The following is a 72,089-nucleotide window of genomic DNA, read 5'->3' on the forward strand; positions in this document are numbered from 1 at the left end:
TCCAACTAAACCAAACTGGTTAAAACGTACTCATCTGTCCCCAAACAACTTAACTAAAATACTGCGTTTCTGCAAGGCACAGGACATTGAACTAAACCTACAGAAGACTCATTTCTAAACATCTGCCTGCACAGTTTTGGTTGCTGCTCCATCGCCATAAGCGAGCAGCCAGTTGCTTCCAAGTAAACACACTAACCAGTAGTATGGAAACTAGCCTTAGACTTAATGAGTCCCAAATGTTATTCTGTAAAAAGCATTCAAAGAACATTTTTTCCCACCACAACACTGCACTGTAACACTTAAGGACATTAACACATAATCTCTATATATTTTAACGTGAGCTTTTTTGCTTGCTCTCAGTGCTAATAGTAATTTGTAGTTAATCAAAGGAAAAAGGTGAGACTAGTGTGGAAGGCCAAAGATTTTCATCATGTAAACAGAAGAAAGGGATTAAATTCATTCTACTTCAGTGTTCCAGGGCACGAAGTTCTCCAAAAAGCTGAATGCCCAATTTTTAACCCAGCTCTAAACACTGATAGACATACTCTGCTAACATATAGACTCACAGCAACAACTGTTTATTCCTGGTGAAATTCAACTAAGTACCAGAAGTAAACAGGCAGAACATCCATTTAAACTTGTATTCTGTAAGCCAAACATTAACAGTCATTTAAAATACACTACATTTGACCAAAACCACCAGATCAGTCAAAAGCTAGGAGTCTAGGGCAAGATGAAATACTGACAATTTCATTGTAAAAGAACAAGATATCCCAATTTAAATGTGCAGAATGTACCAGTAAAGGGTAACTTCATTTTCCTAGATGGAAATCACAACTGAACTTCCTGAAACACTTCTTACACTAGCATTTTGAAAAACCACATTCAGCACAGTTAAGCACACTACCTATCCAACTGAGATTTTACTTTACTTTTCTTTAAATATTTAAACCACTGCAATATATTAAGTGTTCCATGTCCACTACCTTTATTGAAGTTTCACTAAATACTACGCAGGTTCTGCATCTGTTCCTCCAGAAATATCTGATGTGCAGATGCCTCCTACTGTCAAACCTGAAATACTACAACCTGAAAAAACTGAATCTGATTTTTGAAAGTGTCTACATCTAAGCTCCATTTTTTCCTTACAGAATTTTTCCTTTTCCATGTTCAAAGTTGATACTGGTAACAGAAATGTTTGGTTGTTAAATACACTGGTCTCCTATATCATAAGCTCCCTAACTTAGACTCAAGTCGTTGAAATTTTATATGTGTAGCCTTAACTAAAGAGTAATCATGGTAAGAGTAATTAAAGTGTTCTTTTTAAACACTGAGGCAAATTAAACCTTGTTTTGGGAAGCCACCGTGAAAGACTAAAAAGTCGATAATTCTACTAGTGTTCTGCTGAGTAACGAACCTGCAGACAGCAGCTTGACACCAACTATCAGCTATTAGTTTCAAAGGGATGCTAAACCCATCTTGAGTGACAACATCATCATTTCCTCCATTACTGAGAAGTGACTAAAAGAGAAAAAGGGTTAAGAGGGAAACTTAAGAAAAATGTGAGCTGGTCTTTGCTAGACTGAAGGAAAACGAGCAAAAAAATAGCCAAGGGTTGAGAAACACATGACAAATAGATGTGTTGCAATATGCGATTAAAGTAATTGGACAAACAAGTCGTTACTTCTTTGAAGTATTTTCTTGACCTTTACCATCTCCCAGTAATTTCACTGGAACTCGCTGCTGATCGAACACTGAAGCACTGAATGTGTTATCCGGGGGGCAGGCTTTCCCTTTTACAAATTCCACCTCACCAATACATGTATATACTCCACAGTAAAACACACATAAATAGATGGAAGATTTACTGTAACTATCAACCACATCTCCCCAGGCCTGAGCATTCCCTGTAACCCACAGCAGTTCCAAATGAAGAAACTGTGTGCAATGCACAACTACTGGCATTGCAGCTGCTCCAGCCTCGCTCTTCCAAAGTCCCTTGCACTTCAGAGACAGCTGTCTTCTAAAATATTAAGAAGCACTTCAGTGCACATTGTAAAGCAAAGCCAGCCTGGAGAGTTTAAATGACTTGATGTTTCTTAGATTTGATGACCTAACACTGAGTAAAACATGCTGTGAGTTCAGAACATACTGACTGCTTCTCATCAGCTGCAGGGTAAACATAAGTTTGGGCAGATACTTGCAACACTTGGGCATACAGAAGCACAGCTCACAACAGCAAAAGTTCAGGACCTAGGCCCCCTCTGCAGTTCCAGAGACAACTTTTCTTGTCAGCTCAGCACACTTGTTAGATACTTATGAAAACAACGGCCCTTCTGCCAAACCCCCATGCTCCTTGTGCGCACACTTCTGGTATACACCAAGCAAACTCAAACGTGGAATAGCTTATCTGTTGCTTGGTGTGCTGTCTTGTCTGCTTTACTTGCTCTCATTTTCCTACAAAAGCTGAGATACAGGCCACAATGTGGAAGACTACTAGGTCTGAGCAGAGGTCTAACAGGAACATCTAAACAAATCTTGTCGAGCATGTCATGGACAAACTTCCAACCCCTCCTAACAGTGTACAGAAGTAAGACTTACCATTTCCAGTAGACAGAATTATGCTCACTTTTGGTAAGCATTAGCAATTAAGAATCATTACTTCAACACTCTCTAAAACTTGCAGGAAACCAGTGCATCTCAAACAGAACTGACCAGTTATCAAGAAATAAAACTGAAGATGTGGTAGCAACGATTTCTCTGATCGGTACAATAAAGTCTTAGATTGGAGGAGGCTACATCCACACAGAACGAAGGAGAAAGAGCCATAGAGCTGAGTCTACTTCCTCTGATGCCTGTGTGGCTCTAGCCCCAACCTCGCAGGCCACGAAGGCTGTTACATACTGAAATGCCTTCATTATCAGACTGTCCCCTTTATACTGAGGAGTTTAGCATTTTGTTTCCTTAAGCCACTGAGAGTGCCACAACACAATCCTCCTCTTGAGACAAGGTATCTGAGAAACAACTGCTGCACAGACACCTTTGGAAAGAGGCAATCTCTGGCAGACAAGCTTATCATCCATTTGTGTACAAGTTCCCTATCAGTTTCTGAACCAGGTCTACAACAATAGGCCTTAAAACACAATGAAAGTTTAAGTACCAGCTTGAAGGCAAAGATTAACACATTCAATTCCTGCAGTTTTCTATATTCTGCTGAGGTGACTTTTTTTTTCCCCATTTAACAAGTAAAAACATGTCAAAACTACAGTATCTGCTATACAGCTTAGGAAATACCAGTTCCAAGAATCCAACCAACAACGTGATCTTATGAAGCTAACTAGCTGTAGGAGATATTGGTAAGAAGCATTGATATGATACATGTTTAAATAATCCAAGGTAACATTTCTACCTGCACCTGACATCATCCTTCTACAGAAAGTAAAAAACTTAAGAATGCTAAGCTTAAAAATGGTCTACTACTTTATTTCAGGATACTGTTTTAATTATATATTTTTTTTACCATTAACAAAGTCATACTAGACAGGAAAACTCTTCAGCACCAATGTAATGTAACCTACATGTACTGAAAGCATAGTTACCAAGAAGTATCCCTCTCCATCCCTTCCCTCTTATCCAAAGACTCAGTCAATTCTCCTACCTCTTTCCTCATGAAGCCCCCCCTTTTCCCCAAGATAATTCTCCCCTTCAATACAACCACCAAAACTGGACAGAAGACATCATTTACGCAGATCTTAAATTTTGGTGCAGAACTGCAACCACCAAGAACTCCTATTTCAGTGACACATTTTCCCAGCCTGAACTTGTTGTAACTTATCTTCCTCAAATACTAAGTGAACAGTTTTCTCTACAGCTGGTATAAATCCATGAGAAGCAAAAAGAATGAGTCACAATACTCCAATCAACGTTGAAAGTTTAATGTTCCTGCTACATACTGCCTTTCAGAATTGCTAAACATGAGTGTTATTGACCACAAAACTATGTTAAGCACCAAAACAGTTTTTATTTAACCGATGCCATAAGAACTGGCACCTCAATTTGTATGGTTATATCCTTCCTTTTGCTGCAGTCTGGAGAGCATAAGAACTGCTGATTTAGAACTAGCAAGTCAATCTAGAGAAGCTTATCAAAATCTGTTGACAGACATGGCTTCATGGCTCTGGATCTTGCAGGCTGCAGGTGAGCTTTGATATCTACCAACTACTTTTTTCAAATACTTTATCCCATTGTATGACATGAAAAGATTAAATGAGAAAGCAATTGAAACACAAGCCAAATTTCTTAAGAACAGTGACTTCTGAAATCCATTGGATAACTTTTAACAGTGCTTTCTCTTTTTAAGATACAGTTGCCAGACAGTATCAGTAAAAAAAAAATGGGCTAGATCTAAGTAAGGACTTCAGATACTTCTCATATCCAAAAGTATGAACCCCAAAGTCCTGTATTAATGACTGCTCAAGCTCATAACATACCATTAGATTGATTTGTGCAGGCCTTCAAGTTTACATCTAAACTTAATCCTGGGAGACGTTCAGAGAAGAGACCAAGTGATATCCAAACACTTGGTAGGGTCAGTGCCTCAAAAGATAATCATATTCTGTCAGGATTTATGTCATCACAAGAACACAACCACAGCTACTTTAACACACAGCTACCAGGGAGTGTGATGTTAATGTTTCATTACTGTATTTTTCTACGTTATAATTTATGGGTTACCTGAAAAACACATAAGAGCACAGTTTCAGCAGTACTGTCTTATATACAGCTATAGATAACACAAGCTCCTTCTCCCAAATCTGTAAATATCTGGAGACGAGAAAGATGAAGCCTGACGGATTCTGAAAGGAAGCAGTGTGGTATTTAAGCCTCCCCCCTCGCCCCCCAAACCAAACAGTTTAGCCAGAGCACACTATACCTTCCTCGCAGAAGGGCTGAGGATTGAGAATGGCACTTGGGATAAGCCTCATTCTGTATTAGCTACCCTCTAAGCAAGAGACACGCTAGAAAAACTCTTCCACCAGCCCCATCCTCAAGCGGCTGTTGCCTCCTGCTTGCCCTGCTCTTTTTTCAAACTTTTAAACCTTTAGGGCTAAGTTAGTGTATCAGTGGCAAGAATTAAAAAAAAAAAGTAGCTACTGCAGAAATAGATCCATGGCTAGGCTGGACATCTCTTTCCAACCCTACAAGAACGTTCCCATCTCTCCAAAAGTTACCTGGTTACTTGGTTAGAAGATCAGAACTTCTATAGTCATATAAAGGACAAGACTGCACAGAGTACAGTAACATCTTACTGACTGGGAAAACTCAAATAGAAGACACCAGTTCATAATCTCTTCAAGCTGAGTGCATTCAAATCCAGCACCTCCACTGCTAGGCTATAGGCAAGGTTAGCAGGAGAAAGATCTAGTCCATATATGTTAACTGACAATGAACATCCAGTATGGACAAAGTACAAACCAGAACGCGCAAGCATAAGCGCAATGAACAGAACATTAAGTAAGCAGAGAGGAATTCCATGGCATTTGTTCCCTCCTCTGTAGATGCTTGATACAGTGTGTACAAACTACAGCTAAGTGTTCTAGCACTCTCTTAGGCTGCAGGGCAGATTTTCTTCAGGACACTGTAGCTCTGTCTACAAAGACAGGAAATCCAAGGCACCTTTCTCAGCTCCTGACTTCTTACTAATAACCAATGCCTTGGAGTCAGGCACAGCAATACCGAAGTCCTTTATCAGATCTAGTCCCACTTCTAAAACTTGTCTTCTCCAAAATGGCAGTGTTGATCAATCACTGAAATGTCTATCTCAGATTGACAAGTATCACACTGCACATGGAAAGTACGGATCAAACTTTCCAAACTATCATGTTTGTTTTTAAAATGCTACGTAATTTACTTTTCAGTAACTCTCAACTTTTGTTTCTAGCCAAAAGCAAACTGCAGCATGAAAGATGTGCCTTACCAGTTTACACATGCAGGTACACACATCATAATAAAACAAGACTAGCTTCTGAAAATACTAGGTTTTATTCACACCCCAGTGGTAAACAATAACCTTAATATGATGACTAGGTTTTTCTTTTGTAGATCACTATGTCACATAAAATACAAAACCCATAGCATAAACAAGCTGACAGTTATGAATGTTTAATGTGGTCTCGTTGGAAATTAAACAAGTTATGCTAGTCTTCTCAAGTAGTCAAATTCAAAATGCATCATCATCTCCTAGTTAGTACAAGTCACTGCCATTTCTATAACAAAGTAATGAAGGCACAGCTAGTGCAAGCAGACTTAAACCCGTTCAGACTACTGGGCTGAAAAATACTTTGGTTGGTTCTTCAGGAGAGTTTTCCCTAAACAAATATTGGTCTCACTTAACAGTTCTGATAATCTTCACAGCTGCAGTCTAATAGCTACATGACAAAGACTTCACAAGAACCAAACTATGTAGCAATGAATTAACATTCATGCTTTAGGGGATTTACTGCGTTCTACGTATTGGCAGAAAATTATAGTGTTAAAATGCTAGGCAGATTGAACCTACATTTTAAACTGGTTCTTATGTGTTTGATTTTTTTTTTTTAACAAATTGGTTACTTAATTCTACCAAGATACAAAACATAAGGCTGTAAGTAACTAATAGTTGTGTTTAGGCTATTACAGTGCAGGTAATCCTCAAGGCCACATACACACTGCTTCACTGCTGCTTGCATTCTGCTGGGTTTTGATCCTTCTGTTGAGAAAAAAGGAAATATAAGTTTCAGATATCAGTGTTTTAAAAGAGCTATTAATATTGTTAAGCATACTTTCTCAAGTTCCAGTATTGAGGTTCTTCCTTCATCTCTCCCTTAAACTAACTGCCTAGTATTAGCAGTACCGCTGTCTTTTGATGTGGCAACATCCACAAAGCATTTATTTTGGCTTTGTCCGGGCATAGGTATATGATCCAGAACAAAAATATCTGTTCAGACCTAGTGTGGTGGGATACTCTGAAAGACACTAAAAGTGCAAAAAGGAGGAGGAGCGTTATGCATACGAACAACCAGGCAGGTTCAGAAGAAGCATCCAGGCCTTCTACAAAGTTCGAGGCAAAAGACACTTCCTGTGGCCAGTGACAAGGGCATGGCCTTACTCCAGAAGCCACTGTTGAGCAGTGCAACAAAATGCCAAATCCTGGTATGTTCTTAACATACCACATATCTTAACAAGGATCTTTTGCAATAAATTCCACTTATTAAAAAACTCCAACGTGGAAATTTTTTTGTTATATTGAAACAGACCAGCAATCTCTCACAGTCATACAGGAATTTAAGGAAAAGGCTTTCGGAGGGGCAGAGTTCAGCTCAAGTTATGCTTCATTACCTTGGTCTAGATAGCTATTCTAGGACTACGGTGCTTTAAGAAATTCAGCTGGCTTTCAGCCTGCAATCAGCTTACAACTATTTATTCTTGTGCCAATACACTCTAGAACCACTACTGTCTCTAGCCCTTTGGCACTTCTGAAACCAAGCATACAGTCTTGCCCTTTCTCAGTTCTGGGTAGCCTAGAAAAGCAATCTGAAGTGGTAGAAATAAGCCCGTTATGCAGCTGTTTCATTTTGATTCCAAAGCTTTCTTGAATAGGAAGCAATTTGAATACATTATAGCAGATGAAACATCACCAACAGGTTGTACGTTTTTATTAACAGTTTTATACCTGACATCCTTCCAGGTACTACACTAGGATTATATAATTCATTCAATAGTACTTTGATTGTAGCTCAAGCCATTCCTACTGAAAAGTATGCTGCCACCTCATTTGAAATTGCAAGCACATTTCGCAGCAGCTATTTTTAGTTCACACAGACTTCATTTTCATGACTGCAACTTTCACCAGCCACCATCAGATACTTTCAGGTGCCCAAACACACCTTTCCCTCAGCCATGAAAAAGCTATGAATTGAGTGGCTCAATCACTTTTTTCCAGCAAACAGCCTGGCTAGCCATTTGCCCTTCCCATGGAATAAGCAACCTGCCAGTTGCTCTTGGCTGTTCAAATTTTAGTACTTGGCTGTAGATGAATTCCTGAACCTTGACTTCTGCTACCTCATGCAATAAAAGACTTGCTATTATCTACCCTTGAAAACCCTGTTTTGTACTCTGCTGGGAAAAATCTGTGCCAGAGTCAGCTTGTGACAAGTTCCCAAAAACTGAACCCAGATTACATAGTTCTCTTCATGTTCTTACAATAATTATAGAACATTTTCATCATTAGTAGCAACTTGCTGTGAGACAAGTTTGTAGAAGAACAAGCCTGACTAATTTCAGTGCTCAAAACCAAAAGTTACTTTTTAAAATTTCTTACTTTTGGGTCATAATCAGGATCGTTTTCTTCATCTGCTTCTTCTTCCCCCTCCTGAAAGAAAACACTTGTTTTTATTTCTTCAGCTTATCCACATTCATCTTCCTGAGCCATTTTCAAGAAAATTAAAATTAAATTCTACTCTTAAATACATTCATTACCACTTTAAGTTATGCATATTGTATTAGTTTACCCTTAACAACGCATATCATCTTTTGACATCAGTTGCAATTTAATTTGTAAGACACCTTATGGTGGTCTTTTGTTTGGTTGGGTTTTTTTGTTGTTGTGTTTTGTTTTTTCAAGTATTCACCCTAGATCCACAAAGCAATGCGTTATATCTTCCATTCATAAGTGATACTTGATGTCCAGATCATTCAAAAAACTAAGGGAAATCTTACTCCAGAAAAACTACAAAAGGGAAACCACTTAAGTCAGGGCCATCTGTCAACTTACCTCATCATCTGCCTCTTCGCCTTCTTCATCATACTAGGAAAAAAAACAAATGGTTTTGATAGTGTCATAAATGCAGCCATAAATGGCTCAAGCGCAGCCAGATAACTCGAGCAGATGCCAGACGCCACACTGTATAGTGCTCTAAGAGAACTTCCTATACCTGATGGATTTAAAAATGCTTTACACATCCGCATAAACGATGTTCAGCCTCTTAAGCTATGCTCTGGCAGAGCAAGCCATCTACCTTAAGTTCCCTACGTGCAACACTGGAAGAGCTTATTAGACTGTGGTAACACTTCTGGCCACGAGAGTGTCTCAAAGCCTAAGGTAGCCTGTACAGTCACTCACTTCCCTGAGCCAAGGCTTTGGGCTAAGGGCTACTATTTTACATTTTAAAAAATTAATTTCAAGGCAGGGCTTATCTTAGCCGAATCAAACTGTCAAACTGTCCTTGTTTGTGCAGAGGCAGGGGAGAGAAAAATATTTTACGCATATAAAGTTCCAGGATTTTGTTTTTCAAGCTTAGTTCCTTTAAAGCACTTAATTTTGCAGATCTTGCTTTGAACATTTTGGCATGCTTTGAATGCGCTTATCTATCGTTTCCTAAGAAGAGTGCCCTCCTGAAAGGATCAGGCTTGAATCTCAAGGAACTTGGTAGCCCAGTATCACTGTAAGCACAAGTAACAGGCTGAGCAGCTAGACAAATAGACTATTTTGTTCTCTGGCAGCTCATTATAGTTCTACTAAAGTACTGGGTACATCACCCTAGGAATGCCTTATACACTAAATTCAACTCACACATCCTCTGAATGTTCAGCTTCTACTTTTGCCACAAAACCCTGAAGTCGCTACTTCAAACATGAATTACTTTCATGCTGCTCTTTACTGAACATGCTAGGAAGCTCAGCTGAAACTAATGCTGATACATCCCATTCTAAGGATACCAACATTATAAAAGCCAGAAATTACACAAAGTCTTTAAGCAACATTTCAAACTGGTTAGCATTTTGAAAGAACATTATACTTACGTCATCATCATCATCTTCAATAGCTTCTCCTGTGAAGTACAATACAGATCGGGGGACTATACGTTCACGCAAGAAATGACCGATTTCAAAGTCTGCAGCAAGGATTGCCTCAGCATCATCATCCTGCATAAAACAACATCATTTCCTAAGCCATAAGCTGATAACTACTTTTTACACAAAAACAGAAGTTGTACAGTTTTTGATGTGGTCAGATTGATACAAATCCCATGTGCTGACTTCTTTTGGCTCAAGATCTCCTTTATACAATTGAAATTGTGGAGTCAAGTTTTACACTTTTAAACAGCCGACCTACATTATAAAGTAGGGGGTTGCTTCTTCAGTAAGCTTAATTATACAAAATTGTAGAGTAAGTTTTATTCTTCCCCCATCTCCAACTTGCTTTTAAGTAGAAAAATTGTTTAATACCTCCCACACACTTTCAGTTTATATGCACAATACCCTTAAGAACTAAACACTAGCCAGGTGAGCCTAATTAAAAATTTTACAAGATACTTCTGATTCCTACAGTGCATCACCTCTGTGATTTCCATTAAGCAAGCCATTATGAAGCACATGAACACAAAAATACTCTCTCATCTAACACAGGGGTTTACTCCTTTTGTTTACACATTAAGTGTTCTGCTGTCTCCCATCTGAAAAGTTATCTTCAAAAACGCTTGGGTTTTTTTTTTATTTTAACATTACGAACACATAGCTCTTGGTGTCCATGCAAACTGGAGTTCTAGAAGCATGCTTCTGAAGGCTTCTTCAGATTTCCCACTCAAGCTTCATGATGTATTCAGCACTGTTAAGTGGTTTTGGTAGTTTTCCTCCTTACAAAAACATGGCTATTGCCACAGAGTTTTCTACTAGTGAGCACACAGAAGAATGGGCTCTTGCAGTTTTCTGTTCTTATTACTTTCTCCAAGAGTTAATAGCTTGGGAATTTTTTAACAGCATAAAATACAAACCAGATACATGTAGCCATTAGAGAAGATCATCCAAACAATGCCCAAAGGGAGAGACTTACACTACCCACTAGACCAAAGGCTAATAACAAAGATCACTACATTTGTACAACTGTTAACAATTCACAAGGTAGCTTTCAGGAAGGATAAGCTGCTAAAGTTCACTAAACTGAATTCCACCATCCAACTCAAACAACTACTCCCTCTAGTACGGAAAACTCAAATACAGTATTTATCACAAGTATTCTCAGTTAAATATAGCAACAGTTAAAGCTGAAGCTGTTTAACAAAGTCCCAAACACTTTCAAAAAGCAGCTATGCACGTAAAGGCATGAATTCTACTGGTGTTTCCCCTCCACTCCCTTATAATAAGCAAACTTACCAGGTCTCCACTCTCAGGAACTGTAGGAAGAAAAAGAGAAGAGACAAGTGAGTGAAGTGCATACTACCTTTAAAGTTAATGCAAATAAAGTAATGTTCAGTTTACCTTCAGGAGGACTAAAGAAGTTGAAGAAAGAGTCATTGGAAACAGTTTTTGTCACTGTTCTAACTGTTCCACGACCCTTATGTTTCTGCTTCTTCTTAATGGTTTTCAAAGTAACATTCTTTCCTTTTTTCCAGTCTATTTGGCAACTAAAGAGGAAAGAAAGAAAAAAAACACAAACAAGCTGCAGTTTAATACTATTCCCTTTGTTAGAGGTACCTACTGAGACTATCACAACTGTGCAAAGGATGCAGTGAATATAAGATATTAAGGTTGTATTTATTCAGTGCTATCTTTTCATTAGTTTATACTTCTGAAAACAAAAGTAACAGGCTCATTTTAGGATTGAAGTTTTTAATCCAAAAGTTGATGAAAAATTGAGATTGAGTGTTCCCCACTCAATCTCTGAAATACTAATTTTCACCTGCTACCAAGTTCTACCTAGTTTCCTAGCAGAGAATGGTGCCACATCATTTTTAGTGCTTTATCCATTATAAAGTAATGACATATTTGGTCATGCTAGTAATATGCCAAGGTTTACTACACCTATCATTGTAATCAATTAGCCCTTAAAACAATGCATCAAGCAGGGGTGAAGTTTTTGGTTGTTTTTTAGTTGTTTGTGGGTTTTTTGGGCTTGGTTGGTTGTTTGTTTTTTTTTAAACTCTGCCCGGCTAAATCATGCCCACAGGCTTGTCTGACACTCACAGAATTCTGGGGACATGTAAATGAAGAAGTCACATCAATAAGATTATCTGCATGTGCAGAAGTTTTTGAATAGATTCCTTCTAAAGACTCAAAGGAAGATGAGTTGTTTTGGGAAAAGAAGTGGCTGTCTTAGTTAAAAAACAAAACAAGGACTAGGAATAAATCATTTTCAGAGAAGCAGACAACCATCTTACAGGGACCTCTGCCAGGATTTACACTTTTCAAAAACAGTCCAAACTGGAGAAGACAAAGCAGTTTGATAAAGCTACTCAAGCACTTAAGACTAAATCTTACAGGACATTTGCAGAAATATATTATATTAAGTGACTGGGAAAAGTAGTAAATAAAAGTCCATATCAGTAACTGCACAGTAACATATGAGTAAAAACCAACTCTGACTAAGCAGTGATAGGCTCTAAATTAGTTGTCACTCGGAAGAGCAGTCAGAACATCAGAGATATTGACACAAAAGCAACTGAACAGGCCATGATGCACAGAACCCTGATGTACCTGCAAGGCTAATTATGTATGACTCAGGTTTCTCTCATCCTTCTGTTTGTAAGAAAACAGACACGTACAGAATAAAGAGATTATTTAGTCTGAGGAATAACAGCTAATTTAGAACAAAAGATATCAGAGAAAGGAGTGTGACAGATCTTTAAAATCATGAGGAACCTGGAATTAACAGATGACTCTTCTCTATTTCTTAAACTGAAAGACACTTGGAGGCAAACATTCAACAGTTACAAAGCAAACTGGACAACTGCAATACAGAAAGTAATACTGTAATAGACTTCCCAAAATGCTGCATGTCAGAAATACAAAAGGATTAAAAAGTGATTAAACAAATTTTGAAAAAAGCTGTCAGGTCATAAAAAAAGATAACACCATCCATCTTCAATTCAGCATTAGTGATTGCAGAACAGTGTTTCTAGCTAAATACTGATTGGAGTATTTTATTTCTATGCATATATAATACATATACTATATATACTTTAAGGACACTTTCCATTGAGGGCAAGAGCTCTCAGTTATCATGTGTAAGAAAACAGGAACAGAAGACAAAAGCCTGGCATGGCTGAGTCGAGTGATTCTGCCCCTCTACTCCACTCTAGTGAAATCCCACCTGGAGTATTGTGTCCAGCTCTGGGATCCCAACATAAGAAGGACCTGAACCTGTTGGAGCAAGCCCAGAGGAGGGCCACACAAAACCCCAAACACAATCAGAGGGATGGAACACCTTTCCTATGAGGAAAGGCTGAGAGGGTTGAGGTTGTTCAGCCCAGAGAAGAGCTAGCTCTGGGGAAACCATAAGGTTTCAATACTTAAAGCAGCCTTTCAATACTTAAAGGGGGCTTACAAGAAAGAAAGATGGACACATAGTTTTAATAGGATCTGTAACAATAGGAGAAGGTTTTAACAGTAATGGTTTTAAACTATAAGAGGGTAGATTCAGACTAGATATGAAGAAGAATTTTATGATGAAGGTGGTGAAACACTGGCACAGGATGCCCAGAGAGGTGGTAGATGCCTCATATCTGGAAACCTTCAAGGTCGGGTTGGATGGGACTCTGAGCAACCTGATCTAGTTGAAGATGTCCCTGATCACTGCAGGGGGGTTGGACTAGATGACCTTTAAAGGTCCCTTTCAGTCCCAATTATTCTATGATAAAATATACAGTTTTAGATGTTGTATCTAAGTTACTGAAACACGCTAAAAATCTCAAGTCAAACCCAGCTGTTCACAAGTTATTAAGCAGAAGTATCTTTTCCAGCACTTTCCCAAAATGCTGTAAGTCTACAGCTGGATAATGCCAAGGAAGAAACTGTTACACTGCCTTAAAATTATTTATTAGCACTTACCCTGTACAACCCATGATTTCCGGTCCATCAAAGGAGAAGGGATCAGAATCGTCTGGCTCTGACCTCATTCTATACGTCTTTGTCAACACTTCATTTGTGAAGTAGTCATTTGGTTCAAAATGAAATTCTAAGGTGAAACTCTTAAAAAGAATTGCAGAGTGACAACTTCAGCAATTTCGCTACACATACCTCTAAGTACCTAAAATCCAAATATACAAGATACACGTGCAACGGAACATATTCATCTCTACCAACATTGAAATGGTGCACATACATAACTTGTTCTGGAATTTGTTGCCCAAGTTGTACAATAAATCTTCAGATGTTTTCATTTACCATGTCGATCACCTGCTTATTACTTAATATATTGCTTTCAGTAACAACACAAGATCTCCCAGTATACAGCTTTGCTGGTGCTAACATACAGAGATAACTTCTAAATTTAAAATATTAAAACTTAGCAAGCTATCTGTTTTCAGACAAGGAAGTTATATTCAATTATAACAGTTATAAAAAAATACCTGAAGGTATCAAAATTTAAAGGTGAAACTTAGTCATCAAATATTAAGGTCAAGTTATTAACTCATGAGAATTTGAAGGCTAAATTAAATACGAATTCATTCATATGATACTGCAAGACTAGTACTAGTCCTTGTACTGTTTTTCAGAAGACAAGAAGCAGCTGCAGATTTCTCATGATTGCCATAAGACAATTGGCTGTCACAGATCACACTACTAATATAGAAATAAAAGTCTTAAGATAACACAAAAGTCATCTTGTTTAATAAGTTCAACTAACCATAGGCTGTCCAACTTCTGAAAATTTCACTTTTATATCTTTTAAGTGTTTCAGGATAGGTTCATCATGTTCCTGTAAAGAAAACACTTTGTTCAATTTTCGTAACATTAAATTGCAGTCAGATTTAAGACCCTGCAGAGATAAAAAGCCATCTTTAGATTAAGTTTTGCATAGGACAAGAAGCTCGTTACAGCACTGAAATATTTTCATGAATGTGACCAGCAGATGGCAACAATGGCTGCACAGAGTTTCCACTGCAGTACACAACCTACATCCATGCAAACCCCAAGTGCAGCTTTTAGCACTATCTCATACACATCTCACACACACACGCCTGTAAGCACAGAAAGTGTATTAATAAGGTAAAATAAGTTCAACAAATAACAAAGTAAGACGACATTTCAGAGTGCTCTGTGCTCTCAGTTGAATAAGGTACCAGAGACAACACCCATATACTTGTTCCATTTTTGCTCTCGCAAGTTACACATCAAGTAACATACTGTTTTCTCCTACTCCTTTCTTAATGACACTTGCGCTACATACTAATGGAACTTTAAACAAGGCTGGACCACCACCTACCTGGACCATATCACTGAGCAAGTCCACGTTCTTGAATACCGTCAGCCAAAACTCAGGAATTCCTTTAGGATCTTCTTTTTCTTCATCTTTTTTTTCCTCTTCAAGCTTGGCTTTCTCTTTCATTTCCTCCTTGACAGAATAAAAATGTTTGCATTTCTTATTTTAAAAGAGTGCCTACAAGGTTTGTTAACAGTTTTATGTTGATACCAGTACAGATTAAATTTCATGTGCATGCTTTAAGCAATCATTAAGAATTATTATAAGCAAGTAATCATTACACACCCCAAATTTTTTTAAACTTTAGTTACTGTATCGAATCTTATTTCATGCCGAAGCTTAAGATATTGATGAGAACTGATCAAGATACTCACTGAAATCTCTTCTTCGGCATCTGCTTTCCATTCACATTCTTCCTCTGTAGGTTCATAAATTGCATTGATGATTTCACTTCGCTGGAAGATTAAACCCGGAATATTTTCACATTTCCTAATCACTGCAAGCAGCAATGCCCTGACCAATAAATTTCTAATCTTGAAGTTACACAATCAGTAATACATTAACTATTTATCCAAACTTTTTCTTCTGGCCCTAGAAGACAACTCAGCAATTATGAGCTTTTCAATACACTAAAATAAGCATCAAAGTTCCAGAAAGGCTACCATGCCATCTGACATCTGCTCAATTAACAAGATGAGGTTGGGTATATTGAAGTGATTTTGGTAACCACGGAACAGACTGAACTCTTCTCCCTCTTAATCTTGGCTGACATTCACATGGACAGTAAAATGGTGTCAATAGAATTGAATGAGCACATTTGAGACCAAAGTAATTCAGAACATGCATAAGCTTTCAGTTTATATTCCTTTGTATTTTAGCTAAAGCTTTTAAGCACAAATGAGATTAGCATTAAAATACCTTGTCAAATAAGGGCTGATAGAGAGCAGCGTATTTTCTTTCCAGCTCATGAACTTCCTCATAGAACTTTGCTTCTATCTGTGCACACTGAACTTGAAGGTTCTTGAGAGCATTCACACGTCTTTTAACAACTTTAGGCAAGCTGAAAAATTCAGCAACAGAACTGTTACTAACACTGCATTCTAAGCACATATTGACCCCTTCTTAAGCAGTCCCCTTGTGAGTTAACCAACTTGCTTCAAACCAGATTTTACACTCTATTTTAAGCTTTACAAAGCTGCACAAATCAAAACTATGACCCACTGTACCATGCGGATTGAAACTGTTAGCAGACTCTTAAACAGAGGCTTAGCCTCAGTTCGAACCAGTGTATTCCAAACATCTAGGCCAATCATGAGAAATTTGTGCAATAAATTTCACACTAAGAATAAGTTTTACATTATCAATGAGCAACATAGTAAATCGATACAATTGAGCACAATTAAGTAAGGACATATCACTAATTGGCTTGGTTTTATGAGAGTAAGTTCAGAACAATTAAGTTATATTTCACTAAGGAAGTTAATCTTCAAAATTCAGATTTTTGTTTCACTGAGGAAAGCAGCTGTCTTCTAACAGAAGTGTTTTGCTAAATGAGCCACTGCATTATACATGTGTAAAAGGAAAGTAATTAATGCAATCCTCATTATAAATACTTGTCACCTATAACTCTTTATTACGAGTGTCACTTTAGAAAAATAACGCTAACACAGGCTTGCTGTTAGGACCAAAAGTTACCTCCATCAAAGCTACTGGTGAGATTCATGGAGTAGATTGCTGACTGCCTCCCTTGCCTGTGAGGTGAGCCAAACCCCAGCATACAGCTATGGAAGATTACTATGTTAACTTCCCATATTTATTTTATTTAAGCAGTTGTGCCAAGTTATTTAGAACACAGTAGTAAACAACTGCTTTTAATTGTTAGGACCAGTTTCAAGTTAGAGGAAGAAACCAATAATATATTAGCTTAGTTAAACACTGAAGGTTCACATTAATTACTAAAGCTATCTTACCTATATTAGGTAGGATAAGCACATATTCCAACATCCTTGTTCACTTTAAAATGCAGAATCCCCCCCCACCCCGTCAGCTTTATGCTCAACATGAATATACTATTTCTGGTTGCTAAGATAATTTGCACATCACCATCAAATCAAGATTTCCCTTAACCTTCCATTTCAGGTAAAATTACATCTGCTACACAAACTACCAGAAATTTAAAGTTAGACATGTATGCTCATAAAGGGTTGATAAAATTCTTGCTACTCTGACATTTTTCCATAAGTTAGTCAAGTTAATCATTTGCTGTAATTTTATCTTCAAGTATAATATCAGAACTAACAGCAACTTAACTAGTAAGTTCAGTTAGTCCAAGAAAAAAAGTGTTAAGGAATAAAATTAATATGACTGCACAGGTAAGCCACATAACAATGGCCCTCTTAATGCCACACGCATATACTAAGACAGAGTACTGGCCCTAGCAACTGCATATAAAGCACTATGAAATTTCTAAGAGGTAGTGCCATACACACAGCGTGTCCAACTCCGGTATGTCAGAGTAAAGATTTTAACCCTTTTATTAGAGAATCTAGAATGTTTTGCATGTGTCAAAGCTACATTTCCTTACAGTTCACACCAACTAGTTCAAATTTCACTATCTGTACATCCACCACCTTTATAACTCTGTACTTTCAAAAAAAGAAAGGTAGTTTCATGAAAGAGACAGTTCTTACAAAGTAAATCCAAAATAGAGAAGCAGACCTAGAAATCTGAACTGGACTGCACAAGTACAAAGACGGCAAGTAAAACTGGTTGATATCAAAACAAGCCACTAGCAAATGTTACAATTACACAAGAATACAACCTCCTGCAAGTAGTTGAGGGAAATTCTACTCTATGAAAGTAAGTGTCATTAAAATTATTGTGGCCAGGCACAGGTGACAAGGTAAATTACTGGACAGCTGCCAAGCAATTAGCAGATTCTAAGCTTGAGCAGACAGATGTTTTCCTGGAACCTGTTCAGTTTCCTACCAGTTGATGCATCTAGTTCCTTAACAGCCCACACAACAGGCTTTAGGATCCCTGACTCCTGCTGACATCTCAGTGTCTAGACTCTGTAGATAAATAAGCTCTAAATAATGCTTAGGAAAACAGGTAAGAGGCACCTGTAAAGCATGGTTAAGTCAGCATGCTTACGTTGAGAAAGTGCAGATTCAAGTTACACACATTTTCCAATTATTTTCATAGAGCAAGTTAAGTAAGCATTTGGTACACTAGCAAAGTTGCAAGGCTTTTGTGATAGAGAATGCACTACTGTACTTGTAATTGATGAAGAAATGGGACAGTATCTTAGAGAGCAGGTGACTAGAAGAATGCCGTGAAAATCAATGTTACCACTTTTGTTCACTTCTTAGATCAAGGACCTGAAAGATTAGTAGAGGTTAATTAACATCTGTTGAAAAACAGAAGAAAAATATTTGGTGTAGAAAGCCTTTAGCATACAGTGCCTAAAAGAGAAAGAACTTGGGTACCCTTTGACTCCACGCTCTTTCTTGGGTCAGTATTTTTTAGCGAAGGCTGTTAGTTAAATGGACTTTTATTCCATGCTATCATTTGTAACAGGAAAGCAGTACGAGTAGGAGTAGCAGTAGCAGCAATGCCTGCTACTCAGCAGCTGCCCCAGTTCAAGTCAATAGCAATGCAGGACCCTATCACAGCAAGACAGTTGTATGCTTTACAATTCTTGTGGATGTGGCGCAATGTTCGTACATAAAGAGAAATTACACAAGAGAGCCAGAAAATTCTTTCTGTTAATGCAGATCAAGTTAAGACAATTTTAGCAAGAGATTAGTGTAAGTTTTGATCCATAAGGAGACCACATGAAGTACTAATACAACATTCCTACTTTTATTAGCTCCTGGTTACACTCTAAGCAAAAAATTACTATATTAGAAAATAAATCACCATATCTGTCCGTACTTAAGATAACTGATGTTTCATGATTAAGGCAAAGCTATAAAAGACATTCCAAGTAGCAGGAAAGCATCTTTTAAAAGCGTGTCATATTGAACTGCAGGAGACAGGGTCAGTCACTGTAAATATTTTAGCATTTGTTTCTTCATACAAGCCCAAATAAAAAACTCTTCAATTCTGAGATGCACTACAGACTATATTAGTTTTCCTGCTATCTGGGCAGCACAGTGGTTTATGACCATTTATTCCTCAGACAATACTGTTCAGAAAGCAAAAGAACCATTTATACCACTCTGCTCATACTGAACAAACACTGTACCTTTCTATATATCCTGTAGATGTTCCTACCAGACCATCAAGTCTTTCCTGAAGGGCTGCAAGAATCTGAGGATTCTGCATCATCTGCACAGTCAACTGTCGAGCTAAATTAAAAAAAGAAAAGTACGTTAAGTGCAAAGCGTGTCTTTTGGACTAATCTTGAAAGAAAAGTTACTTAAATACTACAAAAGAGCAGTAAGTTTACAATATATATACTTGCAAAAAGACATAGGCAAAGAAGTATTTCAAACACCTCTATTTCGGAAGCATGGACCAAATCTATCCTATTCTGAACATGGAAACAGCACCTGGATTAAAATGGCCACTATCCAGCAAGCTAAGCTTTTTTCTTGAAAGGAAAGGTTTTATATGACACACCTAAAAGCATCATTTTGCCTTGACTGCTCTAATTTTGAATTCATTTAGGAACAGCAAGGTAGAAGAATTTGTGCTTTTACTTTAAGAAGGGAATAAAAACTGGATTTGGAATTTTTCCTTCCATTTTAGGTAAATGGAAAGAAACAAGACAGTTTCAAACTTGGATTTAAAATCACTTTACAAATTTTATGTTTACCCAATTTTTCCTGCAAAAGAATAAATTATTAATTAGAACAGTCTGACACATTACTGACTACAGAATATCAGTACTAGGTCCTTGAAGTCTATCATCTACATCATCTTTAGAAAGCACTTTCTCCAAATGAGAAACCTCTTTCAAACTACAAGATAGAAGTACATTTAAAAAAACACCACGAATTCCCAGCCTAAGTGTTCTCATTATCTATATTAACATCAAGCCTTTCACTTCTGCTCAAAATCTGTGCCTCAACGTGCATAAATAAACTGCACAAATTCTTATTTTTTATTAAGAACTTATGATGAGTTTTTATCATGCTGTTTTGCCTTCTTGCCCCTATCCTCAACATCTACAGATAGGCAAACAAGTACTTCGCATTCCTTATAAGATGCTAGGTTTACATAGCATTCTTCTGACACCTTCAAATTAGAGTGAAGCTTTCGAATCCTCCCTGATACACAAAGCTTTTGGAAATAGCATACCATTTTCCATTTCTATGCCCTTCACTACAGTAACCACGTGTTAATATTCTCTTCCACTTCTATGTCCCGGCACTGAAATTACACACTGAAAAGTTGTGTATTAAGCAACATCCAAAAAAGCATTCTTGTTTCTCCATAATGATTGCAATCAGTTTATACTTTAGCAGTAGCAGCTGTAATTACTTCTTAAAGGTGCTACCTCACATTAGTCAACCCACTTGTCAAGGTACCTAGTTTTCTCCGGTCTTATATTCAGTAGTCTTTCCTATACACTAGAAAACCTACCCAACTGTGCCATTTGAGTATGTCATCAGTTATTCTTCAACATCAAATCACAGTATACACATGGTATGTCAATCTCAACAGCCACACCCCCTCAAACTGAAATCTCACAACATAATATATTTTGCAAGTACTTGGATCCATGAACGCTATTTCTTCAAAGAGCTTTTTCCCTAAAAGTGTGAGTGCTTTAGTGTTCACAGAAGGACCTGTGACATTTAAAAATGAAATTATCTAGGACAAAAAAGTAAACCAGTAAAACCTAAGGAAAAATTGTGCATGAAAAAAATACTAGAAAACTAGACAAGCAAGTATTACAGATGCAAAAGAACTGCTTAACACTGTCAAGTTTCCCTACTACCGAAACACGTTTCTCATTTGTAAAATTTAGTTTCCCTCCAAGATTCCTAGAGCATACTTTCCCCTCATATCCTCACCTACAATAGCTGAGATTAATCACTAAAATTACACATTATTCATCTCTAGGTTCCTTTGGGATACCTGAATGCTTACCATTTAATTATTGTAAACTGTTCTTCAGCTGACCAGTGTGTTCCCAATAATCTTGCAATCCAGTTTTGAAAACGCTTTTTTCAATAGATACAGTAAGCAAAGCCTCCAACATCATCTTGAGCAAAACTAGCCTACTTTTCTTTAGTGTCATTCTTATGTTCAAGCAATCACAGAATGTAGCACTATTAGCAGTCCAAATCATTTTATTGCAGAGAGTATTAGCTATTGCTTTTCAAATTCTATCTGTGCCCCTAATCTTTAACTACAAAGCATGAGTAAGATTGAACAGTACAGACAAAATGAGTATTCTGATACATGTTCAAAGTTTTTTGTTGAGGGGAAAAAAAGAATGATTTATTGATTTTTAAGAGTGGTAACACTAAGCATGATTTTTGTTCTGTTCAAAATCAAACAACTCAGTAGCAAATTACTAAGCAGCTGATCAAAAATAACCCGACGCATACATACATATGCACCTGATTTTTTTTCTACCCAAAGCTTCATATTTTAAAAGCTTTTAACTGTTGTTAGTTTTGAAAGAGTCTAATCACATACCAACAATAATCCTTTCTATTCCAATTGGTGTGGAAGGTGGCCAGCACTGCCTGAACTGCTACTAACCAGGACTAAATTGAATGAGTGCAGACAAAAAAAAAATAATCACACAACTGGAAAAAAAGTCCTTGTTTCAGAATTTAAATACAGTTGTGCATCAGTAGTTATGTTTTACCATCTCCTATTTTAAGTAATAAAATCCTTTTAACACATTAATTACAAAGCACATATGCAGCTGCTTGGAAACCCTTGTTTTCAATGTTACCTTTGCTGTTAGCATCTTCACCAGTTTCTTCTTCTTCTACTTCTTCAACATCTTCCATATCCTGTTGATCAAGTTCAGACTGCTCTTTGCTATTGGGAATAGGCAATAACAGGATCAAGAAGTTAATTTTATAAAATACTATAATGAGCTTAAAGAGCTTAAGTTAGAGATCATGTGGGTAGAAGTAAACTGGTGCATCTGTTTTGATCTATGACAAACTAGAAGTCTTAATAGCCAAAGCCAAATTTGTCTTCATAGATTCAAGTTTCACATTTGACAATCTTGGAACACTTTAAAGAACTTGCAGCTTTCCAGAATTTTGAAGATTCCTTTTTACAAAGAATTTTTTCAGCTCCTGCTCATATCAACAAGTCAAAGCCTCCTTCTGCTCTACGCACCCTCTTTATAAGTTGTGCAGGCCTTCAGACCTGAGGGTAGATTCACTTAATCTATACTTTGAATGCCACAAAATAAGAGCATTCAAAGTACAGAAAAAACTACACGCAATGAAACAATAGAAATAGGCAGCGCTACCAGGTTTTCCTCTCCAGAATTCCAACATAGTAAGCTGACTAGTGCCTTGTCCCAGTTTTAGATTTACTTACAATTAAGATCCCAAACCCATTTGGCATGAGCAACTCAAGCTTTTCTCCCATGCGCAAATGCTACAAACCTCACATCTTGCCACAGTGCCATGATCACTACCTAGATCTTGCCTCAGCAAGGTGATCGTGTGATCACAGCAGTCTGAAGTACAGCATCGGACACAGTCAGAGCCTCAGTAACCTACAGATTTTACTTACTTGTCTATGTCTGCCATTCTCCTAGATTTCAAACCCTAGAGGGGGAAAAAAAGTAACAACAGCAGCATTAGACTTCACTTACAAGGTCTACATGCAAGTGCTGTAATACTAAAAAGGAAAGAAACACAAACCATGCCAGTTCTAAGAAATATAATAAATACATATTGTAAGTCTGAAGAGTGACTTACGTCCCATGCACTTTTTGAGCTCTCACTCTAAAGTATACAGAAATACTGAAAAACTTTGTTCTGGTTTACAACCAAATGGACCTACTCACTTAAGTTTAAGTACCAGCAAAATGACATTTTGCATTTTTTAATCACAGGATTGTACTAATATCACAGACTGAAAAGTAGTCCTGTCTACGTATAAAATCAAAATATAACGTGAGAAAAACTGAAGCAAAAACAGTGCTAGAAACCCTTTAGTAATGGTTTACTTGTTTCCAGCATGTAACTGCAAATAGAGGATGCTTAGAGCTAAACCAGTTTAATACTAAAGACTCCTTTTTGTGGATCTACTTTTGATCCTAACTTTACAAAACCTACCCAAGTAGTTCCTCAGAATACCCAGAAAACTGCAACACCTTTTAAAAAATTTGATGTCAAGTGCCAAGATATTGAATATGACTAATTTCCATGTCCTGAATGATCAGAATTTTCTTAAGTATCTCAGTATCCTCATAAACACATTCCAGACAGTAACTACAAACATCGAATGTTGAGACTATTGCAAATCTTGCATACCATGAAGCACCTACATTCTCAAAAGTATTACAAGATAAATAACATTCTCCACCAGCAGTACAGTACTTAGGAGTCTGGTCTCCAAAAAGATGTTTCTGGTAGTTTGACATCAGAGATAATACTACGCACAAGAAAACACTATCTCACTACTGTCGACTTCAGTCTAATGATTCAGGAGACATCAAGTACCAGGATTAATCCACTGGTGCAAGAAGCATAGAAACCACTGCTTTAGAGTCCCCATTTTAGCCGCTGTCCAGTAAGCTAAACAAATTCAAGTTTCCTTCAGAAAGTTCAACTCCTTATAATGCGTTTCAATGAAAATTTTAGTCAAAGTGTTGGAGATGCGTGTTCCAGAAAAAATGAAAATTGCATTTGATCTGTCCAAAGCGTGTAACACAAGAGCACAATCCCAGTAAGATCAAGACATTAACAGTCCACATGAAGAGACAAGTTAGAATCTAAACTTCAGAATTTAACACATACATTTTATGTAGATAAAATTAAAAAAAAATTCTGGTGTTATAACTACTTCCCAACAATTACAGGACACACGGGAAGGACGTATCTGATGTCTTCATTTAGGACTACAACTTTACAGTGCCAATAAAGTATTTAGGAGACTGCACGTAATCAAAAAGCTTCCATTCTCTAGTATGCAGAAAAACTAGAGAACCAACTACTTGTCAATCTATTTCAGAAAAATAATACAGTATTTGATATCAAGTCAAATGGCAGCACTACTGTAAGCCAAAGGACACCTAACAATTCAATAAGAAATTGAGGAGTTCCAGTAACATTTTTGACTCATTTTAAGTTTCTTGAAATTCAGATCACTTTTGCCTGTCTTGTGACTTCAGGTTAACACATGGATGCAAGCTGCCTATATAACAATTCTAAAGAGTTTCCTTTGGATACCATTCTCAAAAGACAGCATGGGCTGAAGACCTATAGAAACTGAAAACATACTGCAATTACAACTCTCATTTAGATGCTTCTATTTGTTGACTGACATAACAATTAGCATTATTTCTGATTTGCAAGAGATTTTTATCCATGCAAAACATAAGGCTTTTTCCTTACACATTTCCTCTTAACTTGGTTCTTCATAAACAACCTTTTCGAGAAGACTGGTAGTATCACTACGCAAAAAAAACACAAGACGCACAGTTCACCTGCCTTTCATGCATTTCTATGCAAATGTGACAGACTGATCAAATTCGCAAACTACTATTGTTCATTGTAGAGTCCAACATTTCCTCCCTCCATTTCTCCCCATAAAAAGAAGCTTCACTTTCCATAAAAATGGAGGCAGTTTTTTCAACAAAGGTGTGACCAGTGACAACGGAAACCCTGTGGTCTCACCAAGCCAGTGGGCTAGATGGAGTAGCAGCTGAAACACCTTAAGATACAGGTTCGCTGAAAGAGACCAACTTCTACAGTTCACTTTTTTCTAAATGAGGACATGACCAAGTCATGCCTAAAAACTTGCAGAAGTATCCATTCCAACTCCAACATTGGTCATTAGCAGATGCCTAGAAAAAAGGCAATGACATGGCAAGAATTCCTCCAGAAACTCTTCTAGCTTTCAGTCACATTTAGAAAAGACACATTGGCTCAGGAAGCGCAGGTATTTGACAACGTCATAACGCATGTTTATTTCATAAACTAGTCATCTTCCCTGCAACCATACAGATAAACTGATGTTATCATTCAGGTATCAAAGTGCTAAAACCCTGTTTCTGAATTGCACCATTCAGCTCAAAGATCGGAACTAAGTCAGATTTTTCTACACTAGGCAGCACTGTGGCAGAGGAAGTTTCACCAGCGGTCTCTGTTCTTGAATTCCTCAGTGGGCCCTTTTTCTTGTCATTCTGAACAACCACCTGTCGTCAGCAACCTTCATCTTTCACTGTTCACCCCTCTTTCCAAGATCACTCATGGCCATATTGAAGGCATTCATCTCATTACAGAAGCCTGTGCAAGTCCAGCATCTGCCTCTCTCTCTCCCGCCACTGCAAGGGGCAGTTACCTTCTGCTTCACGGCTTTTAAACAATCCATGCAAGCACTGTATGTTTTCCAACCATGGCCTAGTTTACTCAAAGACTTTGAATGACGTTCTTCAAAGATTTTTCGGAAATTAAAATACACTGTATCAAGCAGCTGTCAACTTCAGAGGCTCCCTCCAGTATGTTCCTATCTGCCTTATCCCATTTTTCTTATTCTCCTTGCATCAGTCTTTTTCATGTCTCATCCTTTAATTTTCCCTCCACTTTTTACACAACTCCATATCAGAACATTTGCAGTTGGAACAGTTCTTCTGCAGACTGAGGAGATACTACTGTTTGTCATGACACTGTCATCTGCCAGCTCTAGACAACAATTCTTGTATGAGGAGGCTATAAGACACTATGCCAACAGAACTACGTTGGCAGACATTTAGGCTAATCTGTATGGATATATAGTTGCAGCACATTTAGTTTTATTATCATTTACTTAAACAACCATAAGCTTCTCTGCAAACAGTTCTACCGGTGAAAAAAACTGTAGCAGCAGAAAAGCCCTGGGAAACATCATTACTTGAAGAGCAAGTAGCCTCCACCATTTTTGCACAATGCCTAATACAAGGTCCCAGTCTAGCGTCCAGAGCTTCACTTACAGTACCTACCACAATCAGTTAACACTAAAATACATCACTGCAGTATTTATTTTGCACTGTCTCCACAAAACTAAATCTTTGGATATAGTACTTGTATCATTCCACTTTCCACAAGAACGATGCAGCCACCCTTCCCAATTTGTTTCATAGGCACACTTAGGATTGTCAACAGCAGCTGCATCTTGGCACATGAGCAACAAGAAGCATTCACTGGAATCACTCCTTGAAGTAGTCCCTAGGAGGTATCAGTTCTCCAGTTGTCAGTGCAGAATCATAACAAACCTGGCTACAGCTGGTGTGTTACTTCAAGCCTCAGTGTCCAGATGATTGCTTTGGGTTGAAATTCTAAGAATCCAGGCCTCCTGTCTGCAAGAAAAGGCTTAGGAGTACCAATAAAGGGTAGTATCCTCCTCTGTTCAAAAGCCAGCAGGCAAATAACCTCCTTATTTGTAAAATATTATTTCCTTGTTACTTAAACAGCTGCAGCCAGTAGCACTGCAGTATAGTCAAACACAGAGGTGCCCAGAGGCTTCAATTATAATGTTTTGCTGCTCACTGTAAAAATGTGCAGAGGAAAAGAAACAGTTATCTCATCTTTGCAGGGCTTTAAAGAGAATGCATAGGAAGTTCAGCTACAAAAAGGAAGTGAAAGCACAGAAAAGCAAGCTATAGTGCAAATTTTCTAAAGGCTAAAGTTTCAAACCTCTTTCATACAGGTAGCTTAAGCTCAATCACAAGGCTGCATGCCATCACAAGGCACATGTTCTTTTTCAAAAGAGAAATGTTACGAGACTGTTAATCCAGCACAAGCTTAGCCAGTTTTGAGTGCACCTTGCAGAATAACTAAAAATTATCAAAACACCCTTAAAACTTAAATCTTACCAAAACAGCATGAAAATTTGCTCTTTTCATGATGTTTAAAGGATAATTCACCTCTTTAATCTGTTAAGTTTTTTTAAGAAATGTAGTTTGATACATGTAGAAACTAATAATGATATTGCCATGTGTTCATCCTCAGGTTACCCATTAGTAAGGTTCCAGTTTTCAGGGGTTATTGTTTCTTCACTAAGTACTTTTGCTCAAGCAAAGACAGAAACACTAACTGTAAATTTTCAGCCCTTCCCAGTCTTCCCTTTTTTCCCCAGTCTGCCTTTATCCACACAGAAACCAGCCTGAGTCTGCACAGCAGCACCAGCCACGTTACAGCTAGGACACAAACCCTCTGGTGAGAAGCCTTTTCTTTTTGAAGATCAGCTTTAAGTGTCCCAAGTAAGCACACCAGTATTAGATTACCCTGACATCCGCTCAGCCTCAGGAAGACAGGTCACAGCGAGGTGAATTAGAAGTCAGCTGAGGAAGCAAGACATTCCTGAGACACAGTTCCTCCAGGAAAACAACAGCTTTTTTGCACAAGCCCTAAGGCTGGCAGCCTGCCAACAGATCTCAGCTGTTCAGCATCTCTGTGGATACCACACCACACAGGGTACCCATTCCCTCCCATTCAGGAAACAGTTTCCCCTTCTCTAGAGGAATTGCTCACACAATTAGTTTGCAATAGCAAGTAGAAGAAATTTCTCAAGTAGTTCAAGGGACACAAATGGGCTTTTTGAGGATATTGGACCCAAACTACAGCCAAGCCTGGATTACTCACATGTTTAAAAGAAATCCGCTTTTTTTCCCAAACTGATTTCCTCAGTAGTCAATAATTCAGAGCACAGCAAACAAGTCAAGTCTGTCCACAGAATAGCATGTCAGCCTCTTTCTGTCTCTGGCAAGCCTTGGGCAACTGAAGGCAATACATTAACAGAAAATATGTAAAACAAATTAATTTGTCCTATGTGGGATTAAGAAGCTGCAACGTAGGATAATAAACTAAGTCAGATGTCAGTGAAGAAGAGAGGTCCAGCTGGAGGACAGCTAGTTGTATAAAAAATATCAGGATTAAGTTCTGTAAGCTATTTGCAATGCATGCAGAAACCAAAGGTGCCAGACAAATGACATCATACCAGCCAAATTCAACTCTCAGTGCAGACTACAAAACTCAAAAGCAATATTCACTGGAAGTTACTTCAAACCAATGCTCTTGCCTACCATTCCAGGAGGACAACTTGTAACTTTTTTTTTTTTTTTACATAATCTGCATCAAAAAAGAAAACAAAATTAAAATAGTAGTGCAGAGATCCACCAGAAACCAGAAGACACTCTGACTGTAGATGTTCGAAGTAACTGTTGGGGTAGCTTGCTGAAAACACTAATACAGGTTTGTAACTTTAAGCACTCAGATGCTCTGCATAGTGCAGCTTCATACATATCAGAACTAGGTGAACTGCTTAAAAAGTGCACGCTACCTGGCATAGACTTACACACTTCAAATTTTTTGGTACTAAGGCCTAGAAAACCATCATTATTTCACAACTGTTAGTAGAAGCTATGATACCAACCACCAGGTAAGAAAATTGTTACATGAGAAAGGATCACTAGGACAGCATTTAGCACCTCTTCAAAAAGAAGCAATTGAATAATGTATCAGATTGAAAAACACCATTTCAAAAAGAGAGTCAAGTAGAAAACCAAATGTTTCCTTTTTACTTGTGTAATCAAATTCATGAAACATCTATTACCATTAGCATGGAAACTGATCATGAAACAAAGGGATATTGTGCAGATAAGCAACGTTACACACAGATTATAACATTCATATTATGGAAAAATATGCCTTCTTAGGAAAGCTGAAGGTCAAAACCAAACAAACAAAAAGAAAATCAATCTCAAGTGAGCAGGGTAGTCCTAAGCTAGAACATCAAGATACTATGTCTATTTGACGAAAAGACATTAGCAGCCACTGAACTCTCCAGAGACAATTTCCTTTTATTAGTGCCTCAAAGTTCTTCTGTTAACAAAAGATTCCTGACTGTTAGCACAGGAGAGCAAAAATTGAAAAAAAAATTTTCAAACCTGGAGTACATAATTAAGGTTATTTGCCCAAATGCAAGCACAGAAAACAAGAGTATGAGATAATAAACAAGACAGTACTAATATAAAGCCTATCAAAGTCTGATGGAGAGACTAAGCAGCTAACAATCAATGAAGCAAGGAATCCGGGTTCCTCACTACAGTAACAAGAAGGTGTCACTAGACCCTTGCAGTAACTCCAAACCTTCGGGTTTTTTGCAATTTATTGTGCAAGCACCAACTCATCCACTGTGTCCAAAGGACATCCACAGTCAACAGCAGAAACACTAACTGGCATAGTGATACATGGGAATCTTTAGCAGCAGCTCAAGGTCTTCTGGACCAAGCAGGATAGGAATACTTTATCCAAGAGGACAAGAAATTCAGATGAGGCAGCATTTCGCAAAGCATACTCAGAACATTTAGCTACATGCAAGCATTGAATTGACTGAGATAGGAAGTACTCACATCACCACAAGGGAGATTCGCTCCCTTCATAAAGGGAACACCACATTTCTCTGCTGAACCATCTCCCAGTCAGCTAAAGCGAATATAACTGGCAAATACTGCTGGAAAAGCAGTAGTTCTTCCTTAGCTATGCATCCCCCCCTTCCTTTCATCAGCAATGTCTGAACAGTTGTAAAGTTAAAAAAAAAGTGCTAGGTATTTATTTTCTACAGGGCTAGACCTGCAGCTGCATGAGTAACAGCAGGGTCAAGTGAAGGAGGCTGCTACAGGTAAGTAATTTTTAGAAGAAGTCATGAATAGAGTTCAGAAAGTTTGAAGTTACCATGAAACAGTCTGCTACAACATCTTGCCTTGTGATAACATGGCAAAATTCAGAATCTGATTGTAGAGAATAAAAACACTAAATCATTATAACGCTGATCCAAGTAACACAACACAATTAATTGAAGCTGTCTGTTCTCTCTCCCCTTCAAGTGGCTAATTTTCATGTTTCCTAATAACTCCAGAGGTAAAGGCACCAACTTCACTCATTTGCCAATGCAACTATTTCACTAGTGCTTGCAGGTCTCTGCACAATACATGTTATGGCATGAACACACATATTTTCCATATTTCAAATGTAAAGTGCTCTACAACTTGCATGAGAACACCAGTTACATGATGGGAAAAACTTAAATTCTCCATAACAAACCAGAGCGATCGTATACATAACTAAGTTAGCTAGTTACTAGTAACAGCAGGGCTTACTTTCATTCACATGGAAACACCTTTTAGAGCTTTCCCCTTAATTTTTACATCAGGAAATGAAGATTCAGTCAACAAATATTGAACTCCTCTATTTTCGTAACATTTTTATTGATATTTAGGTAGCACTTGTTTACTTCTGCAGCAAAAGGTGTCTCCATAAGGAGAAGGAAATTAACTACAACATTACAATTTAAAATCAGGACTGAATTATATCTGCATGTTTGTCTCCGCTACTGATCTGAGTTCCCTGATCATGTTCTAAAAATAGGGTAATTATCACACAATGTGGCCTTTGTTCTGGATGCCAAGATTCTGTAGCAGAAAATCTACCAATTTCTATTTAGAACAATCTTTCATTATTAGAAAAGTAATCCAGAAGTTTAAATTCAAATCTGAAAAACCTAAACAAGGAATTTTTTTTAAAACAAGCTAATCAGAATAGTTTGTTGCTTTTTCTCCTTTCCATCGCTGATAATGGTAAAACAACAGCCATCCTCCTGAAGGACTGCAATCAGAATCTTCATATATAAAAAAAAAATATATGTAAAACTTCCTAGGAAAGTATTTATCTATACTATTCATGTTGGTGTAAGTAATCAGTTTGTTAAAAAGTCTCAAACTAATACAAAAATAGTGTTTTAACAAAGTACTTCAGGTAGCAGGATGCATTTTAACAGTTTAAAAGATCAACTTTTACATGCCACAAGATAAACCAAAGGAAAGGAGAGTGTCAGTTGACTACTGAGATTGCCACATAATAAACACAACCATACTGGCAGTTACACTATTCTCTGCAAGAAACACACTGCAGCATTAAAGTTTTTATTTAATTTGACTTAAAACATTTAAGCATCCTTATCTGAAAAGAAAGTAAAAACACACTGAAAAACACGTACAGATTTCAAAAGGATGTGTTTTGCTGGAACATCTGACGAATGCCATATTGTAAACTCATTCACTCCCCATGAAGCCACTGAAATTCATAAAAATATATTTAGCAACTTCCTTGTTAGCTTCAGTTCAATATTTTTTCAATGAAAACAAAGCCATTACTAAACAGCAAACCTTAAAATGTACAGTTTTCAATTAACAAGCTAGCATTCACTTAAAAAAAAGAACATAACAACAATCTAACTTTGACAAATTTCTGGTGGCTGCTACAGGTGAGATGTTACCCAACAGAAGTAATACACATGGTTATGGTCTCAGTAAGTCACTCTCAAACAAATACAGGTGCAGAGTTTAAAAAGCATTTGTGAACATATACTACACCTGTAGAGAGCCAAGGAACTTGAGCCCTATTTACAAAGTGAGCTTCATAAACATCTTGTGAATTTCACTCAATTGTGCTTTTGGCACTAGCACTACCCCCTGACACCTCTGTAACAATGAAAATGGCAATAAAAGAATCAAGAGGCCATGTCAGGAAGATATCACCAGTTCGAAAACAGCAAGCAGGTTTCTGATGATGATACCTTGCACACACAAGAACAGAATAAAGCTCTTATACCTCATACTTAACCATTCAAAGTCAAGATGAGTAATCTTCAGAACTGGCGTAGCACTGAATTAAGAATTGCTTAAAAGGGTGATCCAAGCAAGGCACAATAAATAGTACTAAAATCTAAAGTAACATATATTAAAAGAAGCAATTCAAAACTAATATAGAATTCAAAAGGTCAAAAAATTGCTATGCAAAGACACAGGTATAATTGCATAATGCCCACTGAAGACTTCTATTCAACATGCAGAAGTAGAAGTAGTCAAGATCAGAAATACAACTAAAATAACACAAAATATGATCATTATACACTTCAGTGACATCACCTTCATAAAAATACTATACTCACTGCTGAACATTGTGGAAGAGAAGATCAGTTCAGGGCCTAGCAACATGAATACCCGAGGAGTAGAAGCAGTTTAAATTTTAGATTAATAGTATCTGAGAGACGAACAATGAGAAGTGACACAAAAAATACTTAGGTTAAAAGGAAGTTCAAGAAGAACTGATTAAAAATTAGTTTGGATCTAAACAATTAATTATTTCATGTCCCATTCTGTGTGTCCCCCAACTTAACCTCTCAATGGTTAAGCTAGGTTTTTAACTGGAGACAGAATTAAAAGGAAGCTTCACCTCAAGGGCAAGTCATCTCACAAGAAACATGGAAGAACTGCCCCTCCTTTGAAACAACGCATATTAAACAACATCTAGAGAAAGCAGCGGACTGAACTAATATTACTGCAGATGGTCAGAAGAGACAACAAGCATTTATGATTCTAACCTGAGTCTTTGAAGCCTAGGGGTTTGCTCTACTCCATTTTCAGCCACCTGTGCTTAGTCAATCTCTTAATCAGAACTTCCAACACCTCAAAATGAGAATAATTCTAGTCTCTCAGGTTTTGGGTGAGGGTTTGGTTGTGGTTTGAGTAGTGGTGGTGGTATCTTTTTAAAGAACGTCAAATCAGCAACTGAATGCCTCACAGCTACAGGTACATCCAGAAACCAAAGCTTTAATCTAAAAAGTTGCTTTCACCTTTTGATCACAAAAAGCTACTAAGGATAAACTGGCAGTATTTTGTTCTAAAGTCTACAAAAAAACAGGTGAAACAGCTGATGTGCAACTGCCTACTCATTACCACAAGTTAAACTTTAAACTGAGACATGACCATTGTAAATTATGTTTGTGCAGATGTACATCTAAGCACACATTCAGCCCCCAAAATGCATCCTGTGTTTTCCTATACTAAAATCTAAACAAGTTTCTATCTAGGAAAGATCTTCAGTTCAAACTTTGACAGTAGTTAAGATGCAGATTATGTTTTGGTAAAATGTACATTCTTTTAAAATATTAGTCTTTAGGGAGAACAAAAATTACTTCAAATCTTAAGTTATTTATATCTTAAAATGAAATGGAAAGTATCAAAAGTAAATTAGCTCTTCTTTTTTAGCTCTTCTCTTTTTTTTTGAATGCAACTGAAGTTTCAGTCCACGACATATGTAGTCTTCCTGAAAACTTAGTCAGTTATCACTAAACACATGAGGTCATATTCATAATTAAGATTCTTCCCTTAGCATTATCTTTTTTGAGTGTAGGAAGTCCTCGAAAACCTCATGCATTGCTTCTAAATAGCTTAATTTTTCAGAAGGTCATCAAATGAATCCTCAAGCAACTTCTGTGATGTCTTCTAGGCACGTCTGTTTTTCTAGACAAATACATTATGACATCAGACCTACTCTCCAGATTAACAACTAGATGAGAAGGAACTGCACTAATCTCTGAGTTGATTGAGGATCAGCTAGATTGAATTAACTTTAATTACAATCACTTTGAGCTCAAAGTAATTTTCAAATGAAAACTGACCTATAAGCATTAAACTCATCATTACAATCATTCCTCAGGTTAAACACCACTGGTACAACACAGTTCTGCTCTGTTATTTGCTAGCTGCTTTCCTAATGAGAAGTTAGATGGAACACAGCTGTCCAGACGCTAACTCAGAAGACTCTTCAGATCTAGTAAAATACAACCAGCATTGAAAAGTCTTGTTTCTGTCTGCAAAGTACTATCTTCCATATAAGTGCCTACTAGTACCACGCAAATGCCAAAACAGCATTAGTTCATGGAAAAACCCAGAGCTGAAGTTCCACTGAATGTATATACCAATGCAGAAAAACCAATAGCCATTTAAAGAACATCTGCATCTCTATTTTCTGCAATCTATCCAATTCCTTAAGTTTCCCAAAGAAATAAGAATCGGATCTTTAATTTGAGGTACAGCAAGTTCGCAGCTGTGTCACAAGAACCTGAAGATGAATTGGGTTGCAAATATAGTAACAAGAAGGTGTAGATACCATAGATGTGTTCATTACACCCATTGGTCTACTGGAGCAAACTGGCTTTCACCAAAGGATTCAATCAAGAATTTAAAATAGAAGATACTTGCCTTATTTTCCCTGAGATTTTTCACTACTGAAATTCAAATCCTTGAGCTGTTTTACTCCCTGAAGGAATATGATTTCTGCCACTCTGAGTTAAGTTCTCCAGGTTACAATTACTTCAACTTTTATGAGCTAAGTGAATAAACAGATTTGTATCAATGTGACTAGCAGTACAGTAAGCTAAAGTCTCCTTAAGATCTGGAGTTCCTCATCAAAGAATACCGTCTCAGCCTGGAAGACTCAAGAGTTGTGAAAACTCTCAGCTAAGCTTCATAACATACATACCCACAATGCCTTCCTTTCAGTTTCACTTGTGCACACATGTTCGTTGTCAGTTACGCAAGAAGCTAAGAAAAAAACAGACCACCTATTTGCAGGGTGCTCAGTAAGAGCCTCAACAAGTTCCCTGCCTGCTCCCAGAAACAGTTTTTGAGTGAGGTAGGGGCTAGATGAAGCACAAGGTTGGCAAGAGCCTTACTATGCTGTACACACACCCCGCTACAGCAGATTCAGCACTTTTGGCACTTCCTGTGACACTAAGCTAGCTGCACAGATGCAGCACACCACTTCTGCGTGATTCCAGCGGTGCCAATACTCACCTCCTAGTGCTGTGAATGTCAGAGAAGGACCAGGGGCTCAGAAAAACATCAAATCTACCACCTGTGCACAAGACTCTAATTATACAGAAAAAGCAGAGGAAAGAGCAATTGCTATTATAGGCCACTCTCACAGGAGTAAGTGGGCCACACAAACAGAAGTTCAGGTACCTATGGCCTATTCCAAGCACTTATGTGAACGTTTCAGGTACCTGAAGCCTGAGCAGCCCTGGTACACAGGCATCCAAGTCACTCAAATTTCAATGTATGTAGATTTCAAATTCTACTTTGCTCAAAGAATTAAGATAATTTCTGGATTTATGAGAGACTGGAAGTCATTCAGCTTGTTTCAATCCAAGCACAGTGCTTTTCTCATTCTTTAAAGAGTGTACCATTGCAAACCAGGCACAGCATGAAGAAGCTACCAGCAAGCTACTAGCATAGCATTTTTTGTCAGAAACTACACACAGCTGTGCATAGTCTTAACTCTTCTCTCAAGTTTTATTTCATGATCAAAGTGAAAATAATCAGGTACTATCTCCTATCTGATTAATGTAATGTCCACCAGCAGATGTTAAAACTCCAAGAGGGGATGAGGGGAGGAAAGTATTTGCCATACCTTGCACATCCAGTGCCCAGTTCTCTTACCGTCCTCAAAAGAGTTAGGACATGAAATGTAAGTGTACGTCCAAAGGGCTTCAAACACAAGTGGACATGCACAAAACTGCAGTGTGCTTGGAGACAAACTGTGGAAGATGCAGCTTTATTATGACTATACCACAGTCACCTGAAAGGTGGTTTGTGTTTTCTTCTGGAAGCAAATAGGGAAGGTTTTGTATTACGTACCAAAAGCCTCACTATTGAAAGCCTCACAATTATTGGCAGTATAAGGCCCCTAAACATCCAATATGGAGTAGATAGACCACATTTTTTATGCAGGTAGATGGATACAAACACTAAATCGACGCCAATACTTCTAGCTGTAGTTACTAGATCTTTCAGGTAGTCTTTTTAGTCTTCCCTGGTGACAGTCACCATTTACCTCCTGTATCTGTTACGGCCTAGCCTTTACACCGGACACATCTACACTCAGGGGAAAAGCAAAGGCCCCATTTTAGGTGACACCAGGTAGCCGCCACCCAGAGAAGCGACACGTTGACCTCCAGAAAACCCGAAAAAATGCTCTTTCCTGAGGCAGGACGGAAGAGTTGCCCGCCCCTTGGCTGAATCTCTGGGTCCCCCTGCCAGCAGCGAGCAGCACAGCACAGCCTAACCGCGGCTCCCCGCACGAGAGCGGGAACAAGGCGCGGGAGCCAGCACAAGGCCACAGCGCGCTGCCATCCGCCGTCCCCCCCTACATGTGCGCATCCACCGCCCTCCCCGGCCACCTCCGCCTGCCCGGCACCCCTCCGCGCGTCCCCCCCCCCCGACACACGTACGCACACTCCCGCTCCTCCCCGTGCGGCTTTCCGGCCCCGCCGCCCTTCCCCTCCCCAGCAGCGCCGGGCGCACTCCGCGGCGCCGCCGCTGGCCCCACTCTGTCCCCACGTGTTGCCGGACAGACCCGCCTCCCCTCAGCGCCGGCCCGAGCAGCGCGACCGGGCCTAGCCCGGCCCGGCCCCTCCGCGGAGCGCGGCGGGCGGCGGAGAAACGTGCCGGAGGAGGGAGCGAGCGGCGGGCAGCGCTCCCCGCCGAGGGGCCGGGCGAGCAGCGGCGCTGCCGGCGCCGCCGGCCCCCCGGGCCGCAAGGGAGAGGCTCGGGGTGGCGCGGGCACCGCCGGCCCCCCGCGCCCCGGCGGCCGAGGGGCCCCGCTAGGCCGGGCCGGCACCCGCGGCCTCCCCGCGCGGCAGCGGGGGCCAAGCACCCCGCGCCCGCTCCCCCGACCCGCACCCCCCCGGCCCCGGGGGCGGCGGCGGCGGCCCGCGGCACCCCGCCCGGTACCTGCGCGGGCCGGGACTGGCGGTGACTCAGGAGCGAGGAGGAGGCGCCGCGCGGCTGGCGGTAAAAAGACCCGAGCTCCCGCCGCTCGCGCTCATATAGAATTAACGTCACCACGTAAACCCCCCCCTCCCCCGCGCGCCCCGGGTTTCCTGGCAACGCGCGCGCGCGCGCGCGCGCCCTCGAGCCGGCCGGCCGCCTCGGGCACGCGCCAGCCGTTGGCCGCGGCGGTTCGGGCCCGCCCGGCGGGCGCCCTTCCCCCGCGCGCCCGCTGCCGACGGGACGGCCGGGACCGGGCGGGCGGGGAGGCGCAGAAGAAGGCCCGCGCGTGTCATCCCCCGGGACGTGTGTCCTCTCACGTAGCGCCGGCTGATTCCTCGTCCCCGCCGTGGGCCCGAGGGGAGAGGCGCGCCGGTGCCCCGCGCCGGGGTGGCACCGCGCCCGCAAACCCACCAGGCGCTGGGGCCGCCCGGCCTGGGCCGAGCTGCGGCACTCAGAGCTGCTCCCCGACGCGGTGGGCCACGGCGCGGCGCGGGAAGCACCGCCTCCCCTGCGGCAGGGTGGGGAGCGTGGACCTGCCGGGGAGTCGGGATGTAGTGCTGCCTCGGCCACTTAGTGCTGCTTTAAGCCTGAGCTGGGAGGGTTCCTGCAGGCACCTGGGCAAAAACAGGAGTTACGCAATCAGGTAGACCCTATTCACACAGGCTACAGGTACCACAAAACCACAGGCAGCTCTAGCTTACCTTAAAAGACCAGGCTGAAAACCATGGTGGTTCAAACGCTGTTTCATCAGTTTCGGTCGTTCCTGCCGCGGCCGGGATGGACAGCCAGAGGCAGCAACAGCTTCAGTCCTCCCATTCTAACTTGTCGTGCTTGCCTGCCAGAGATCTAAGCAGCCTGGTTTCCTACAAATGTTTCTCCTACCTGACTGCAAGCTCCCAAGTGAAGCCTTTCCTTAAATTGATTCCTTCCTAGGGCTTCTCTCCCATGCACGTGGTCTTGAGTAACAGCACGGAGCACACTTGGAGAAGACATTTGTGATCTACACAAAACTTACAGAAATGTAAATGTCTTTGGGACTTTTAGCTCTTCTTGGCTGAAATGAGGCGATGATTTCAAACAGTGTTAGAGGCAGGTAGGATGGACAGACACGGTAACATGGTCTAAGAGCTGTTTACTGAGGATATATCACCAAATATTTAATATGTATTCTCTACATTTTACTAAATTCTTGCATCTACTTGTCTAAAGCAATCTGCAGTCTAAAGGTAGCTATTTAAATAATGGAAATGACAGCAGAAAGCAAAAGAAGAAAAAGTACTGGATCTGCCTGGTATCTGCAACACAATCTATGTTAAAAACAAGTGAAAGATAAAGGATCCTATTCTTCACTGTTCAGTGCCACGCTGTTTTTTTTCCAGTACATGGCAGTAAAATCTCAGCCCCCCCAAAACAGGTGTCTTTGTGGTTAAGCAAACCCATCAGCAACACAGAAGTTTATGCGGGGAACTCAAGGATGCCCTATTCCCCAGCACACTGAATTTTGGGAGGTGGGCTTTCTTATAACATTCAATTTAAGATAGCTAGATACTGCGAAAGTGAAAGGAGACATAAGAAGGATCCAGACAAAGTTGCACAGGATAGTGCAAGTGATAAGAATTAGGGAGAAACAGGGAGGGCGATGTTACGTGATTCTAAAATACAGGTCTCTGTAGCCCCCTGGCAACCCTCAGGTTTTAAAATTGTACTAGATGCTAATTTTTTATTTATCTGAGGTGTCCGGTGCTTGGGAATATGAATAGGGCAGAGGTGTACAGAAGGCACGTGATAAAAATGAGCAATCGATCGGCATTTACTGTAACACCAATTATGTGCTATTGCAGACGTTCCCTTTATTCAATCAGCTGAAGTGGCAATCATCTGTAAACAAGTGATTCACCAGGCTTTGGCTAGTCTTGCTTGTCCTTCTGCAGCCTGCCACCTCGTGACATGCAAAAGCCTGAGGTGAGACCCAGTGACCCCTATAGAGGAGCGATGTACGTAAGAAATGAGAAGCACAGAAGCTGGCGGTATCTAGTAGAGAGTGAGCTAGTCAACAGCAGGGGCCAAGGAGTGGGGACAGGTTTAAGTAGGTCAAAGCTGGAAGCTTCTAGACTGGAGGGAAATGCCTTTTCATCCAAATTTCACAGATGTCTTTTAGAGGTTTTACATTAGTCAGGTAGGTCAACCCCTTCTTGCAAGACGAAATAAAACCCAAGTCCTTGTCCTATGGCTCTGTAGCAGTTTTTGGAGAACAACAGTTACAGAAACAATTTTTCAATAAGCAGCAGTTTCTGTGAACAACTACGTAGGAAGGGACAAGGAGGAGGACATACAGACACCATTCCTGCTTCCACGTGGCACTTGCCATCACATATATGTGGAAAGAGGAAAAGACAAGCCTATCTCTACACTACCTGACTTGTACACACCTGCAGCCTTTCTAGTTTGGGTTGTTTTGCTGTCAAGACGGTCCAACTTATCCCAGTATTTGCGCAGTCGTGACAATAAGAAACTTTAAAGTTAGGCTTGAGTTGAAATTAAACCTGTGCTTGAGCTTTAGTGGCCTATTTATTTTTCTTTGCCTTGAATTTTCATCGTCCTGTGTGTTTCCCATACTTTAGAGCATGCTCTGCAACTTTTAGTTTCAATCTGGCTGGATTGGTATTGCACAGCAAGTCAAACTAACACCATTTTTTGTATAATGGGAATCAAGTCACCTGAGAACGCATTAGATACTGGCACAGGTATATTCTCCTCATAAACGTGTGTTATTTTTCAAAATACTGCATCTTGAAAGGAAGCTTTTTTAAAAGCCTTCAAACGTAGTGTAAGAAATGTGCAGGTGTGGTCACTCAATACGCAGAGACACAGAGCTTTCTCCAAGCTGGAAGAGCTTTGGCAAGAGGCGCTAGACAAACTGCCCTATGGCACAGAAGCTAGGGCAAGTCTCCTGGGGACAGTGACTTGAGGTCAAATTGTGGCTCCAAATCAGAGGAAGAAGAGTTTGAACTGCATCCCTCACATACTAGTTGACTGTCTTACTCATGGAGCTATTTGACTATCAGGGAATCTGACCACTCCCTGGAGCGCATAGACCTTATCGGCTATGCTCACTTTTGAGCCCTTCTCCCCACAGCTTATGGCATCCAATCATTATTAGCCAGCTGAACTGAGTTGAAGATAATGATGAACTAATGAACTAATTAACTCAAGGTACAGATCCTGCCTACAAGAGGCAGGCCATTTCCTCCTGGCTGTGGAAGATGCAATAGTGTCTTTGGTGCTGCAGCCCAGGCTGGTGAGCAACACAGCTTGCATCATGGACTTGCACGTTGGCTGTAGAGAGAGGCTCAGGCAGGGGCTATCTCCAGGCAGAGGCCATGAGGACACTCAGGGACAGAGCACAGTCCTGGGTTTGTACGTGGGGGGCCTGGAGAAGGTCAAGCAGGGAAGTTGTTGCAGAAGGCTAAGCCAGTATTTGTGTAATAGCCTGTTGCAACAAATGGGTTTGGCGCTCACATCCAGGCTCAATCTCCCTGAGCACTGCATGCATCCTGTGTGCTTGAGCTGCATTCAGGCTACAGCTTTACAGGCTACAGGCACTGTTGCTTTAGCTTAGGAAAGTGCATTGGTCATGGAGCTTGGTATGCTGGCTTCGGATCACAAACGCCTCTGTGGCTGGCAGTTCATTGGACATTTAAGCTGCTTTTAGTCCCTTTTGTACTAACAGAAAAATGCAGAAGGCCTTTAGTATGGACCTGGATCTAATTACAGGCATACCTAGACACCCCTTCAGAGTATGAGGCACGCTTAGCACCTATCAAAGGCTCAGTTTTACAGGACTCAGGACCGGCTCAGCGCTGCAAACCTGCAATGTATGAAAAGCTATGGCCACACGTTCTCTTCTGATCATAGCTGATTTCAGATCAGCTCACTCCTGACTGTTTTCCAAAGTACTGATTGCCCAAGGTTACTCTCTCCTGAATTCTGTTGGCAGCGCTCCTTGTGTGAGCACTGAGTTACAAGGGATGATATGAGTACTCCTTGTCTGTGGTAGCTGACTGAGTTACAATCACCATGGAAGTTATCATCAGTCACCGAAAATGAGAACACCCTCACTGAACTATTTACAGAGCAAAAACCCCAAGGCTTCCCAAGTGCCACAAAGAGACGCATTTTCCTCAGCTACAATGAAATCCTGTGTGGAAGTACTAGATTTACCAGCACACGATGAAAACAGTGAATCCAGAGTATTACTTTTAAAAGACTGAATTGCTTTCTTGTAGCAAAAAGCAATTCTTTCAGCTCTTACTGAATGATTATTTCAAATTACATGGCTAGCTAATGAATGATACAGCACAGAGCTGTTGTTAGTTTTTCCACCTGTTGTTTACTTTTTGAGAAACTACTTGTTTTCTAAAGGAAAGTACATCATCCCCTAAACCACGTCATAGATGATAAACAGTGCCACAGACAGCGCAGAAAGTTCTGCTGAACTATCACATGGCAAATCATGCAAATCCCCGTGTAGAGCTGAATGAACATCTCTCACAGATTTCTGTTTTGCACTTGCATCTGCTTTTGTGAAACGAGCGCAGATTTTCTCTCGGAACACATTTGCAGATGGGTAGCAGCAAACTAAAGAAGTACAGTGTGTGTAACCTTTGAGATACTGTAATAAAAGACAGAAAAATGACATGGTTTGGAAAAAGTGAAATGCTGAAAGATGGTCGTACACTTTTTGACATAATAAACCTTCAACGTCTTTAATTTCTCAATGTTTTTAACTCTCCAGGGACTAAATCATGACTCTTGTCTTACATGATAGGGATTCCTTGTACATACAGAAGGTATAAATCAAAAGTAACAGAAAAAACAACAACCTAGGGGGGAAGTGAAGAAAATAAGGATACAGTGTGCATTGATAAACTGGGGAAAAAAGTAAATGATACAGGTGTGTTGAAATAAATGAAGAAATGGATGTACAAGTACTTCAGAGGTAGTACAGAAGTTAAAATTTCACATACGGTGCATTTGGTGGTTTTTAGGATCATTGCTGGGGACTGGAACTCGCTGTAGGTTTTTTTTATAAAATGCTACATTTACCGTGAAATAATTCTATCAGAAAAAAAAAAAAAAAACAAGCACTGTAGAATATACTTTTAAAAGAAACTGTATGTGGAAACTGATAAATTATTAAATTTTTACATTAGAGCAAATCTTTTTATAATGCATATAAATTAGTTAAGTCGTAAGAAAAAAAGACATTAAATAGAAGAAGCTGTATCTCTTATAGTGCCTGCAGTTGATCCTGATGTGTGTAAGCCTGACACGGCAGTAAAACTGTATACAGAGAGGTCCCTGTTTCTAGTATTATTGGTTACTTCACATGATAAAATAACATGCCATGAAATTTGATAGTTATAGTCATGGGTTTTGCTGTGGTCTCATAAGAATGTAAGTAATATATTGCCTAAAGGCTGCCCAACATGCGAAGAGGAAGCTCACTCCCTCAAACCACTCTGGTTCTTTGATCTTCACAGGTTTAATGATTCGGAGTTTGGTTTGATTTGGTTTGGGTTTTTTCACTGTAGCAGGGTGTACCAGCCACTACCAAAACTCTGTTACTGCTAAAAATGCCCACAGTAGCACCCTTGGCAGGGACAGGATACATATTCAACCCTGGTCCTAGGCAGGAAATGGTTCTGAGCCATATAAAAAAATAGCATCCCAAATAGGGAGGAAAAGACAATAACCCATTGTCATGGACTGTAATCTCTGCCTCCTCTTTTCCCCTCTAAAAAATCATAGATGGAGCAAATCCAAACATTCCATTTAGATCATCTGGAATTGTTTTGTTTTGATTTTTACCACTTCAGTATGTCTTTACTAGCATTAATTCTAATTTTGCAATTAAAGATCATGATAAAGCTCAAATCTTACACTTTATTGTGAAACCTTGCCAATTTTAGAACTTTTTGTCCCATGCTTTTTTTGAGTTCAAGCATTTGCTAAGACTAACCCTTTCAGACAAGCAATTTAATTTTCAATGAATTGGCAATTGCCAATTTAATCTCTGACCTTGCCCTTTAAAAAAGACTTCTCAGCAGCTGTAGTCAGAGTACGACCTGGCACAAGAGAGCTAGTTCCTTCCTCCCTTGCAGCCTGATTTCTCAAAAGATGGTGAACCTCCAGTAAACACAGACACGGATACAGACTACTTGCTTTTCTCAATACATTTTCTAAAACTTCTTTTGTTTTTTTCATCAGCATGGACAACACTTCTGCCTGAAGACATGTGTCTTGGCATCACATAGCAGTGCAGAACACAGGTGGAAAGAACTGCAGCTAGCCAACTTCAGGAAGCAAAAAAATTAAGGTTTTATATAACTTAGTGTCTCAAAATTATAGTTTAAAACACGGCACTTCAAGTGGCTGGCATTCAAGGGCTGATCAGCTGTATAGCAAAAGCTGTCTGAAGAATGTCAAAATAGGGATATGAACCAGCTCTGTTAAGTGTATTTGTAAGAAAAGGTGCATAGTTAAAACTTTTTGTAACAATCATTTTCTCTCTTTAGTCCTGTTCTCCTTCCTCTGTAGCTTTGGCTCGGGGCTAGAGCTGAGAGGGGGAAAGAGGAAAGGGAAGGGTATTCAGCTGAAGGTCTTTCAGTTTGGGTCAATGGCTGCAGTATCTCGTGTTATCCCTGCATGTCCCTGGATACAGTTTCTCGGGACAGTCAGGCAGGCAGGGGCTGACACCCATCTGTCACAGAGGGTGTGTGGCAGAGTTTGTATTGATGGAATTTTAAGATGCTCAAATCCTGTTTACTGCAATAACCAAAGCAAACTTTTGATCAGAAGATCATGCTGGATATTAATATTGCTGCAATCCTTGGGCATGAAGGCCTCCATCTACAGGTCTGAACTGCTGTCTAGGGACGTTTGCTGCTTGCTGGAGGCTCAGATCTGGGATACTGTGAACAGACTGATGCAGCTTGTCCAGCCCTCAGACTGTTAACCCCTGCTGCTCTTCCAAGTGAACACCAGTGCTGCTACCAGGGGAGACCGGGAGTGTATGGAGCATGACTACATGATTCTGGATGAGGGCATGGGGGCCCAAATGGTTTATCCTTGATCCTGTCGGTGAGGGGGAAGGGCTTGACAAGGAGTGGATAGATTCTTTGGATCAACATCTGGTTGCATAGCTGGTGCAGGGATTTGGTTTTTATAACCATGGGTCCTTTGTGAGGATCAAAGACTGTTGGGAAGAGATGGGATCCCACCTGACTAAGCTGGTCAAAAACATCTTTACCAACAGACTGGCCAACCTGGTAAAGAGATTGAAACTGGGAGTGATGGGGAAGGGAAATGACAACCCACAGACAGCGAGGAAGTGGTGGACCAGGTTGGCAAGCAAAAGATGCAGGGTGGTCAAGAGGGACCTTGAAACCAGCAGTATAGGACTAAAGGGGGCTTCAAGCATATGCACTCAAATGTGAGTGCCAAGAGGACATTATGAGGGAAGCTCTCACACTTTTCCTGGGAAAGCAGCACAACCGTGTGCCTTTCTGAAATGCCTGTACACTAACACATGCAGCATGGGGAGCAAAAAGAAGGAATTTGAGCTCCAGGTGTTGTTGCTACAATCTTACTGGGGTTGCAGAAACATAGTGGGATAGCTCTCATGGCTGGAGTGCTGCCATGGAGAGATCCGGGTGCATTGGGTGTTCTTCAAGGAAAGAGAGGGGAGGGAATTGCCCTTTATGTGACAGCAGCAGGAATGTGTGGGGCTGGCCCTAGAGATGGATGATAGGCTAGTGGGGAGTTTGCCAGTTAGGATTTGAGGGCAGACCAGCAAAGGCAACATTTTGGGTGCTTGCTGTAGACTACCTGATTAGGAAGAAATGGGTGAGCTACCTTCTTCAAACAACTGGAACAAATCTCATGTTCATAGGCCCTGGTCCTCATAGGGAACTTCAGCCATCCCAGTATCTGCTGGAGGGACAGCACAGGAAGGCACAAGCAGTCCAGGAGGTTTCTGGAGTACAGTGATGGTTACTTCCTGACACAGATGATCAAGGAGCCAATGATGGGAGGCACTTGCTGGACCTCATACTTAAAAACAAGGAAGAACTGATCAGGGGTGTGAAGCAACCTTTGGGAATAACCTTGGCTGCAGTGACTGTAAAGTGATGGAGTTCAGGATACTGAGGAGATAGTGCGGGGCAAAATCAGGTTCACAACGCTGGACTGCAGGGCAGCAGACTTTGGCCTGCTCAGGGACCTACTTAGAGGAATCTCATAGGAGATGGACCTGCAGAGAAGAGGGATCTGGGCGAGTTTGCTGATTTTTCAAGGACCACCTCCTCTGAGTTCAAGAGCAGTCCATTTGATTTGCGAGAAGTCGAGCAAAGGTGGCAGGAGATCTGCATGGGTGGAGAAAGAGCTCCTGACAAAACTCTGCCATAAAAAGGAAGCATAACAAGAGGTGGGAGTAGGGAGAGGTGACCTGTGAGGAATATAGAAGCACTGTGGGAGCATGCAGTAATAGCTTTAGGAAAGCCAAAGCCCACCAGGATTTGGATCTGCTAAGGGACTTGAAGGGCCAACAGAACAGCTTCTATAAGTATCTCAGCAGGAAGGTTTCAGTGCTGTACGGAACCAAGAAACTATAACAAATGACACAGAAATGGCCAAGATACTTAATCCCTTCTTCACAGATAAGATTTGCCTTCAGGAATTTCAGGTCCTTGAAAACAGGATGAAAGTTTGGAGCAAGGAAGACTTACCCTTGGTGGAAGAGGATCAGGTTAGGGAACATTTAAACCAATTGGACACACAGAAGTCCATGGCACCTAACAGGATGCAGCCAGGAGTGCTGAGGGAGCAGCTAATGTCATTGCCAGGCCACTCTCAATTGTCTTTGAAGGGTCTTGGCAATCAGGGAAGGTTACTGAGGAGTAGAAGAAAGCAAATGTCACTCATTTTGGCGAAGGGCAAGAAGGAAGATGCAGGGAACCATAGGCTGGTCAGCCTCACCTTGATCCCCAGGAAAGTAACGGAGCAAATCCTCCTGGGAACCGTTTCCGAACACATGCAAGACAAGAAGGTGATTGGAAGTAGTCAGCATGGATTTACAAAGGGGAAATGGTGCCTCACCCTTCTGGTAGCCTTCTATGATGGAGTGACTGGCTTGGAGGATGAAGGAAAAGCGGTGTCTGTTTATTTTTACTTATGTTGACACTGTCTCACATAACGTCCTCATAGACAAACTAGAGACTAAATGGGCACTGAGGTAGACTGAAAACTGACTGTATGGCTGGGCCCAGAGGGTTGTGTTGGCAGCACAAAGTACAGCTGGAGGCCAGTCACTGGTCAACCCTGAGGCCACTACTGTTTAACACCTTCACTAGTGACCTAGATAGTAGGACAGCATGCACCCTTAGCAAGTTTGCAAAACTTGATACAAAACTTGGAGGGACTGGCTGATATACCAGAAGGTTGCACTGCCATTCAGAGACCTCCAAAGGGTGGAGAAATGGGCTGACAGGAACTTAATGAAATTCAACAAAGGGAGATGTAAAGTCCTGCCTCTGAGGAGGAGCAACCCCAGGCACCAGGAGAGGCTAGGGAACAATGGACTGGAAAGTAGGTTTGTAGAAAAGCACCTGGGCATCCCGGTGGACACCAAGTGGAACATGAACCAGTGATGTGCCCTTGCTGCAAAGGTGGCCAACAACCTCCTGGGTTGCATCAGATCGAGGGAGGAGATCCTTCCGCTCTACTCTGCCCTGGGGAGATGTATCTGGAGTGCTGAGTCCAGTCCTGGGCTCCCCAATAAAAGAGAGATATGGACATACATATCAGAATTGGAAAAGAGCTGTGAAGATGGTGAGGTACTGACACATCTCTCATATGACAAAAGGCTGCGAGAGCCAGGACTGTTTAGTCTTCAGAAGAGAAGGCTCAGGGGGATGTTATCAATGTTTATGAACACCTGCTGGGGGGTAGTAAAGAAGGCGGAGAGAGCCTGACTCTTCTCAGTGGTGCTCAGTGAAAAGACAAGGGGCAATGGGCACAAACTGAAATATGGAAAATTCCATTTAAACATATGAAAAATCTTGTTCGCTCTGAGGTTAATGAAACACTGGCACAGGTTACCCAGAGGAGTTGTGAAGTCTCCATCCTTGGAAGTATTCAAACCCCAATGGGACATAGCACTTAGAAACCAACTGTAACTGTTCCTGCTTTGAGCAGGGGTTTGGACTAGGTGATCTCCAGAGGTCCCTTCCAGCCTCAACTATTATATGATTCTGTGATATAGACATAAAAGCCTTGATGACATTTGATGTTTGGAGATGTGAGATTTAAGAGCTGTGAAAAAAATATCTCAGCTAAATTTTTCATAATGAAAACCACAGTGTAATACTATTGATTTTATACCACCGGAACAGTAGCACAGTATGTCTAACATACACAGCGCTCACATGTCTGTTTGATTAATTCCAAAATGTTCATGTAGAAGGCAGATCAAAATTGCTCTCCATGATTTGCATGACAGATTTGCATGGGGAAAAAAAAGCCTTCGTTCTTGGGGAACTGAAATTTGGCTAGGTTCTCTGCTGTTTATTAAGTCTTTTTCTATAAAGTCCTGCTGAATCCTGGTTATAAATATAGCATTTTAGTGTTCTGCAGAAAAGCAGACTGCTTCTGCATCAGTTAGTCTTATAATCTCTATGCATTTCAAATCATATCTGTAGCCTAATTTAGGCAGTTTGCTCAGGAAATATGACAGTATTTAAAAGCTGAGGGAACTGATAAAACTGCTTTTGTCATTTTGTTTTGTTGCTTTATTTTGAAGTTTTTATGTTTCATCTTTTTCTGTCTCCCACTGCAGTAAGCGGACCTGCCATTCTTAAGAACTCTGTGGTATTGCTAAATTAACTGAAAAAGAATGAAGGGCAGAAACCAGGCAGAAAAATAAAGGGAAGTTGTGAAGGATTGGAGAGGAGCAAAGGAGGGGAAGTTTGGTGAGAACTGTGGGATTTGCTATGTGAAGTAACCAAAGCCTTTAAAATTAAGGGGTGGAATTAATATCTCAACTTTCCTGAATTGCTTTAATAGTGGAGAAAGATAAGCTTTTGTACAGTGTAATTCACCTGGCCTGTTTTAATTGTCTACTTGAAGGTGGGATGAATTGTGTCCTAGAAATGTCTCTGTCTACTGACAATACAACCCCTAGAGGATGAGCTCAAATGTAAGTGTGTGCATTTACTGAATCAACTTAAATACTCTAGCACTATTTTGAACACCTAACATGAAGTTAGGAAGTCGAACAGCAGAAGTAGTCTGGGCAGCTCATACCTGCCAAAGCTGGTGGTGCCCCAGAGCACGTGGAACATGAATTGCCCAGTATATTTATTTTGCATGTTTAGTGCTGTTTTTCCTTTCTGTTTCCCACAATGGTGTCTGGGTCTGAAATGCAGAGAGTATACATAAGGTCTGGTTGTTTGGCTTGGGCTGTAAGGGTGACATCTCCTCCCAAGGTCTCCGGGCTGCCCTCAGTGGCCACCTGGGTCCCATCTTCCTCAGATGCTCTGGAATTACTTGCTGAGACTTGATGGTGGCTGTAAAATCAGAGGCATGGGCAGATGTGCAAGTCTTATCAGATGTGTTGCTCTTTTCCATTAGGGGAAAATGTGGTCCTTGTCCTCAGGATCCCTTTTCTCATGAATTTGCTGTGCCAGGAAGCCACAATCCTCAGTACTATTGCAAATGCCTGAAGGGCAAGAAAGATGGTCAAGATTCCTGAAAGGTCTCGATGGTAGTCTAGAGCCGCAGTAGTGAGCATGTGTCCCTTGGGTGAGCAAATCTGCAGCGAGTCAGAAATAACTAGTTATATGGCAGCATTTAAGCATGGAGGCTTCATCCAAATAAGACACGATACAGGTGAAGAGATAATCTGACCCAACAGTGAAGCTATGCAGAGAGAAAAGACAGAAAGCAGGCTTGTCAATCCAAACGTGCATGTGTTACGGAAACAACTTCTTGAAAAAACATCACTTTGGGATAGCTTTTTTTCAGCTCCTGAGGAATAATTAATAGTAGATAAAATAACAAGGAACTCAGAAGAAGTAGTTAAAAGTGGCTTTCTGCAAAATCTCTAAAGGGTTTCTGAAAGAAACTTTCCCTTCGTATCAAAGGCCCAAGTACTGATTCTGTGATTACTTCTTAATAGCTGATCAGCCAGTCATGAATTCACTGCTAATGCACAATGAAAAATAATATGATTTCAACCTAAATAATTTATAAGCACCAGCCATCACTGGCAATACAGATGTAGTTAAAAATTATCCCTACCTTCAATTTAGGAAGGGACAGGAATAATGAAATTTGTTCTGTAAAAGTGAGATGTCCTCTGTAAATTCAGGATTATAAAAATGCATTTTATGACAAGTCTTCAGTAAATTCCAGAATTCATAAAGTTCTAGTCAAGTTTTGTTAGTTTTCAACTTACTAATCTGTTTATGAAGTCAATTGTACCGCAGAGCTCTTGTGATTTCTCTACCTAACCAGTGTTACATTTAGGCTAACATATTACTTTTAAATTATCAGTAGCTATCCAAGTAATGCATTTCATATATCAATGTATTAGGTACTAAAAAATACTAATATAAACATTTACTACTATAAACTACTACATTTTATCATGCTACCCAATGGTAAATTTTTTTTTTCACCTTGTTTCCTATTAGATAGTCAGACATTAATATTTGCATTAGAACATTACAGTGTTTAAAACACCTTATAAGTTACAGAGCAGTTTATAACATTAAAGTGGAATTACTTGTATTATTAGAGTGATAATTAAAAGTCATTTGTAAATGAGATATAAATTCATAGGCGAGCATTGCTCCAAATATTTATGAATGTCTAGCATGCTCAAAGCTCTAAGTTTTTTTAAATGATAAAATATGAGTTGATGAAATACTGCTTTGCAAATATATGCTCTTGACATTCAATGAACTGGAGGAATCCTGCTTCATTAAATTGAGTCTGCTATTGCTTACTCCAAAAATATCTAACTCTGCAGCTATTCCTCCTGAATCCCAAGAGGCAGACAGCAGTAGCCAGCCACCTGGATGCTTTCCAGTCTCATAGGATCTCAATAGCTGCTGAGTCGTACCAGTCACACTTCTGTTCCTTTTGCCCACATTTCTGCTCCTAAATAACCGGTCTGTCTCCAGCCCTGCCGACTCCTTGTCCAGGGCATGTTGCCCCTCCGAGCTTGGCCTCTGGCCGTGGTCGTGCCTTGCTTCCCGGTCTGGTGTGGCACCGGCTGCGTGGCGCTCATGGCCTGAAGCCAGCTCAAGTCTCGCTCCCCGCGTGGTTTGCCTTGGTGCTGTACTGCAGCCCAGTGCAGTCTCCGTAGCTGGCTCCAAACACAGCTTTAGCTTTCAGTTCCTGTGATCAATAACCATGATTGATAATCGTTATTTAAGGTCAGACTGCCTCGCTAGCATTACCCGTATTTGTTTTCATATTCCTACCACTGAACTGAAAACACCTGCTAGGTGGTGCCTGGGAAGGTAGAAACGACAAAGTACATCTGCGGGGACTTGAGGCTTGTGTAAGGAAAAATGTAGTTTTACAAATCATTAAAACAATAGCTACTTTCTGTTTGAACTTTGGCGTGTTAATAAAAAACACCTTAGACATAACTAAGATGAGAGACCAGTTCCTCAGGAAATAAAAATGTGTGTGGCCTCCTGAATTTTAAGTCACTGGCTGCAGCTAATTAACTGTATGCATTGTCTATGTGTATAAATATGTTCTTTACTCTCAGTAGCTTACTTATCAATGTGTATCTTTTTTTTTTTTTTTGCATTCACAGTGTTCTGGAAAAATATTTTGAAGCAAAGTCAGTGATAGGTGATTGCGGACCTAATCTTCATGTGTTGCTCAGCAAGAAAAATAATGAAGCTGGCTTGTATACTGTGAACTGTTGTTAACTTTCGGCTTGGAGGGATATTGTTAAGACTGGCTGAAGTGTTAGGATAGGTGTCTATATACTCCAGGGAGTCTGTGGAAAAAGCAGGTATTGAACATCCCTCATAGTCACTTGAAGAGGATGAAAAACCCTCCAGTATTGTTTCCTCCATAGATTCGGGAGCTCAGAGTGATACTTTCCCATTTAGGCAATGGGCTCCCACTGCGTGTCCCACAGGTACACCCATGTTGCACAAGTGGCAGGACACCAATAATTTTAAAAGGGAGCTGTGCATATGTTTTATCAGAGGTTCAGGGCAAGCAGGAGGCAGAGCATGGATCAGCAAAGGACAGAGTTACACATCTTTGCTGTGGTCCTTAGAAGCACTCCTGCATAGATCCTGAACTGAACAGCTTGGTGTCTTTCAGAGATACCTAGATTTGCTCCCTGCTTTGATTTTTCATCCTGTTAGTGTGCATCCATCAGTGGCACATCTGTATGCAGCCTTTGTTTAATGGGTTTATTGCCCTGGAACAATATAATAGAAGTTGTTTTCTTCCTTAGCATGAGCACGTGTATTTTATCTGCCTCCTCTGCATTAGTTATGTTTGCTGGGAGTATACAACCGTTAAGTGGGTCACTTGGAGCAGGAGCGCGCTGCACCTTACTAAGTAATGGCGCATCATCAGGAACACTTATGTCCTTCCCAGTTCTCTCTCACATTGGTTCTTTTGATGCATTTGCCCTCATGGGTAGGAGGTAGAACTTACTACTCTGCTCCAATGATCCTGTCTACCAAGAGAAATTATATATTATTCTGTATTGTTTCTTATCTTGATAGATTGGTTTCTTCTTGATGGAAACGGACATTTCTGCTTGTAGCCCTGCAAACTGCAGCTTGACACTGCTTCTGTTTCTCTTTCCTCCTCCTTTCCACGGGAGCCTGGTGTGCTTCAGAAGTTCCTCAGGACAATAGGTGGCTACTAATGGCCACTGTGTTATTTTAGGGGGAAATTTTAGATTTGCTGTGTATCCCTTTCTTAACTTCATGATTAGGACATACTATAAGAACACTTTTCAGGGCTCTACACTTCGCATTTAATCTGTACTTTGCATTAAGAATAGTCCCTGTCAGGCGCAAGTGGCATTTTGCAGGTGTCATAAGTGAAATGTATGGTGGTGAAAAATAAACTAGGCAAACTCTAATTTAAGATATCTCAAGTAAAGCCTCAAAGACATTTTCAGTAGGAAGAATGTAATATTGGAAGTGTTTTCTAAAGGGAAAGGATGAGACAGCTGGGAAAATAAGACTACCTACTTGTTCTTGCTCCTCCTTTACTCATTCCTTGTCCTGCACTTGACCAACAACACACCACTCTCAGCACAGATTTTTTCTGTTAGCTGCAGAGTCAATCTGAGAGGTAGGAGCTCCCCTATGCAGCACAGTGGTTTCATTAAGATAGCATCCAGCCCAAAGCCCTTAGCAGAGAAAGACCACAAAGAGCATCCGCCTGAGCATCTAGCAAGGATTTCCTGTATTACAACTCAAGATGACTTTACATTCGTCTACAGACGAATGTAGAGAGTAAGATTTTTCTCTACTTGTAGTGGATCTTACTAGAGGCCATGCAAGCACTGTGAAGGGCCTAAACAGGTAGGATTTCTCAGCCCGAAGGAAAAAGCAAGCCATGGACAGGGAATGTGTAGTCACTCCTCTTTGATGACTTGCATCATTCATGGATAAATTAATGTACAGAATATAGATGCTCCCAGGTCCCTAAGTGTAATGAACTTCATGGAATTTCAAAGGAGAAGCACAGGTCCCAGGAAAATTGGGGAAATTCATGCAGGATTTTAATGGCCAGGCACCTACTTGCAGTCCTAGTATCATCAAACGTAATTCCATTTATTAAAGGATGGTCAGGGCTTACAAGCAGAAAACCTCAAATTTTTGCTCAACATATGGTATAAAAGGATCAAAAAGAGACAAAAATATTATGGGTAAGAAATTTCTGACTCTGCTGACTTCATCAATGAGCTCATTAGCACCTTTTCAATTATTAATTACTCTGGCTGCTGCAGTTATTACTGATCCCTATTAATCCTCCAGGGAACAGGAGATGACAACACCGAGTCATGATGACTTTGTCTTTCCGTATGCTACAGCTGGTCAGAAATTTTCCAATAAAACAGCTGTTCACTAGGAAGTGTGAATTCTCAAAAAACTTTGCTTTTATTGAAGAAATATGTGTTTCATTGGTTTCTGTTGGGAAAGTGTTTTTGGATCTGATACGGCCTTCCTGTAGCTGATATTCATGAGGACAGTTTTCCCTGAGGATAATAGATAAACGTGTCTTCTTTCTCCTTGGTAATTCATAGAAAGTGAAAGTGAGGAAACTGAGCAACACTTAGCACAGATTACATTCTAGGCAGACCCAGCTTCAAGATCAATTTTGCCAACGCTGGCCTTACACAATGAAAATAGAAAGATCCCATCTTCATGAGAATTTAAAAATTCATGAGATAAGGAAGACATTTCTTGTTTTTCTGCAAAGGGAGATAAAAAAGGGTAGCAGATAAAGACCATAACCCCAAACTTTAATAAAACAATAGGGACGTGATATCAGCTTTTGTCATATTTTTCTCATGAGTGTTTCACATATTTGTAAGAGAAAAAGCTAGATGAGAAGGAAACTTCAGAGATCAACCTTCAGACACTATCATCAGATCAACCAAATATTGAATTAAGTCTACTTTATTCTGAAAGCAATAGATTCTTGTTTTCAAGATATTTTAAAATATATCTTTGCCGTGTAGTTCAACATGTTCTTCTCAAAGTCCCACCAAGCTCTAGTAAACCTGAGAACAATACATAGTTCTCCTATGTGCACTGAAATGCTTTATAGCATTTTAACGTACTTAAAGAATTTTTACCTTTTCTTTTTCCTTACTCCTGCCTACATCAGTACACTTTCTGCATATTTAGCAGGGCAATGGTTCTGTGCAACAAAGATATATATGTATGTGATTAATGGTTATATTGAAACATACACATTATCCAGCTGGGAAAGACTGCTGGGAGGTAATCATGGAATCATAGAATGGCATAGGCTGGAAGGGACCTTAGAGATCATCTAATCTAACCTCCCTGTCATGGGCAGGGACGCCTCTCAACTAGATCAGGCTACTCAAGGCTCTGTCCAACTCGGCCTTGAACACCTCCAGGGAGGGGGCATCTACAACTTCTCTGGGCAATTTATTCCAAAGTCTTACCACCCTCGTACTGAAGAATTTCTTCCTAAGATCTAATCTAAATCTGTTCTCCTTCAACTTAAACCCATTTCCCCTTGTCCTATCAGTGGACGATCTTGTAAAAAGTCCCTCCCCAGCCTTCCTGTAAGTTCCCTTCAGGTATTGGAAGGCAGCTATTAGGTCCCCCCAAAGTCTTCTCTTTTCAAGGCTGAACAATCCCAGCTCCCGCAACCTGTCCTCATAGCAGAGGTGCTCCAGCTCCTGGATCATCTTTGTGGCCCTCCTCTGAACACACTCCAACAAATCTGTGTCTCTCTTATGGTGGGGACACCAGAACTGGACGCAGTATTCGAGGTGGGGTCTCACAAGAGCAGAGTAAAGGAGGGGAATCACCTCTCTTGACCTGCTGACCACGCTTCTCTTGATACATCCCAGGATGCGGTTGGCCTTCTGGGCCGCATGAGTGCACTGCCGGCTCATGTTGAGCTTCTCATCTATAAACACCCCCAAATCCTTCTCTTCAGGGCTACTCTCAACCCACTCTGTGCCCAGTTTGTATTTGTGCCTAGGATTGGCCCAACCCAGTTGAAGGACCTTGCATTTTGACTTGTTGAAGCTCATGCCGTTTGCACTGGCCCATTTCTCAAGCCTATCAAGGTCCCTCTGGATGGCATCTCTTCCCTCAAGTGAGTCCATGGCACCACACAGCTTGGTGTCGTCAGCAGAGGTACTGAGGGTGCACTCAATGGCATCATCCATGTCGCTGACAAAGATGTTGAACAGCACTGGACCCAGAACAGACCCCTGAGGAACACCGTTTGACACTGGTCTCCATGTAGACATTGCGCCATTGACCACAACTCTTTGAGTGCGATCATCCAGCCAGTTCTTTATCCACCGAGTGGTCCATCTGTCAAATCCGTGTCTCTCCATTTTAGAGACAAGGATGTCATGTGGGACTCTCAGCCAACAAATCCAAGAACTAACTCGAGCTTTCTTATCATCAACATTTTTACTCCTCGTTGCATGTGAGGTGAGCAGTGGTCTTTGGTAGGTTCCGGAGGAACAGAAGAGTTGGTCTTTCTGGTGTGCAAAGCGAAGATCAGGAACAGCAACTAAATAGCCAGGTGTGAGTTACAAGGCCAAAGTGAAGGGAAGAAAGTGCTAGGAAAGGAAGGTGAGTGGGATATTAGACTGATGCATGAGGAGATAAAAAAAAAAAGTCAGAATAGAAATTGAGTGAAAATAAAAAGAGAAAATTGAAATCTAGTTTTCTAGACTGCAAGATGTCAGACATCATAATCATGATTATTACTAATTATCATTATCATTACTGTTACCATTGCTGTTGTTGCTTTTTCCTTACCAGTAATAGTACTGACAACAGTGTGAGGAGTTTGAACAAAAATCTCATAAAAACTTGAAGTCCCTAAAGCAGGAACAGAAGTCTGTCTAAGAGTTATCCGTGCATGTTGTTGAGTAAGATGTGTCACATTTTCAATTCAAAGATTAGGGGAGAATTAATATTTGTGCAGTGATGTTGGAGGCAGGTGTTATCTGAATGAAGCAGAACTAGAGCTGATTAGATAAATGTGAGAATTTTTCAAAAAATAATTGCCTGACTTTTACACTTGCCCCAAAACTATCAGAATTAATAATGTCCTCAGATTCCATATAAGGAGGAGGAAGGGGGCACTGCCTTTCCTCTTGCTGAGTAAATTTCTCCATGCAATTATAATCCCTCTAAAAGAGCCCTACAGTTTATAGTTTTAGTAGGCCAGTCAACCTGAGTTACAACTAGTCCAAACATTGTGGTGAGCTAAAGTACAGATCCTTTATCTAGTAGCTTAAAATTGGGATGCTTAGAAGTTACGAGTGGCTACTGATCAGAGGCCCTAAAAACCTCGTAATTAATCTGCTGATGAGCGAAAGTAAACTAGATCCAATGTTGACAGGATAGAAACACATCGTATATGAAGTTCCTTGAGGCTTTGCTGCAGCAGGTATTCTCGGAGATGGGTGTTTATTTTTCCTGGTGCAGGAGGGATCCTCAGGGTGAAATGTTTTATCTGCATTCCCAATTCAACAGCAGAGATCCTCAAAAGGGATGCTCTCATCCCAAAACTCTCCCTCTGCTTCCCAGAGCAACATGGATCTTTGGGAGAAAGTGTTCATGGCCTGAAAAGTCTCTCAACCTAAAGCCGCAGAAAAACCTAAGGGTCAGTCTGGAGTGAATCCCCTCCCAGGTACATCAGGGAGACAGTGAAAAGACTGAGCTCAAGGCAAAAACATAACTAGCTTTTTCCTTTTGAAAGCAGAAGAAGATGAGTTGCCTTCATTTTGAATTTAGATACTATTCAGAATGTGGTTTTAATTTAATGTTATTTAAGCAGGATTTAGAAAGCCAAGCTCCTAAATCCCTTAAATAACTTAGATTTGAATTGAACAGTTGATGACAAGAACAAGGGTGGTAGGAAGGAAACATGATACCTACTTCTTCTCAGAGGAGCATGCTTTCATGGGAAGCATAAGGGTGTCAGAATCCCTCTAAGAATACTGTTGAACTCACAGAAGCTTAGGACATCTGAAAAAAAATAAGAATAGGATTTGCAATATGACTGTAAGAAAAAAAATCTGGAGCAGCTGAAATGAAATGGGTGCTCAATCCTTAAAGTCAGGATATCATCACACTGAGCAGGCCCTTCCTTTTAACTCTCACAGGACACTGCTTTTGCTATTCACTTGTGTTTCTTCAATTCTTTTATTCTCAGTCAATGGATTTGAGTAAAGCTCTATTGTATGATTGGCCACAACTATGTTTTCTGAATGTAAAGTACAGGGAAGTTTCCTGGACTTCCAGGTTTTGCTAGTGTTACTTTTTCTTCAGCTGCATATCCACATGGGAAGGCACTTCTTCCAGTGCTGGGATCTGCATTGCAAGTGGCCTGTACAAGTGATCCTTCCTTATGAGAGAAAACTTCAGCAAAGTGAGTTGGTTTAGTAATAATTATCTAGAGAAGCAAGAAAAAACCCTAATCAATAAAGATTTTTGCCTTTAATTCCTTTCGCCCTCATAGATTCTAATGTATTGGAAGGAAGGAAGGAAGGATGGGAGGGAGGAAGGAAGGAAGGAGAGAAGGAAGGGAGGGAGGGAGGAAGGAAGGAGGGAAGGAAGGAAGGAGGGAAGGAAGGAAGGAGGGAGGGAAGGAAGGAGGGAAGGAAGGAAGGAGGGAAGGAAGGAAGGAAGTGTGTTTTTCTCTGATTCATGTGAGTTTCAGATCACGCTGAACTTTTCACAGAGATGATGTGCAGGTAGAATGGATTTTTAGCAGTCAAGACACTTGTCTGGGTAAGGTTTTTCCTCCTTAGTCCCATTCAGTGCCACCATTTTCAGGTGAGAGATGCTAAGGAGAGAAGAAATGGGCTATACAAAAATATGCTATGCCATTCCTTAGATGCAATATTCATGTGAATTATTTTAAATCTTCATTTGCATGATCTCAAACATCAGGGAAATAATCCAGACAATCTTAGCTTCTTCTCTGAAGGAAATTGTAATTATGAGCTCACGCCTTTGTCTGCCTACCTACTAGTCTGTCTCTTGCCTGTGCCATTCCTCCCACTCTACGTCGTAAGCTGCTGGTGGCTTTTAGCTAAGTCGAGGGAGAAGTGGAGAACAGGGAAGTAACATATAGCTCCTGCCAGCTCTGTAAACCAGACACATGGCCACGTAAGACCATAGAAAGATCCATCTTTCTTCTATCAGGTAACAAAACACTCCAGGTAGAAGGGAGAGCTTATCAATGGCCCAGTTTTGAGATAGTCTTCAACAAGTGCTCACAGTTACAATGAGTCTACAAGAAACCAAGCTCCTTGAGCTCAGTGCTTGACAACACTTGTTTACATACCCTCCTTCAACTGCCTCGCCACAAGAAAGAAAGTAGTGCACAGCGCTCATACTGTCACTCTGTGCTGTTGATGACAGTGACAGGTCATACTCTGAATTCCTACTCTGTCTCATGCTCTCTTCTCTCTCCCTTCCTTTTCTCTCTGCTCAATGACACACACGTGTTCACCCACATAGATATCTCACAAACATTTTGGCAGAGTTTAGTCAAGGGGTTCTAAAGTTGAGAGTAACAGCCAGAGCTTTTGCAGAGAGAAAGTCTGGGCAGATATTTCAGCAGTGGGCTGGGGCTCAACAGGTTGAGATTTAATTCTGCATGCTCTACAGATTCTGGGCTTTTGTTCCTTCTCTCTGTAGTGAGAATAATGAAGTTTCCTTTCTTCCATCTTTTCTTCATGTAGATTGTAGTGGCTGAGGTGTCTCGATAGGCCTAGAAAAGGTCTGTGTGAAAAATGGTAAAAACCCCCTCTGGCAGAGAGAAGTAGGAAGGTGAATCGCTTCATCTCAGCCAAGGACTGCAAAGCAGATGCAAGGCTGGTTCTGCAGTCCTTATCCAGACAAGGCTCAGACTCATTGAAAGCGCCAGAAGAATGAGGGCAACCAAGATGAGAGCCCATCTCCCTTCACCATGTGCAGGAACCGTATGCCTCTCCTTTTATTAGTATACCATCACACATTGCATGCTGTTGCTATAAATTGTTAATAATTTTAAGCAAGAAAACTATCTTGCATTTTTGCTTCATTTCATTCATTCAATTACCAAGGTCAGATGATGCGTAAAAATCCCATAATTCCAACTTTGAGCAAGGAGTCCTTGCAGCAACTGTATAGATCATTCTGTTCCTGTTCCCTCTTAGGCTGCTGTTTCTATGTACACTCTTGAAGAGGAGAAAAAATGTTTACAATACCTTGATCTGTTTATTTATAACTTGCCAGACCTTTGGCTGGAAGCAGCCCAAGCACAAGAAAAAAAAACACAACAAACTTTTAAGGAGTGCTATATTTTAATTAAATGGATGTATGTTATCCTAGAATTTCCTTGCCAGTTTATTTTCTCTCCTGATTAAAAAAAAAAAAAAAAGATAAATTATTCTGTAAGCAACAATGTACTTGTCTCTCATAGTTGAAATTACTCTTGAATGGAAGTTCTTACTAAAAAGGATTTAATTTTAGCATTTTGATGGGAAGCAAAGATACCAGTTTTGCATTTAGCTCTCCTTCTCACCACCCCCATTTGCATTTTCAGGAGAATTTAGAGCTCAGAAAAGGTGCCAGACTGACAGCATTGGAAACTCAGTGTCTCCATTTATCTGCAGGCTGCTGCATTTTGCACCATTACTGTACGTCAACTTGATGGCAAAGTTCACGGGCGAGAGGGTACCTCACACTTTCGAACATTATTTTCTTGGTTTATCAACATTGCCAATGACAGCAAGTTACTGGGCTTGAAACTATTCCCGCAGGCAGTGGGGAAGAAGAATATCTTCTGCAGGGGGTTTGCCACGTAATCTGACATTTCTGTAGCGCATCTCAAATTAAAGTTCATCTTGCAAAATCTCTGACCAGCGGTCCCCAAGAGGCATCCTGGGGAGGAGGGCAAGAAAGTAATAATCCAGCCTGAAGCTCCACCCTGAGACTGAATATTGCTACCTGAGATGTGACAGTGGATTTCCGAAGTGAGAAGGCATTCAGAGCCATCCATTTTTGCCATGTCTTGGTGTGATATATAATGTATGATTCTCAGCAGGACAAATTAATCTGCACCAAGTTCCATACTGCAGTGGCTAGACTGCTTCCTGCGCTCTTGGTCAGCAGTAGTTCACTGAGCCCCTCTGCTCTGCCCCAGAGCCTGCAGGACTGGCACCTGATGTCATTCCAGAGCAGGTATGAAAACGATGGAATTTTGTTTTCTCCCAGCAGTTTGGTTTTCAGAAGTACAAAACTGAAAACCAATGCTGTTTTTTGTTATCCTGCATGTGTACAGGAATTGAGTCTGGGGCATCTGAAGGTGAGAATGAAAAAAATGCAATCTTCAATGTGCAGCTTGTAGAGGAGCATCCTGAGGGGCACAGGAATATCAGCCTGGACATATCCAGATGGAATATTTGATGCTGTCCCAACATTTCTGCAAAGAAAGTGTTAGTTCATTTTTTAGAAGCAGTCTATCCTTTTCTTTTTTATTGTTTCTTTTTAACATAGCACACTGCGTATGGAATCTATGTTGCGGCTTACTGTAATCCTTGCTGTGTTAAAGATGCATCTTGCTCTGTTACATGTCTGCATTTTATGGCGTGAAACACAATCACACAGCTGGCAGGATGTCGTCAGTGTAACCTGTGTGATGTGTCTCAGATGCTTGTTCCGATAGCAAATTTCTGATATAAATCTATGGTGGTGAGTGTAAATAAATTTAAGACAGACAAGATGATAAAAACCATGGTTCAGCAGCTCATTAAATTATTTTCAGATGTTCTGTGAAGGCATTTTTAGTGAAATGTTGTCCAATCTCCCAAATTGTTTCACTGAAGAATAGACTGCAGGGTTTGCAGGGGTCTTTTTTCTGGTGGGATGGCTTTTCGGATGGCTAAAATGAGCTGCTATGAGTCACCTTCATGTTTGTCTTCCTTAACTGTTTAATCCAGCTTTTAAAAGCTGGATGGACTTTGAAAGTTGGCTGACCAGTACACTAGAACATAAATTGTTAGGAAAAATCATTCAGAAGATGATCTGAAAGATTTCTCCACTACTAATGAATTGCTATAAAAATCAAATGTAAACTGCCATTAGGAGCAAGTAATGGTCACAAGGTCTTTAACTACTACTATCTCCTTTGGATATTTTGGGGCTGTGCCCATGGATGCTGCATACCAAAATGCAAAATGCAAAAATGAAGTTAAAAGTAGGAATAGAAGATTGCAGTCTGGTTTAGTCAATATGGTGAGAACACTCATTTTAGCTGAATATTTATCTATCTGTTTTTCAGAAATTACTTCTATCTCATGGGAGGAAAATACATTTTGACATTTCAAGAACAGGCAAGACTATTGCCATTTTGGGCAGCAGCACAGAAATGGGCACAGAAAGCCTTAGAGGCAAGGTCTTTGTAACAACTGATATAACCTGGGAAGCAAGCAAATATGAAAGGCAAAGTGTGATAGTCTGGGCTGCTCAGAAATGAGTAAAACTTAGGAATTAAAGGCCTTTTTATGAAAATATTTGTATGTGGAACCAGTTACCCATGGACCTGAATTCTGAAAATCTCCTTTTCCCTGCTATTATCATCTTCTGGCAGGCAAACTCTTACCTTTCTCAGACTGCTGACTGGTCTCTTCAGTGCTGAAGCCCTCAGCTTACACGGGAGAAGATACTGAGCCCATTTAGACCAGTGAATCTGCAAATAATTCCAGTGTTACCAACAGAATTACCCTGTATTTCCTCCAGGGAAAACAAAAAGATAATTTGTCCTTCTGGATAAATAAGTGTTTTGACTCATTCTGTGCATAGATGAGTCAGTCAGGTGTCACAGCACTCTCTCAGGTCCCTTTTCTTTCTTTCCAAGAGCTGGACCTCACATGAAAAATAAGAGTTGGCTCTGACCTGACAAATTGGGATCCTGATCCATGTATCCTCACTTGTTCATTTCCCACCACCCCTCCCAGGCCACCAACCTCATACAGCGCTATCTTGGCTCCCTTTTTTCGACGCTGTTTTGAAGTGCCCAGTTCTAATGCAGCTTCATCATACAAAGCACCCCAAGCACGCACTTATTTCTTTGTGTCATTATATGGTTAAGGATGCAGACTTTCTACAGCAGGCAAAGTAAGTTTTAGTTCTTATGCCCTTTATTCCTGGAATTTTCTCTTCCCTCTGTCTCCGTGCTTGGCAGAATACAAGAACGTGAGATATATAGGTCTTCCTACAAACATCTCAGAAGGCATTGCAGCAGCTCAGATGGTAAACACAGCCCCTATCTTCATATCGACAAAATAAAATAGGCCAACACTCCCTCGGAAGCTGCATAATCTGTGAAAGCTGCTGACTCTGGGTCGTAGATGCTTGTGATTATCCTGGATACAAAGGAAATAGGACCTAGGAGGGCAGGCCAGAAGTAAAGAGGAGCTGCAGGAACCAGGCATGCAAACACAACATTCAAGATGACAATACTCAGCTAACACAGATGCATGACTGATCAGCCAAAACGATCTGGTGAGGAAGCTTGTTAACGCCAGCCTTATTTTTACCAACAGAACGAAAACTCAGAGGTACAGTAACAGTCCCAAGGCTACCCAGTAGGGTATTGGTAGCACTGGAAAAAGCACTTGATCTCTGCAATCCTCTTTTCTTGCTCCCTTCAGTTCTTTTTTGGTGCTCTGAGGGTCAGAGCCCTCGTGTCCTGGCAGGACAGACTGCAGGACAAGAAGGAGCTTTGCCCTGTGCAGGGTCTGTTTGCTCTGCTGAGGACAGGGTGAGAGCTTCTTCTGGCTGCATATTGTGCCTCATTTTTATAAGTGCATTCTGAAAAAAAACCCTAGCGCTTTGCCTGCTAAAGTGCTTTTTCTTTGAACTGACCCAGATCTTTCCAAACTGTCTCGGCTACGGAGCTAAGTGGAATGTAGCAAAATCCCAACGGCTCACCCCAGCACACAGCGTGCAGCTCCGGCTGTGCAACTGAAGCGAAAGCCCAGAGGTGACGGAGGTGGGCTGTGTGCCGCACGCAGGTGACAGGAGTATTGGTGGGCATGGGTGGGCATCCGTCTTGTTCCACTGCTGGCACCGTGTTCCCGTGTATTTACAGTGGCAGACTGTGAAAGACATCTTCCAAAAATGCTGCATTCTTTAATGTCTAAACTTGCATTTACATGTTACTTTGGTGTGAGATTGCTCTGTGTGTGGTGTCCTCACTAAAATGCAGCGATACACTGTGGGTCAAGGATTCGCTGCAGGATAGTTTGAAGACCAAAGGTCATCTTTGTAATCCATTGCGTTGTCAGAATATGATTTCAGGAACACAAGAAACACAATAAAATAGGTGGGTTGGAAGCTGCCAGTGACCTTACCCAAGGACTGACCTCCCAGCAGTGTGTGAGGCAAGGATCCAGTGCTGAAAGATGTATTTCAAAGAGACAGCTGGCTGAAATCCTAGCCCGGTTGAAGTACATGGGAGTTTTGATCAGCAGATTTCCACTTGGCTTGTGTAATAGTGAAGCTGAGGTGGAGCTAACATTTCAATTTCAAGCATTGTAGCCAAACAGTGAGCAAAGTCTAATAATAAAAGCAGGACCTTGAGAACAGCACAGTAAAGTTCTGTGTCTTGTTGTACTCCAGACTGGTTGGACAACCTTGGCAAAAACTTGGCAGCGAGACTTTCTGAGGCTGCACTGGAGAGAAAGAAACACAGAGATGGAGCTTGCAGGAGGCAGCCGCTTGAGGAGGGAGGCAGAAGCACGGCGTTACTGTGAGACCAGGCAATGGACGGTGGAGAGAGAGTTTTCAGGGAAAGAAAATCGAGGACACGACTGTTTGCAGAGCTTAGCTAGAAAATGGCAAGTAAAGACAGAGTGGAGGAGGGGAGGCGTGTTTTTCTCCCCCAACCTAGCAAAATCAGCGCCCACTTCTAGCGGCAAAGCCCTGCTGAATATGCAGAGCCTCACCCGGGCAGGTAACAAATACATGGGCATATGGATAGGATTATCCTATCATTATTTTGCAACATTCTCAGAAGTAAGATCAAAGGAAGGATCCTGTGCTCCACTGCAGATAGAAGGTCATTTCCTTCTTGAATAAGCAGAGTGATTTTATACTTTTTTTTTTTTTTTTCAGAGAACTGCGCAGTAGAAATCATTCCCTTCTAAGCGTCTACAGGGTAAGGCTGGAAGTGCTGCAGTGAAAGCCCAAATTTTTTAGAAAACCACAGTAAAATCATATTCCTCATCTGGTCACAAGAGGGTGAAGGGAAAGAAATAGCACAGGTCTGTCCTAACCGAGTACCGGAGAATCAAGACATGCTTGTTGAAATAGCTTTTCCTAGAGGTTATTGTACTCTCAGACGGGGAAGAAAAAGCCAAAGAAAAATATTAAAAGAGGCTGAACAGCAATGTAGCTATTTCCATTTGACTAACCGTGATGAATTTTGAAAAGATGTTTCATCTTCCGAGCAAGACTATATTACAGACAGGATGACAGATGGGTTTTGGGCTGAGTACAAGGCTTTAGATCACTTAAATGGCTCCACTAACATTAGACTGCAGGGTTGCTACCAGTTTAAGAATTTAGAAACGTTACCATTCAAACACCATTTATTGATTAGTTTACATAAAAACATAGTTTGATAAAAAGCCTTTTCTCCATAGATGAACTGTGTGTGATTTCCTCATCAATGCTGAAAAGTGCTTAAGCAAGTAAAATTATCCAAACCTCACCCTAGTGATGCAGCAGCTCTGTTTCTCTTTCTATGGTCACCCCAGCTGTGCTGACTGCTTAGCCAGCTCTCCGACCTGATCTTCTGGTTCCCTGCCATGCTGGTGTCTTCTTATCCAACTGGGGAGACAATACTGTGCTGTACCATGCAATGAACACACGGGCCCATCTTAACACTTCAGACCTAATGTGTAACACTTTAAGTTCATGAGAAAGGCCACAGCACATGGAAAGAGCCTTCTTGCCAAGTCGCTTTGAGCATGAAGCCTCACTATCAGCAGCAGATCGCAGATCCCACCAGCAGCTGGGACTGGCCTGTGAGGCTGTCGGTTGGGAGGTGAAACCCAAGGACGTCACATACTTGTGCTTGCACAGGGCTGTGAGTCAAGAGACAATTATGAGTGGCCAAGACTGGAGAGCTTGGTCTTCCTCACCCTAGACTTAGTCCTAATTTTGGAAAGATGCTGTGCTGAAGACGTCCTGTTGTGCCGCAGTGTGTGGCCCAGAAAGCGCTGAGCTCCCCTTGGCTCTATTCCAGAACTGGGAGCTTCTCAGCCGTGCCCGTCACGATGCTGAGCTGGCTGCAGGCAACTTGCTGGCACAGTCACCTCCCCGGCAGGCTCCCAGACGTGAGACTGCATGTGGTGACACGCCAGCCCAGCCTGTCACTAGCCCGCCACATCTGCGCCTTGCTCTGCTGGTTGCAGTGGATGTGCCTGGTAATGCCCCAAACCTCTGTGGTCCAGCCCAAGTAATGCTGTCGGAAACCAGCCAAACTGTCTTCTGTGGGTTTCCATCCCTCTGTAACATACAAAACAATCATCTGAATTTCTTCTCTGTACCTAGACGACATGGTGATATTCCCCCAGAGAACACAGAAGGGAGAAGGAAGGTGCCTGCATCCCATCTCTGAAAACATGGATAGGAAGAGACCTGGTGTCCCTCCCTGCTGCCCATAACAGGGAGAATTCCATGCCCAGGGAAAGAGACTTGAAGGGGTGCAGGTGGCTGTTTCTCAAACGGCGGTGAAATTACAGCTTCTAGTTATGTTTGAATAAACAAGTACCTTCTTCATGTTTATCAAAAGTCTGCTGTAATTTGCTTTGTCATCCGTCAGTCAGTTGTTATATTCATAATAGGAACAGTAATGTAGGACAGTGATACACAGCATGTATCTGAGATATAATATTTTAATCATATTAGACGGGGATCGATCAGTGGGCCCCAGATCTCCAACTCTGTCATCATTTACCTTCAGAGTTTTTTTTCAAATGCTGACAGTTCCAGGGGAGTTCATGGGGACAAATAACAGAGTTGGGTGAGCGTAGAAATGCTCTGGTTTTGAAGCATCAGTTTAAGAAACACAGCAGGGTGATGAAAGTGCTATTTTAGGAAGCCAATTCAGCACCATTTTCAAGTTCATAGATATTCCAGATGAAAAGACCTATTAGGTCACTTGTCCATCCTTCCTGCCAAGAAAGGATTATGGGAGCCGTTGACATCTGAGTTTGTGTCAGTCTTTCCAGGTGCCCTCTTTGCAACAGCATAAATATGTTGGCTGCAGATTGTTCCATACTCGCAGCTTCTGCATCACACACACTGCTGTTAACAGTGCTCAAAGGGGAGGCAGGGAGCAGCTGGGTGCAGCTTTCCAAAGGACAGGGCAAATCTGTGAGCAACAATTTTCATTCCTCCTAATTGGGCTCATATATTCACAGAAGAGAATGAGAGAGGAGAATGAGAAAAGACAATGGCCCAATGCGTGACAACTTCATGCTTCATTATCCCCCTAGCACCTGCAAGACAAATTAGTTTTCCCGATGGGACCGGATACGTTAGGCTTAATTTTTGATTTTGTTAGTCAAGACAAATATCCGGAACTTTTAATTCCATCCCTGCAATTTGATGAGGAAGCAACTATCTTGCCTTTGCATGCTTGAATATCTTTGCCTCCTGGGGATTGGCAGAGGCCATTTGATGGTTCTTAAATTTGGTGCTTAAATTGCTTTTAGGAAGTACACAGGTACAGCTCAAATTGCAGAACCGAGCATTTGCTTTGTAATGCAAATACTCGGATTAGAAGAGACAGAAGCAAGAACCCACTTGTGAGCTCCTTTATTCCCTTATGCATCAGGAGTGACTCATCTGAGACTGCAAGGGTTAACATGGCACAGAGCTGTTGGGAAGGAGAAGAGAAACAGGGCCCAGTAGCATACATTTGTTCTCTTTCCTTGCTGAGTCTCATTTTCCTACGCCAATTTTTTCTTGCTAGCAGCTAATTTCTCTTCTGGATTCTTCTAATGCTTCCCTAGTGCAAGAAGCTACCGGTTCCTGACAGAGGTCGCAGGGAAACTCATTAGAAGCACAGCCTCTTGTCACCTCCACTGAGGAACCAAAACTCACGTGACGCTGGTGGGCTGGCAAGTTTTATAAAATATCTTAATGTGATGCTGCTGTTAGTTAAACACAGTGGGCAGAATAGCACAAACTAGAAAATGGCGGGCCCATATCTCCTTGCTAGACCCATAGGATGATGGATGTGTGTTTGTTCCCACCTCCCGTGCTGATTCAGCAGTTCTGCGGGGCTGCCTGTGCTGCTGTGGGCGAGTGCTGACAGTGCCTGGCACCGCAGGGCAGGTGTGGCATCACAGGGGACGTCTCGGGCAGAAACCCGACAGTATGCCACTGGTACCAGCAATGAATACACTTGGAAAAAGAAGCAATTGCAGCGAAAACAGAGAGATCAATGTTATTATCCCGCTCAGCAGCAGCTCCAAGTGGACTAGAGAGTTCAAGAAGCTGACTGATAACTTGGATTTTTTTTCAAATAATAAAATCCCTTTTCTTTAATGAAATATTCCGTTAAATTGGTGTTTGATTTTTTCAGCCAACTAAACAAACACAGTAGCAGATGGAGTCCCTGTCTCTTCTCTCAGCATGTTCACAGCTGGAATGTGCAGAGCCTTAATCTCCATTTATAAGAATATTAGTAAATATATTTACATTCAGTGTTGCTATGGAGTCTGAATGGTAAATAACGATGATCTCAATGTATTGAGATGGTTGGCAAGGTATCAGTAATCTGGGCTGCACTACTTTTCCATCATGCTGCAATATAGGAAGATTCTTTAGGAAAATAGCTGTTTGATGCATCAATATGTACAACAAAATATAGAATTTTACCAGTATAATCCTTCTACATAATCCTGAGTTCCTTTATATGGACTTGGTTTTTAAAAAGAACAATTCATAAAATGATTCTTGTAGTGTGACAAGGCATAATTTGCCAGTGACTATCTAAGGACTAGAATACTTTTAAGCTACAGTCTGGGAAAAATAATCCAACAACTGAGATATCCTTTTTATTCTGTTTTATTTAAAGAAAACATCTGTTCTGGGATCAGCCCTTCAGTAATGACCTGGCACAGTATGTGAGGGTGCCAATTAAATTTGGTGTTGACACAAACTTGAGAGGTTTTGTTGGCCCAGAGGGAGATAGAGGGGTGGTAATCGGATGACCTGGAGGACTGAAGTAACAGGAATCAAATTGCATTCAGCAGCACAAGGTGGAGGACCAGGTACCAGGGGACTAATAAAAGGATGAACTGAGAGCTCCTCAGCTGGAAACTGCAGGAGGAATGCTTGGGTACAGCAGAAAAACTCAGGGTGACTATGTGCTGGCAGTGTGATGCCTCCACGTGGTCCCAGGGAAGGTATTTCCAGAGGCAGGGAAATATAAGACAGTGACTTTCTTAAGGTACCATAATAGTTTGATATTATGAATTATTAATAACATAAATATTACAGATTATCAATATATCAAGACTGAACAAAAAATTAATTAGCAGAGCAAACCTCCCACCTGCCTTTGGGGTGGAGTTTGGCCAATTTCTGGCACAGCTGCCTGCTACTGCAGTGGATTGGATCCGAAGAGCCAACTCGTTCCCAGCTGGGATCTGCCCCACCTGCCTTTAAGGACAACCCCTACATCATCCAGACCCCTGCGTCAGAGCCCGCCACCCAGGCTTGCTCTAGACTTGAAAAGGAGCAAGTATTTTAGGAGCTGCGATCTGTCTGATCTATTTTAGACAGCTACCCTGGGATAAGACGTATCATGTCCTGGAAGTGCCTGTTTCACTGTTGCTAGACATCTACATCTGCTCTGCTGACTCCCACCCCGCAGTCAGCAGGCTCAGCAGTGTAAACGCAGCCCAGCTGGCTATGGGAATGTTTTGCTAGACAAACACATTCCTCTCCATGTATTACTATTGACATTCAATACACACAAGTATTTTAAAAAATGTCTTTACTTTTGGGGGGGTATTATTTACTTAGTTATATTTTTGTTCAGAATTTCTTAATAGTTTTGCAGGGAGAATTTACGTTGGGATTTTTGAACTGGAAATATCAATTGAAACGCCTACTTGTTTAAGAATAAATATTTTTACTGGAAGCTGCTGAGGAACTGAGTTTCTTTGAAAAAAATTAGCAAGTTTTTTTATTATTGTGGTAGTTTGTACACTTGTTTTTAGAAAACTGGGGTTTTTCAAAAATTATATGATAATGAAGGGATTTCTAGCCTGGTGCAAATGAAGTAAGCTAGCTCTGAGTGTTTGTGAGAATCCCAGTCACAGATTTTGGATCTCATTTTCACTGACACATTCTTCATTTCAGTATGGCAACAACTGAGAAAAAGCAAGATTTTTACATCAGTTGTCTTGGTTTTACACTGGTTACCGGAATCTCAGTTGTTGGTTCATTTGTGTCCCATAAGCAATTAGAGACCTGGTTTGCAAAGCGGGTGCAATGCCTGTGTACGTTCCTGGGGTGATGTTACCTGTTCATGCATTGGGATTCATGTTCTCAAATTCCCCAGAACAAGCACATTTGGGAATATCGAGGCGATATATTGAGGACCAGGGACTGAAAGTGTACCAGTGCTTCCAAGAAGAAGCCACAGAAGAAAAAACTGGAAAACAGAAGAGTGCGTTTGGCAGGTTTCTCACTTCTGATTATGATCATGCCCCTTCCTTCACCAAGGCTGAAATGCCAGCGCTGTCCGTAGCAGACAGCCATATCTGACCCTTGTCGCCCAGAAAGCCACCCATATACCGGGCTGCATCCAAAGAAGTATGGCCAGCAGGTCCAGGGAGGTTATTCTGCCCCTCCACTCTGCTCTTGTGAGACTCCATCTGGGGCCCCCAACGTAAGAAGGACATCGACCTGTTGGAACAAGTCCAGAGGAGGGCCATGAAGATGATTCGAGGGCTGGAGCACCTCTCCTTTGAAGACAGGCTGAGAGAGTTGGGGTTGTTCAGCGGGGAGAAGAGAAGGCTCCAGGGTGATCTTATAGCAGCCTTCCAGTACCTACAGGGGGCCCACAGGAAAGCGAGAGAGGGACTTTTTACAAGGGCAGGTAGTGATAGGACAAGGGGCAATGGCTTTAAACTGAAAGAGGGGAGATTTAGATTAGGTATAAGGAAGAAATTCTTCCCTCTGAGGGTGGAGAGGTACTGGAACAGGTTTCCCAGAGATGTTGTGGATGCCCCATCCCTGTTAGTCTTCAAGGACAGGTTGGATGGGGCTTTGAGCATCCTGATGTAGTGAAAGGTGTCCCTGCCCATGGTGGGGGGGCTGGAACTACATGATCTTTGAGGTCCCTTCCAACCCAAACCATTCTATGGTTCTATGATTCTGTGTTTATTTTGAAGTGGTTTCAACATTAATTTTGCTGGACTCCATTATGTTGCTTGAGTTGTTTTGAGGTGATTGAGGTGTACATGGCAATCTCTGAGCGGTGCAGACCTGCTCCCCCACCCCTTCCTCATCAGAGGAGGTGATGCTTCAGTCCTGTATTCATGCAGGCAATCCCCACTCACTGAAGAAGTCCCACTGAAGTAGATGGCAGCATCAGTATGATTACGATTTGAATAACCAGGCCGATCATTCTGGAAAATTTTGCCATGAAAAGAAAGAAGACAGCTCTCTAGATTTCTGCTTTTCATATTTATGAAAGATGGCAGAGCCACAGAAGAATGAAAGTAAACACCATGCATAATTTAACACATATTCACCACGGAAATATTTTTAAGATTACCTGCACAAGTCCCAGAAAAATGTAAATAATTAATGTTGAACAGTGTGGAAAACAACAGAGCCCTCATGCAGTTTGCCATGCTACCTACCTGCCTGATGGTACTGCTGATGGTACTGCTCTGATGCAGCTGCATCTCTCACTGGGACAGATTTTATTCTGACAGTGTGTCGTAGTTGTTTTCAGTGCCATGATCAGACTCATGAGCTCACCTGCAGCCCTGTTTCCCCTGTCAGGCAGTACGTCTGATTTGTCCCTGTCTTGAGAGCCCAGCCGTGTGTTCAGGAGTCAGGTTTAGTCTGGGTTTCCCTGGCATCTGCCTTGGTGTTATTTCCAGCCAGCTGTTTCTTGCTGTGACACCAAGTAAGTATCACTAAATGCAATTTTTTGATAGGTTGGGATTTGGGTTGAAGGACGGATGGAAAAGAGTGGCAGTCCTGTTGGGATGCCATGTCTACCCGCATACACCTGCTTTGAAATAAACAGGAAAATTATAGAAGGCAGAATATAAACTACCAGATATTAGCAGAGAGCAGAGCATTGGCAATACTGGTTGGGACTGGTAGTCCCTTGAGAGCAGTATCCTGTCTAAAAGCAGCTTAGACAAGCTGCTTCCAAGAAAGGACAAGAAACTTGGACACTGCTATTACCAGATAGTTTCTTCCCTGTAAAATTTCTTTCATACCTGTAATTCCCTGAGGAATGAGTGTTTACACTTGTCTCAAAACTTGTATCTTTTAATCCCTAGCAAGCAATCATTTCCAACAACATGACTCGAAATAGAAAGCTTTTCTTAAACAGATGCAAAGATTTCTGCATTTCAGCCTGAGTATATGATTTGATGCTCTTCCAGTTTCAAGTAGGTGAAACTAAAGACCCGGAGTGAAAAAAAGGCAACAAAAAGCAAACAAAACTAGGCCAAAACAAAGTCAGCAATCTTTGAGAATTTGATTTCAGACACCAAAGAGAGAAGGCACTCTTACGTGTTGCAGAGTGCAGGAGAGAGGCCATCATCATTCCAGGCTGGGTTAATGCAAAGCTGCAGAGCTCTGGGCAGACGGTTTGTTTTCTTCCCTCTCTCTATACCATGTAGATGTGGCCTTTGAGTAACCTGGGCATATAGCAGAAGAAATGTCAAGAGATCAAATTGAGTTTAATTTTTCTGGGAATACCCATCAAGCTGCAAGAAAGAAAAGGTCACTATCTTATTGACAAGGTTTAAAAATGTCCCCCAGATGCTATGGCTGGTGCAAATGCAAAGCTCATGTAATTCTGGGAAAGCTGCAGTGGTCCTAGTGCTGCTTCTCTCTCCGTTCTCTGAAGAGAAAAGCCAATTAGGAAATTAGCTATACTTTTTAAATCCTAACTGTGACAAAT

The 72,089-nt window shown here is 41.0% G+C and overlaps 1 protein-coding gene across 3 annotated transcripts; it reads right to left on the minus strand.

Moving 5' to 3' along the window:
* Window positions 1–6,023: 6,023 nt before the first annotated feature.
* Window positions 6,024–37,087, minus strand: NAP1L1 (nucleosome assembly protein 1 like 1). Of its 3 annotated transcripts, XM_086610887.1 has the most exons (16): window positions 37,014–37,087; window positions 31,433–31,509; window positions 22,964–22,998; window positions 22,161–22,249; window positions 19,488–19,590; window positions 16,157–16,298; window positions 15,613–15,693; window positions 15,242–15,370; window positions 14,663–14,734; window positions 13,864–14,003; window positions 11,296–11,441; window positions 11,191–11,210; window positions 9,841–9,963; window positions 8,813–8,845; window positions 8,360–8,410; window positions 6,024–6,748 (listed from the first exon to the last, which is right to left on the minus strand). In XM_086610887.1, exons 3-16 carry the CDS (start codon window positions 22,978–22,980, stop codon window positions 6,713–6,715), a joined length of 1,182 nt encoding a protein of 393 aa, XP_086467013.1. In that variant the 5' UTR covers window positions 22,981–22,998; window positions 31,433–31,509; window positions 37,014–37,087; the 3' UTR covers window positions 6,024–6,712. The 3 variants fall into 3 exon arrangements, with proteins under 3 accessions (XP_086467013.1, XP_086467012.1, XP_086467011.1); XM_086610886.1 differs by lacking the exon at window positions 31,433–31,509 and having other exon boundaries at window positions 15,242–15,367; window positions 37,014–37,045; XM_086610885.1 differs by lacking the exon at window positions 31,433–31,509 and having other exon boundaries at window positions 37,014–37,045.
* Window positions 37,088–72,089: the final 35,002 nt, after the last annotated feature.

This window comes from Tauraco erythrolophus, chromosome 4 (genome assembly GCF_009769465.1).
Source record: "Tauraco erythrolophus isolate bTauEry1 chromosome 4, bTauEry1.pri, whole genome shotgun sequence".
NCBI classification, from domain to species: domain Eukaryota; kingdom Metazoa; phylum Chordata; class Aves; order Musophagiformes; family Musophagidae; genus Tauraco; species Tauraco erythrolophus.

Excerpts from the sequence above, each read along its gene's own strand:
- NAP1L1 (XM_086610887.1), bottom strand. Across the intron at positions 16,299-19,487 it reads TCTACAGGATATATAGAAAG|CTTGCCTAAAGTTGTTAAAA; the intron begins GTACAGTGTTTG and ends TGAATTTTTCAG. Across the intron at positions 14,735-15,241 it reads TGCTCAGTGATATGGTCCAG|GAACATGATGAACCTATCCT; the intron begins GTAGGTGGTGGT and ends TTTTCTTTACAG.